The 72,089-nt window shown below is 32.6% G+C and overlaps 4 protein-coding genes and 1 long non-coding RNA gene across 5 annotated transcripts; all 5 read left to right on the top strand.

Annotated features, from left to right (window-relative positions):
• Positions 1-1,951: 1,951 nt before the first annotated feature.
• On the top strand, positions 1,952-8,584 carry LOC128186378 (uncharacterized). The gene is made up of 4 exons (XR_008243941.1): positions 1,952-2,154; positions 3,233-3,328; positions 5,215-5,370; positions 6,409-8,584. It is a non-coding gene; the product is annotated as an uncharacterized LOC128186378 (long non-coding RNA).
• A 5,436-nt stretch (positions 8,585-14,020) lies between these two features.
• On the top strand, positions 14,021-30,201 carry LOC128185677 (uncharacterized). Its single transcript, XM_052855301.1, has 13 exons — positions 14,021-14,147; positions 17,986-18,279; positions 18,707-18,781; positions 19,088-19,323; positions 19,599-19,786; positions 20,242-20,364; positions 21,254-21,349; positions 23,374-23,417; positions 26,468-26,806; positions 27,019-27,111; positions 28,604-28,724; positions 28,935-29,111; positions 29,513-30,201. Exons 2-13 carry the CDS (start codon positions 18,045-18,047, stop codon positions 29,643-29,645), a joined length of 1,860 nt encoding a protein of 619 aa, XP_052711261.1. The 5' UTR covers positions 14,021-14,147; positions 17,986-18,044; the 3' UTR covers positions 29,646-30,201.
• A 1,235-nt stretch (positions 30,202-31,436) lies between these two features.
• LOC128185676 (uncharacterized) lies at positions 31,437-33,737 on the top strand. The gene is made up of 3 exons (XM_052855300.1): positions 31,437-31,645; positions 32,726-32,918; positions 33,059-33,737. The coding sequence occupies exons 1-3, from the start codon at positions 31,559-31,561 to the stop codon at positions 33,562-33,564; spliced, it is 786 nt and encodes a 261-aa protein (XP_052711260.1). The 5' UTR covers positions 31,437-31,558; the 3' UTR covers positions 33,565-33,737.
• Positions 33,738-40,726: 6,989 nt separating this feature from the next.
• LOC128185638 (uncharacterized) lies at positions 40,727-42,135 on the top strand. The gene is made up of 3 exons (XM_052855240.1): positions 40,727-40,880; positions 41,103-41,295; positions 41,462-42,135. The coding sequence occupies exons 1-3, from the start codon at positions 40,794-40,796 to the stop codon at positions 41,971-41,973; spliced, it is 792 nt and encodes a 263-aa protein (XP_052711200.1). The 5' UTR covers positions 40,727-40,793; the 3' UTR covers positions 41,974-42,135.
• A 20,316-nt stretch (positions 42,136-62,451) lies between these two features.
• Positions 62,452-70,859, top strand: LOC128185824 (uncharacterized). Its single transcript, XM_052855495.1, has 6 exons — positions 62,452-62,593; positions 62,952-62,969; positions 63,052-63,387; positions 69,071-69,334; positions 69,798-69,891; positions 70,128-70,859. Exons 1-6 carry the CDS (start codon positions 62,539-62,541, stop codon positions 70,393-70,395), a joined length of 1,035 nt encoding a protein of 344 aa, XP_052711455.1. The 5' UTR covers positions 62,452-62,538; the 3' UTR covers positions 70,396-70,859.
• The last annotated feature ends 1,230 nt before the right edge of the window (positions 70,860-72,089 follow it).

The following is a 72,089-nucleotide window of genomic DNA, read 5'->3' as shown; positions in this document are numbered from 1 at the left end:
TTGACTTATATTTTTATAACATGTTAAGAAAAATAAAGTGTATAATTTTCTAGATAATTATTTTGATTAACTTTCCCATAACAGAAAAACACACCACACACGTATTTAATTACACTTCAAATATATACATGAACAGTATTCATCTGATTTATACATTAATTTTTAAGTTATTATGTACAAATTAATACTTAAAAGCATCTGTTGTAATTTTAAAAAAAATCCTGGTGGTATTCGTTTTTTTATGCTTTTATGACAGAGGAAAATGCATTAAATGAAAAAAAAAGTAGACAGAAAGAGATATTAATAAGACAACATATGGCGGTTAATGTTCTAAACATTGTATGAAGTATTACATGGATGATAGTTGCAATTTCTACATTTTTTCCTATAACAGCCCTTTGGTTATTGCTTTTTAATGACATTTGTATTGATCCTTCGTGTTTTTTTTTTTTTCATTTTACAGTGTATAATGCTCTGTAAATAAGAAGATTAAGATTTTTAATTTGATATTTATTGTCTAACTGATTGTAAAAAAGAAATCAGTGTGTTATCTAAGATAGGATAACTTGGTTGGTCTCGTGCTCAAATTCTGTAAAGCCTTACGAGCTTCTTAGCATACTGAGTATCATAATCTTTATCGCGCGCATGTTGGGTATCTACGTGAACTTTTAGCATTGCTTATTTTTTATATGTTCACGATTTAAAATAATTAGTGGGAAGATTATGAACTAAGTATTCATAACAACAAAAATCATTAAAAACCATACACGTGTTTAGATGATTATATTACCGTGACTTCGTTAATTAAATTGATAAGAAATCCTAATTTGTCAGAACAAATCCTATTTTGTGAGAACAAATCTTAATTCGCCAAAATACAAAAATTTATTTGTCTAAAAATAGGACAAACAAATTGAAAAGACAATGTGCGGTATTGTGCATTTTTCGCCCACATAATTAAAGTTTTATAAAGAGTTTTAAAATAAGGCGAAAGATACATGTAGTTGAAACCATATTAAAAATAAATGTGAAAAGGATATTACCACAGTGATGTCATAATGTAGAAATTGCGTCTTGAACATTATCTTAGAGTAAAGAGCAAATATCCCTTTGCTCTTGGTATTTAAGACAACAAAAACATGTACATGTATTAGCCTAGTTAGGCTTTATGCATTTTTAGGAATATTAAAAGTCACCATATCGAAAGTATATCAATTAACTTTAGTGTATATAGCTCGAGAGCAATTGTATTTCACAAAAAATCATCATGAAACAAACTCTTATGTATATCAAAAGCATTGGGTCTGTACATCTAATATTGTATCATGGCCAGAGGCGTGTTCAACAGAGTAAGCGCTCGCTAAATTTCCCTATACCCGCAACAAAAATTTTGGCGAGCGCTCAAGAACACTCTCTCTGCTGAACACACCTTAGTTATCAATTTTGTATTGTCACAAGTATGACGGAGCTGCGACGGAAGACCAAGTCATTGCTTACCTTTTTTTTTTTAAATTGCCCCTCCCTCCAACAAACGCCCCCCCACCTAAACCCCGAGGATGATTTGAACAACTTTAAATTGCCACTACCTGCAGAAATGTCCACAAAAGTAACAGCTTTTCTTGCCAATAGGGGTTTGAAAAGAAGTTTTAACTATACATGTGTATGTAAAAATTCAAAAAGTGTTAAATCTACTCCACCTAAAGATACTTACAAAAAATAGCTTTTCTCGCAGGTTGTTTTAAGAATAGTTTCCCTTTTGAATAGGGCCTAATCCTTCATTTTAACAAACTTAAACCAACCCACCTAAGTATGCTATGCGGTGGGTCAAGTTAAGATGATATTAGCCTAGTGGTTCTGAAGAATTAAAAATCATAAAAAGTTAAAGTTTTTAAACAGACAGACGGACGCCCAACAAAACGTGATCAGAAAAGCTTACTTGAACTATCAGCTCAGGCTTCGGGGCCACCAACATATAAAAATCTCAGCTCAAATCTCAGCCTCAAATCTTAAATTTCTGACTCTGGTGAGATTCTGCTAAAACGGCGTGCCACCAAACTTTCTCAGAGTCGCCTCACGAGAGTTGAGTTTTACGGAAAAATCTCAGCTTATTTTCGTTACCGCAAGCGGCCTCTCAGGGAAAATGGCGTCGATCGGGTAAGTCTACTCTACTTTCATTTTCTTGTTTATCGCGTTATTTATGTAAATTACATGTGTAAATTATAACTGAAGTCACATTTGATAGTTGTCTGCATGTAAATATTAATCATTTCATTAAGAAATATGTTGAGCGAATGTGAAATGAGTGTAGAGAGCGTCTCTTTAGATACTAACAACAAGATAAAAAAAAAAACTGGACAGAGTTGGAAAGAAAAATAGGTCTATTTGAGGGAAAATATTTTATTTTATTTGGAAAATTTAAGGGTGCTGGGGGAGGGAAGATTGACAAGATGTTGCATGAAGGGAAGTTGCCCAGGCGGTGAACGGGTATCTTTTTCTCCAAGTTCAATTGTTGTTTTGTTTTAGGGAATTCCAGGGTGTCATATGGCTTCAACTGATAAATATATGTAGTGTATTGGGAGGGGGGTTAACTTCCGGGTTTTTTTTATCGGGCTCTGCGTCCTTTTCTCGGGATTCCGTCTCTTTTTCCCGGGATCTTGCGAGAGAAGCCACGAGAAGGTCTGCTGGTGATTGTGTTGGCCTTTTGTAGTCGTTTTATAATAATATACCTTGTTTTATACATAAGTGATTGTTTACTTATTTATTGACCGTGGAAATAACTTCTTATAGAATAATTAGGCGACTGAATGTTACGATGCGAGTTTGGAGTGAGATGTTTACTTCAAAGATGCAAATCCAGTCATCATAAAAATAGCGAGAAGTTTTTTTTCTTCACTGTATATATATATGAAATCTTCAAGATTGACTTAATTTGCGCTTGGTAGTAAATAATACTGCCCTAAATCTAATCATGCTAATTTGGCATTGAGTAAGCAGTAGTCACATTATCATCTTCAAAGCTGTGCAACTAATTTTTGTCATACATTAATGTTGTAGTCTTTAAATAATATATTTGATAACTGTAAAAACATTTCAAATTACAGTTAGTGTGTGTGAGAGAGAAAGAGGAGAGAGAGAAAGATAGATATCAATAAGATAATTCTTATTCTTAATCAAAATCCATAGCATAATGTTAAGAATGAGCAATACTCAGATTATTTATATAACATTTTAGGAGCAGTGGTTCGGAGTGCTGAGAACAGGTGGAGAGGCTGCCAAACAATACAGCAACTTAAAGCAGAGAGGAATGTACAACAAACCACTTAATCTTGTATGTATATATTGTATTTGTATATATACACTGTACTTGTGTTTACATTTGCAAATATTTACACTTGCAAATGTTTCCCCTTATTCATATAACACTGTTCGCACAATCTGCTGTTATTCCTGCATAGCACAGTTATGGGTCAAGAGGTCAAAGTAGCGCCCTTCAAGCTTTATGGGATTTGATCATGTGACCAACCTGTATTTATAATACCCCGTCATGCATCCAAAAATGATACCTTATTTCTTAGATATTTTTCTTTTAAGAACAAACTAAAAAAAAAAGATACATTTTGTAAGATTCTTGGATATATACTGGTATACATGTACTAGTAGTATAAATTATGTTCATGGATGAACAGTACATTTATACAGCAGTTAACAGGATTGAACCCAGACAGTTCTAAGACTTTTATGATTTCATACTGGTAAAGAAAATATTAATTGCATTGTTGAAACATGCATTTCTGATGTGTAATGAATTTATATCTCCGTCACATTGTTTTTTTTCTTTCAAGATGCTTGGTAAAAAATTTCAGGCAAACAAATTACTTAAAAGTTATAGACTAGCTTTCACATGTTTACACCAGTAGAATCAGTATCCTTTTTAATGATAGAAATATGTGAAGTTACTGTAAATAAAACCAGAATTAAATTATTTCCATATAACTTAGCTTGCCTTTCTACAAATAAAATCAGAAAATAAGACCCATTATTTAGTAACATCAAGCAAATTAATACATTTCGCACATGCATCTTATTGTGACGTAGGCAAGTACATGTAATACGGTATAGATGTATATGAATTTATTTAGACAATCAAATGAGGTGCTACAATTAACAAATGAACAGCAATTTAAAAAGTTCACAGGGATATGAAGTTGGTTGGTCGCATGATCAAATCCTGTGCAGTCCGAAGGGCTTCGTAGTAGATTTGATCACGTACCAACCAACTTCATATCCCTGTGAACTTTTTAGATTGCTGCTTGGTCCGAATTTTTGTTATTACAGTATCAAAAATTTTTCCATACAAATATTTATCTTAGAAAGTTATGGACCTTCTCCTATTTACACCAGCAGAATCAGGCTCCTTTCAAAGTAAGAAATGTTCAAAGTAAATAAAAATAATTTCTTTTTGGGCAAACAAAAAAACAAACCAAGACGCATCACGGGAATGTTTAGAAAAGGAAACCGCTTAGTTTCGTCCCCCAAATGATTGGGAGTATTCAACCCGCATGCTATGCATAGATTGTAATTAAATCAGACTCCATAAATATTAACGAACAAAACGTACAAGTTTATTTGTAATTTGTCTGATCATTTCGACCTTTAATGAAAGCGATGTCAAAGTCGTAATACAACCATACCCTTCTCGTCGTCAGGGGTGAAAATTAACATGAGGCGAAATAACGCGGTTCCTTTTAATTTTGTTTTTTTTTTTGTTAGCAAATTTTGTACATATTTTTCTTCATTGAAATATGGCAAAATTGACTGGAAAAACTACTGCAATGTCTATTATTGTACATATACTAAGCATAGCCATCGTTTAAAAGCGTGCATAAAATTTGATATAAAATCGGACCAAACAGCTTTAACATTGCTGATTATTACTTATATTTACGTTAAAAAAAGACAAACCTTTCAGAACTGATATAACTTGAGATTTTATGTTTACAAAAATCCAAGCGACAAGCGGTTAGTGCATGCTATGAACATTGTGACGTCACGAAAAAGTTCATACAGAATTGAACGTTTTCATTATTCTATAGGTCCATATAAGGAAATGTATTGGCAAATATAAATATTCAGTCTTAAATTATTACCACTAAATTTCTTATCAAGCAATATGTTGATCTTTTGTTTTCAATTGCACGTTTTTATTCTCATTAGCAAAAGGAAAGCTGTCTGAAATCAAGAGACCAAAGACAGGTGGTGGCCCTAAACCTTTATCTCCCTCAGCATCAGAGAAGGCCATGCTAAAGAATTTAGAGGGTAGGTCATCATTAGATGGCCTCTCTGGATGTATTGACACCTCAGCCTTATCGGGTACTAGTAAAAACAAATGTAGATATAATTTAGAAAAATATCTAGTAATACATGTATCTGATATTCGTTTAAAGCTTTATGCAATTCTATCAACTGTTCTGCATTTTTAGGTCACCTGAGTCACTCAGGTGACCTATTGCAATTGGTCTTCGTCTGTCGTCATGCGCCGTGCGTCGTGCGTTAACAATTTTACGTTTTTTAACTTCTTCTTGAAAACTACCAGGCCAATCGTTACCATTTTTGGTGTGAAGCATCTCTATGGTAAGAAAACTCTAAATTGTGAAATTCATGGCTCTACCACCCCTGCGGTGCCGCGGGCGGGGCCACATATGCAAAAAAAGGCAAATTTTCAAAAATCTTCTTCTTTACTCCCATGCATGTGAGGAATAAACTGGTTAGTTTTAAAATAGTGACCCCTGGACTAATACTGGGGACCAAAGATGGGTTAAAAGTTAAAAGTAGAAATATATTATATGGAAATGTTTAAGAATCTTCTTCTCGAGAACTACAATGCTTCAATGCGATGTGGCCCATGTGCTTGTTGTTTTTTAACTTCTTGCCTTGTCTGCAAATATGATTTATACCTCAAAATTTCTGTTTAATCTTAAGGGTAAGCTCAAAATAATGGAAGGGCCACTGTGGCAGCCACATGCGTGAACTTTGATTTTCACTTGTGAGGTTGCATTTTACAGCAGTCACAATTAAACTTATCATTTTAACCTTTCAGTACCCTGTGTGTGTTACAGTGTTATTAACTGCAGTAGCTTTCCACATACTTTACATGCAAAAAATATGTGAAATGTAAATATAAAACCATAAAACTAGGTCACTTGCTATCATGAGCATGAATGTTTATTAAATACATGTTCACCATGTCTTTCATGAATGATTGCAAGATGATAAGAATTACAGTAAAAGATAATCAATAAGGTTAAATGATGATAAATTTGATTGAACACTAAGACATGATTTAATATTGAACATTGAAAATGTGAACATTTAACAATACATCATGAACATAAATCAAACTTATTTTAGATACAAGTAAGTCATCAAGAAAAAGGAAGATGAACATCCAGGAGCTTGAAATTGAGAATTTAAGACTGGAAAACACTAAACTGTAGAAGAAATTCAAGCGTTGAATACATTTCACGAGAAATAGGTGTCTCTGATGTGATCCCGCACCGTTCTTCCAACAGCGTCCTCCGGAATAACAAAATCAGGGGCCACCAATGAAGCAGGAATCTGGGGAACATCTCTAAGAATGTCTCCCCTGTCTAGGCCAATGTTGTGCAGGATGACACATGCAGTAATCATCCTGCACGCTCTCTCAGGATTGGCTCGAAGACCCGTGTGGAGCGCATTAAACCTTTTCTTCAGAACACCAAATGTCTGTTCAATTGTAACCCTTAAAACAGAAAGACAAAAAAGAAAATAAAGTATGATGTGTCGTATTTGGTAGATTGTCAGAGGTAATGGGTGTGCGTACTTGCCTGGTTCTGCAATGAGCTGAATTAAATCTTTGAGATGGTGCTGTTTCAGTGGAGATATACGGAGTCATCAAGTATGGTTTTAAACCGTATCCTGAGTCTCCTAAGAGAGTTCCTTGAATTTGACCTAAAATAATATATACAATTATATAAAAGAAAGGAATGGAGAGACAACTAATGTCTAAATGATAGTTTTATTTGCTATGGACATACCTTCTTCCATGATTTTGCACAGTTGGGACTCGCGAAATATTCTGGAATCATGAACACTTCCAGGCCACTTGGCTACAAGATCGATTACTCTGAATCGAGGGTCACACGTCATCTATTAATTATAAACAATGTTAATTTAATTATTATATTATCATAATTCAATATATAAAGCTTATTCAAAGTCTCTTTTTCAGGGGTGAAACAACTTATTTCAGTGCAAAATTCTTTTGCAAGCAAAATTGACATGGTTTTTTCCTTTTATTTTATTTCAGAATTGAACATGTAACAAAACAATTTGCACAATAATGCTATGAAATCTAAAATCTTTGAGAATGATTTGACTCTTATTAAGGGTGCTTGGTGGTCATGGCCATTTCAGACTGTATTAATTTTTTTAAAGGAGAGCTCTATATTGGAATATAGGAAAATGTCCAAATTTAAAATGTAATTAAAGTACATGTATATGGGTTTTTGTCACTTAAAGCAATATGAGCTGTATTTTTTAGAATTTTATTTTGCTGCAAAAACCTGCTAGTATGATAAGTCTTCATATAACTTGAACTTTTATGATAAATAATATTTGAAAAAATCATTAATTTTTGTCAAAGAAAATATTTCTCTTCTAAGGAATATTTAGCAAATCAATTTTTGTACAGGACCACAATAATTCATTTTTGCTCTAGATAAGGCTTCTTAACGGCGTTTTCCACAAAAATATGGCTAACAGAAATTTAAAAACCATGATATTTTTGTCATTTTAGTAGAAAAGATCATTTAAGTAAAAAATTAAGAATGAACTGATGGTTATTTTGTTGACCACCCATTCTCTCAACTTTAAGTGACAGGAAAATCATGTCACATGATGAAAATCATGCACACCTGGATGTTAAGGGCATAATATCCTTTGCGACAAATGTAGTCTGCTTCATTGACGTGGGGAGCTTTTATTTTGACCATTGTTCCATCAACGCACCCCACAATGCCTGGAAATCCTGCAATTTAGTTTTATATGAATAAATTGTTAACCATTTAAAAAAATATGGTTCCTTAACATGATGATACAGCTTGTATGGCATGACAGACATTGCAATACTCAATCATTTCCATTGGTATTGTATAAATATTTATTGCATTGTTTAACTTTTTATTTGTATTCTATAATTTTCCATTTGCATTGTATGAATTTCTTTTGTATTGTGTAATTTTCCACTTGTATTATATAAATGTCAAATTGTATTCTATAATTTTCCATTTGTATTCTATAATTTTCCATTTGTATTTTGTAAATATTTATTTGTATTGTACCATTTGCTATTTGTATTGTATCATTTTCCATTTGTATTGTATAATTTTCAATTTTTGTTCTATAATTAAACAATACTAATTGAAAAATATAGAAAACAATGAAAGAAGATGGATTAATAAGGCATGTAAAATGCCCATATGAGGAATGATTAAATACCCCAAAATTTAAATATCATTAAATCTGATAATTTTTTATAATAATTATAAACAGTAACGTAACATCGCTTTGTAACCCTTAGATATTTTAAATACATGTAATAGGTTGATTTAAACTGACCTATGCTCGTCAAAACCTCCAAATAGTGTCATTTTTTAAAATTTTAATGCCTTCTCGTTCAAGAGTGGGTCTGAGCTCCATATTTTTGTCATAGTCTAAATGCGGTTTAATGGAATCTATACCGATTTTTATCAACAAAAATGTGGAGGAATGACCCACTATTAAAATGTCATTTTGTAGCCCAACAATTGAACGTTCTAGTAAAATAATACACAAGTCCGTAAAACCGTGGGCAGTGTCTTATATAGCATTTAAACAACGCAATTTGTTGTAAATGATATGGCTCAGTGGTTAGAGCACCAGACGTTAGGTAAATTTATAGAATTTGGGTTTTTAGGTTGTGGGTTCGATACCACCAAAGCTTTAGTATTCATTTTTTTCTTATTGTTTTTTGAAATATTTCAAAGTGAATATAGTAAAAAATCACCCTTTTGTAAACTTGTATTATAACATTCCAAATTTATTTAATTGCATGTTAAATTTGGAATTGTATTTTACGACAAAACCAAATGAGCAGTTTCGCAATATTATTAACCCATCTTCTTATAGAATACAAATGAAAAATTAGAGAATATAAATAAAAATTTATAGAATACTTATGAAACTCGTACAATGCAAATAGAATATTACTCAATACAAATGGACAATTATAGAATACAAATGGAAAATTATACAAAACAAATAGAAAATTATACAATACAAATGGAAATTTATACAATGCAAATGGAAAATTATAGAATACAAATGGAAAATGATACATTACAAATAGAAAATGGTACATTACAAATAAATATTTATATAATACAAATGGAAAAGATCATAATTATGTTGTAACGTTTGACATGCCATACAGCTTGTACAATATATTCTAGATTAACTTAACTTTAAATGCTCTCTCTCTCTCTCTCTCTCTCTCTCTCTCTCTCTCTCTCTATATATATATATATATATTAAACTTCTTTTCTCATATTTAAGCAAAGTCATCTACGTTATTTGTTTATGGTTTAAGAGAAGAAGGTTGAAAAGTTATTGACCCTTCCCTGCACTATTTTACAGTAGGATATGATCTATAAACTTCTTTTCTGTTTTCATTACAATTTATCAATGTTTTAAATAGTTTAAAATGTTGTATGAATTAAAACAATGTATTGATATATATGATAAAAAGAAGTGTAATGAAATATGAATGTGTTGATTTTATACATAATATGGCCAATTTTTTCTCGTCAAAAATGTTAAAAAGAGTCGGGCTCAAGATGCATATAAAGTTTTAAGGTCATGGTCAGATATGCAGACAACTTTCTTACCGGCAATCTTGTGGAACGCAGCCTTGATGTTTACAATTTCCTCTCTTGACGGAAGACGGATGAATCTTCTGGTCATTCTACATAACAATTCCGTCACCAGTCTTACCGCCCTGCCAGCTGTGCTTTTTGATATGCTCAAAGTATCGCCAATTGTTATGTAGAATGACCCAGTTGCTAAAAATCGTAACGAAACCAACACTTGATGGAGGGGAGTGAGTGGGTTGTTTCTTCTACTAGTAAACTGAAGATTGTCTTTCAGTATGTCAACAATAAAAAATATAGTTGCAGGGAAAAACCGATATCTCTCAAATATTTCATTGTCATTGAGTCCTTCCAGTGGATTAGATCTGTCTTGGATCCGCCTTGGAACGCCAAGATTACGTCGACGTCGACGTTGCAGACGTCGTCTGACGGCCATTTTGGACGAGTGAATTCACGTGAGATTTTATTTGAGGTTACTATATACCAATCTCAAGATTTTCTGAGAAATCTCAAATTTTTTTCTCATTTGAGTCAGAAAAAACATTGGTGGCACGCACGTTTGAGAAAAATCTCAAATTTGAGAAAAAACTCAAAGACAAGTCTGAGTTTGAGAAAAAATTTATTTGGTGGCACAGTTTGGTGAGAAAAACTCAAATTTTCTGAGAAATCTCAGATTTGAGAAAATCTCAGCGTTGGTGGCCCCGAAGCCAGATGAGCTAAAATCTAAGTGACTGCCGACTAATTGCACTGCTGGTAAAATATTTTGCTGGAATGATTTATTGTTATCCACACATGCAGAAACATTGGGATTGTTTTGGAAATTTAAGTACCAGTAGCCCCCTCACCTTTCCATAAAATTATGCACACATTTTATTACTATCTTTGTCTCTATGCCTGTCACATGGCTGATGCCTGTCATTGTGTCAACAGATACTTCTGTTGTATTAATGCTTTAATAAAGTAGGTTTGAAATTCATTTTGTGCTGATAGTGATAAGTAGTAAAGGTGATCAGGCGGAATGACGGTATCAGACGTTTGACCAATCAGAAGGCGGCATTTGCATTTAATACCATATCTGGCCCAAGTGACCACATGAGCTATCCAGCAAATTTTGCTACTTGCGCACTCATTGCGCCTTGAGCTACTTTATAACTAAGGAATGGCAGCCGCATTTTAATTTTTAAATACACGTAGATTACTAACAAGTAATAGCTTTCCAAAAGCTTGTCTGACTAAACAAAATTATTCAATGGAAGCATGCATGTATCAGTTAGGCTATCTTATCAGAAATGTATTTTAATTTTCACTGCTGATGATAAATTTATAAACGGAAAATGCAAATTCAAAACGAAATGTCAATGGGTTTTTTTCGATCTAGAACATGTACAGAACATATATACTGGCCAAAATGTCGCCCCACTTTTATTTTTTTATTATTTACAAAACTTTTAAAACAGTTTTTAAGCCGTTATAACTATCGACTGCTGTTAAAAATGCTAAACCGTCCATGTAAAAAGTGTATTCAAGTAAGTAATAACTCGACTATGACCGTTTTTGTTGAAAAGAGTGGAACTCGTGTTCGATATGTTTCTCAGGCGTGTTTTTCAAAAGAACTCGAATCGATCAATCCCCTATCTTTAACTGATTGTAAAAAAAACTTAAAAACAATTAAGAATAATGCGGCGCATGTCTGCCCAAGAACCTTCAAGATCAGTTAGCGTGGTCCAAGCAGAGAGCGGTTCACAATCGACTTGTTTCCTTTCAAAATATTTGCTTTTTTCTTTAAATCTTTAAAAATGTAGTTCTAAACAATAAAACAGCTTCGCCTTATTCATAATTTTCATCACAGATCGCTAGATTTTTTTTATAAAGACCACTAAATCATTCTAAGTCTTTACCGGAAGTTCAGTGCAACCGGTAGTGTTGAAGACTCACCATGAAGTTCAAAACGTCATGTAACGACACGTACACATGACCGCTTAATTAGGGTAACTCGCCTTTCTGATAAACACCATACTGAACGCGCAACTTCACGGTACATTTTAGACCACATTAATGGCTTTTATGAGCGGGACTATGTAAAACCAACTGTGAAAAAAGTTCCTCAGCATTCAAGTTTTGCAAAACTCAACCACATAAACAAATGAAATAACCTTCTACATTTTTTTAATCATTCGGGGAATCTTAATGGGAAGTTGTTATTAGCGCGAATGGGGAACGTATGAGATATTATTGGTGTGATTTTTTTTTTATCTTGGGGTACCTGCACCTTCATGTTTTTTTTTCATCAAGCTCTTAAATAAATTTAGTTTTTAATTAAATGCTCTGTTATTACATGTACTTATTCTTAATATTTGATCATTTTCATGGTCAAAATAATTGGAGTTCCAAACAGTATAATAGAAACAATTTCCTGGAGGTAGAAAATTTGGATTAGTACATATCATTGGGAATTCAATTATTTTTTATTCAATTTTTATGAATGTCATATAAGCATGGAATCTTGAAAGCGGGAGATAAAACAGTCATTTTTTAAAAAGTGGAGGGGGAGTCAAATCCATGATATTTCCATTTATTATATAAAGTTAAGAAAAGTGCCTGCTGGAAAAAAAGTAGGGGGAACAAGTGTTAATTGCTGTCACTCCACTTGTGCTTCAAAAACTGTAAGACATGACATACATGTATAGGTACGCTTGCAAATGGCGATTTACATTCCACGCATCCAAATCGTGCGTGTTGCAGTTCCGTGCACAAGGAGCTAAACTAGGCACATGCAACATATCCTGGCATCTACGTCCAGCGATTGTATCGTGCAACCGGTCTTAAAACCATCTAAGTATAATTATAAATGAAAAGTGTTAACTCTCTGACCGAATACAAGAGGCTTGTAACAAAGGAAGAAAGTAATATTTCGCACTATCTGACCTTGGTTCACCATTCCTAAATCCTAGAACACTGACTGAACACTGACTCATCTGTACAAAACAATTGTGCAACCATCGGTACTCTATTGGTGCGAACTCTTGAATAATATGTCATTTAGAGAAAGAAACCAGCTGAATATATTCCAACATTTTCTTTGCAAAAGCTCACTAAACTTACCCAAATTAAGCAGATCAGATATGTGTGATTCGTATTTCGATGTACTCCCCATATGTACAGAAATACATGTTCGAAAGCTGTTATTCCTTGCCCGACTGTGTCGTCTCAACCCAAAAATCTTAACGGAAAACATTTTCCTTACAAGATTATTTTCTTATTTCAACGATCTCTCGACAAACCAGTTGGAATTCATCTCTGATATTATGAGCATTCTTTAATTATATGATCTTACGGATCATTTGTAGACATTTCTGGACGACGGATTTTTTCCTGAAAAACCTTCCTGGAGAAAAAATTTACGTGACAAAGTGACTGCATCACATGTTTCCTAGCAGCGAAAACGTATGTCTCACGATTGTGACTTCACACTTTGCACAGAACTTTATATAAACTCAAATCTGTCCTCTATTTGGAAGAAACCCGAAAACTACCGAGAAATCGAACTCTGCAAGTTTATCTGCAAACTCTGTACTACCACCCGTTTAAATGGAGATCTATATACATGCATTCTGTGTAATAATTAATTCTTTAACTTGTTTCATGTGCGGCTCTCTGTGAAATTGTGTGGGTTATTAGTAAAGGACCTATTCCTTGTGCCGCTTGGGCGCCATACCACTCATGAATCCGACAATTAAAGATTTCGTATTCTTTATTTCAAACTAATACGAAGCGCGGCAGCAGAGTACTACAGATCAACTTGTTGTATTCCACACCTGAGGACATCATGTTCATTAGCTTTGTGTAGCTACAGCGTGAAGATAATTCTGTATATATAGTCTTGATATTATTTTTCTTATTTATTTGTTTATTTATATTTCCCCCATTCCTAATTGTGTAAATGTATATATTTGATGTGACTCTTTAGAAACCTTATGTATGTTTTAATGTTCAATCTCTATGTAGAGGAAATAAAGTATGAATGAATGTATGCACGTGACTGCCATTGTCTCGTGATTTATGCATGTGTGTCTCAGCCCCGGGGTCAAGTGTATATCGGAACAATACCAGCTGACGCAGATTTTTTTTTTATACATTTTTCATAATGGCCACCGATTTTTTTGGAATTACAAATTTAGGAAGCACATTCGTTTACAAATGAAGGTAAGCATAGCTTTTATCTTGCTTCTTATTTATTTACCTGCCTTTTTCTTTATTTTATACTTTTTTCTCAAAGACATTTTATAGTCATGCCGTTCAGCAATGGCCGTGCGTGCCATTGTCGCAGTTTTACAAGCTAGTAAGTGAAGATACGAATTTTATCGATTCTGATAAGCCGATTACGAATGCGAATATAACTTGAATATCTACCAATGTGGAAATGATAATTCCAAGAATTAATTAACGACCATAAAATTATGATATAACGAAAGGTCAATCAACTTTGAATATGCACTGGTAGCGTGGTTGAAAAAAACGGAAAAAATATATAATCTATTTCAAAAGACATTACATCGAATTAAGTTTAAGATATATCTGTGTTATACAATTGTGTTATTTTTTAATCATTGAATCGAAGATCTGTATTGGTGTAATTTTCTCTACGAGGAAAACAAACGAAAAAGACACATGATTCATCAGGACATTTCACATTGTAGACATTCTTTTCGATTTGCATAAAAGGCGGAAATTATGAATGGGGCCTTATTTACATAACAGATAATTAGACAATTGTCTATAAATGCAAAGTTTTCAAACTACATTTAATCTCCCAATTAGTAATTTAACATACATGTATCTATATGACATACTTAACATTATATTATAATGCTGTCAAGTGCATTGAGCGATTACAGGCATGTAAACAAATCCCTTTGTTACTAATTATTGTTGATTGCATTGTAAAATATATGTCCTCAGGGCATTGACAAATGATGTTTTATATATATAAAGCTCGTTTTTAATGGTTGACAATACATGCGAAATTGATGTTGATAATTTCATTTTAACTAGACATTGGAATTAAGCGATATTCTATAAAATTTAGCAATGATATCAATATGTCACAGGTGTGTCGCGGCCTTGATCTGTAAAAAAAAAAATTTAGAATACCGGCATATAGTTTTATCATTTAAAATTTATTTGCTTAAAGTTTTTCATTTTATAATTTATTATTTTTATTTTTACATTTTTATAAGGGCTTGCATTTTAAATTAAGCAAGAAACATCAAGATAAAGCCAGATTACATATACATTTTTATCGGCCCTGATTAATCATGAAATTACTAACAGTATTTTGTGTATTAAATAGGCATATTTTTTCTTTCGTTTTTCTTTTTGATTCTTTATTTATCGTATAAAATCTAAAATCTAAAGAAAGTTTTTTTTTTCATTTTATTTTCAACATAAGAAAATAGTTCCTTCCAATTAAAATGTTTTTATTTTTAACTTTTAAGATCTAATGGGCAATGTTTCAATCATCTTGTCTCCTTAAGGGGTTTGATTCCTACAAAAATTAACATCATATTTATTTCTTCTTGTTTTAATTAATAACTAAACCGACCTCAGACATAATGCATTTGTATACTTTAATTACCGGTATGTAACAGAGCAGAAAATTAAGATTACAAGTTGCTGTCCTTTAAAAAAGGACTACAATAGGTGGACCATTTGTATGGAAGGTAATCGTGTTCAAAACCAGACATGTAAACTTGTAAATCCGAATATGCAATCATTAGCAGTCATTAACTGTGATTTTGTTCAGTTCTAAGAAGATATCTTAAGCTGATCGAATTCTTCACTTGCATCTTTTATACATTCTCTAGATAAAATATACAACAAATCTCATAATTTAATTTTCCGAAAAATAATACTTCTTATGAAATGTTGTTATCCAGAGATAATACGATTATAGGCCTACCAAATATTTTTTTTTACTTATTCCGTCCCTATTCCGGCAATTACGGCATGCCTTTACCCGCAGCTAGCCTTTGTCCATCAGTGACGTCACTGTTTCCATAAATGGTCATGTCAAAATTCGACAAACTTGTAGACTTTACATTTGTCAATTTGTAACATGTCAGCCGTGATATTTCAGAAAACGGAAATACAAATGCAGAGATTACAGATGGAAAGTGTGTATTATAGTAGCAGGTAACATGTAGATAACAAACAGCATTTTACCGCTGCAATTAAGCATCTGTAGGGAAAATAAGATTGAAGTGGGCCTGTGGGGTCAACTCTAAATTGTTTATCACTGAGTTTTTTAGGTTATACGATCAAAATTACACTCATTCATACTCAGGCTCACACATCAACACGATTGCGTATTCGGATTTACAAGTTTAAATGTACATGTCTAGATTTTTGAACACGATTACCCTCCATACATTTGCACGTGTTTCCAACGAAAACGTGAAAGCCTTAAGATTATCAGAGATTCCACCGACTCTAGCTCTCTGCTTTTAACCATGAAATTTGTACGTTATATTACGAATACATGTATGTATAGCCCTGACTTTTTATCTCAGAATTTAAAGGATTCATACTTCTAAAATAATTATGATCTATCTATGAATGAAGTTTGCATGTATAGTATCAGGCATTCGGTGAATTCTACTATTTGCGCACACATTAGGATTCGCACTATTTTGTTAACTATGCAGTCACAGCTTTGTGTAAATTAAAATTTCATATTTTGATGCATTTTTATTGAGATTTAAACTTCTATAGTGACATAATTATTCAATCATACTTAAATGCTTTAAAAAATTTAATCGGGTAGTTCTCTGGCCTCGCCTATCATAAAAGTAAAGTTAAGTTACATGTGTATTCGGAAAACAACAAAACATTGCAAATTATGCTATTCGATGCATGTTGTAGTTTCGGCACACCATTAACTTATTTCATAATACTGATGGTTCATATCACATGCCAACCATTTCTTTATAAGGAATACTTTGTTTCTGTACAGTTTACCGACAACTTTACAATAACAGCGCCTTTGGACTTATGTGTGCATATGGCACGGAATCCCGATCCCGATTCAGATAAACGTGTGCTAGCCTGGTTCCCTGAGCTACCCATAACGCACAGGAACCAGGCTAGCTCTTGCGCAGGCTGAATTTTTCCCATAGCATCCGTTTTAATCTCGCTTATATATTTTCTGCGTGGACCTCAGGGTCCACGCAATGATAAATATCTGAAATTTATAAAGACACAATAATATTGTTTATTCTACTACATTTTTTGCCGATATCAAAGAGATGCCGCGAACATTATTCTCCAATATACCAAGAACGTCATCAGTAAATTATCAGATCAGAAATACCTATTTGTCTCGAACTGATCAGAAAAGTACAACTTCAAACCGTAAAGAGTTTTAAAACCATATTAATTTTACGTGTTAGTTCCAGTCAAAACGATGTGTATCGCCTCAAATGTTTATTTTTCAGAGATCATTGCGGCTGTTCCTAGGACCTCCCTTTCAAATCTTCACTGTGTGTTTTACATAAAATATATAACGTGTAGAAGTAATAATCGTCTTAAATTGCCCTTAAACATTAGTGATATAATTCAAAGATATTTTTTTTAAAATGTAGAGTATTAAAAATCCCAAGAAACAGTCTGTCGTCTGCATGTAATTCCTTTGATCGATACACATTCAAACATTGCTAACAAAACCGTTGGGGTTACACGGAACAGCCGTCAACATGTCCTAAATCGTCTCTCTATAGGAGACACGATCTGTAAAAATACTGAGCTGTTAGTGGAATAAAGTTGAACTTCTTGTTATCGTGAATGTTGCATAATAACTTCGGTCTCGAAATGTCGTTTGAAATATAAAAGCCTCGACTTTTATATTTCAAAACAACATTTCGAGACCTTGGAGGTTATTTTGCAACATTCACGAAAACTTTTTCTTTATTTCTTAAATAACTCTGTAGACTTCTGTGCTATATTCCCTTCCCATATTCTGAACGTTATTATTTTTTTTTTACAGATAGTCTGTGGAAGATCCGTTATAGTTGGGTATATTTACCCAGCGTCCCATCACCGGAAATGATAAAACAAAATGATAATCTTAAATATGAAGTGTTTGTGACGGACCAAGTCTCACTATGCCGTCGACTTTTCACCTCTCCTAGATTTTACGTTGTGTTTCTGGTCGTACAAGTTGCAATTATAGCGTTAGTGATTAGTATGTGGGACTCTGACAGCTACAGTACTGGCCAAATGGTTGTGATCACCGACAAACAGATGCAGGAGGTACTATTCAATGGTACTGAACAGCATTGTAAGTTTTTATTTGCATTGGAAACAAAGTTTACAGACATCTACTCCTAAAAAAAGACACCCTAAAAAAACCACAAATTTTAAAATAATAAATTAATTTGATTAAAATTGATAAAACCTACTAAATGTTTAACTAACTAATTACATATGCTTGCATGAACATCTAGAACCATTTTTTTTTTTACTTTACAATATCAACATACATGAACATCATTTCAGCAAAGGTAATTCAATATTCTTAAACCCCTAACATCTGACTATACATAGTCATACTTAAATTATATCTGTTTCATCTACGTTACCAAATCTACATGTGTACAACCAGTTAAAATGTGATTCATATTTAAGAGGATAACCGACTTCATGTATTTTCACCACCAAACTAATTATATTACTAGTTGTTAATTGTTTATGAGTTTATTTTACAGGTTATCTGTGGGATACTACAAATACCACAGATGATGCACAGATCTCGAAGTGTCCAATTATATCACCATATCTAGGTATTTTTTTTTAAAAAATGTCATTTTAATTTTTTAAGAAGCAGCCGGTTGCGAAGTTTAATTAAACTTTTTTTGCTAAATTAATGCATGCAAACGGTAAAATTTGAAATACCACTCTATCGGTAGACTGAGAAGTAAATTTATACGAGCTCGTTAGCCAATTTCTAAAAAAATAAAGTTTATTTAATCTGCTCATAGATGGTAAAGGCGTCATACCAACCACACTGATAAATTTTGTACATTGTTAAAATTCGCTACTTACTTTTGCAAATAAATGATTGCACCTACTTTACACTTGTTCTGCAGTTGGCTATAGGAAGCCAGTTATCAACGAACGAATTGTTTGGGAAGAAGTTCTAGAAAAGTACAAGGCTGTTAGGTGTGACAGCCATTTCCAGCCTTCAAACTGCAAAGCACGCCAGAAGGTGGCGCTAATTGTTCCCTTCCGGGACAGATACGCGCATTTAGAAGTATTTTTGAGACATATACATCCCTTTTTGATGAGGCAGCAACTTGATTATGGAATCTATGTAATAGATTTGGTAAATATCTATATGTTTGATTTTTCAATGTAAATTTATAATTTCATTCTTTCTTTTTTGAAACTTAAATATGTCTCAACGTTAGCATTTACTTAACATCAGTTTCTTTCTTTTAATGTCGTATTTAATCAATCAAAGCGTTGTTTTATAAGAGAGAACACATAACGGCTTATTTTGCCTGCTGTTTAATTTTTTCTATTAAATGAATATTTGGGAGAAAAAAAGATTCTGAAATGAGATTAACTTATTCATAAAATTATCTGTATCCTTTACAGGATGATAAGATAAAGTTTAACAGAGGTCTACTATTAAATGTTGGGTTCATAGAAGCCAGCAAAGAATACGACTACGACTGTTACATCTTCCACGATGTTGACCTCCTACCCGAGAACGACAAGAACCTGTACAGATGTTCAGACCAACCTCGCCATATGTCGGTCGCTGTAGACAAATTTGCTTACAAGTAAGATTAAACAAATGTATCATATACTTGTGTATCTCAAAAAAGGTCTTGCTCACCGACGAACGCGTATGCCTCGCGTGCGTGAATGTTTGCTCGAAAAATTCACGTATGTGCTCTTTTTACATTAATTCCTGTGAATACAATTTCTTGTTAAATGTACAACAATATAGGACCCCCCCCCCCCCGAAAAAAAAATTTACAAACCCCCCCCCCCCCCCCCCAAAACATGATTTTTTGTTAGAAATGACCATTGTGGAGTGTTCACTTTGTGATCGACCACTCGGTAAATGTACATGTAGTTAAGCCTTTGTGTTAAAAGGTTCATTGCTAAATCATATTTACATACACTACTGAACTTGTTGTGCAGTTAACTTTTACCGACCGGTTTAACCTGTAATTCTGCTACGTCAATTGTTTATGATTTCAAAACAAGTCGGCTTTTTACTTTATTTCAGGCTACCGTATGCTGCCATATTTGGAGGTGTCTCAGCCATGACAAAAGACCAAATTCTGTTCGTAAATGGGTTCTCTAACAAGTTTAGTGGCTGGGGAGGGGAGGACGATGACATGTTCAATAGGTAACCAAAACATGAATGTTAGATTTAAACTGTGCTTGCTGCATGTTTTCCACATGTTTGTACATATATTGTTAGTCAACTCCAAAGAGAAGTCACCCTAGAACAGAACATGTACGATCAGTAATGGTGTATTTTATATTTATTCAACTTTATTTTTATGAATTTGAATATTCTTTTTTATTCTTAACTAAAATGTGGATTATTGTAAATTTGTGCAAGGGTATAAAAACGATTGGAGGGGGGGGGGGTCTATTCCCCACCTACTTGTACCCCTTAAAATTCGACCATGTTTTATCTAAACGTTAACGTTTCCGATTATATATCTTGGCATCACTCTTCCCCGCTCGACATTCAAAATTCTATCCCCCCCCCCCCCATTCAATCTGCTCCATCAAAAAACGGGCAAATATCCGGTTACTAAATATTGATTGAATTGAACATCCAACTACTTTTTTACTATGGAATTTAATTAATTATTTTGCATAATTTGATAGTTTATTTGATGTTTAAATGGCTGTAAGTGGTGAAGTGGTGTTTACATTCCTTATGCCTACATAACTTGTGAATAACAATGACTTTGGTTTGATTTATGTAAGTTAGCAGGAAGAGGGGAGTTAGCAATGAAAGTCTCTTGGGACAATGCATTAATGATGCTGTTGTACTTATTGAAGACAACATTATCATATTGAGATTTTTTGTTACAGATAGTGTATTGTATTAGTTTGTATTGACAGCTTTAATCTCTTTCATTCATTAAACGGCAACTTATGGTGATCGACTGTATAGCATATATAGTTCTGCCTTTTATATAGTTACGTTTCCACACCTTTTAGTTGTCATTCAGTTGACTGAATGGCACAGTTTCATTTGTGAGTGTTTATTTTGACAGGCTCAAGCACCACAACATGACTGTTATGAGAAGCATGGACGATGTTTCCATGTATAAAATGCTAAAACACAAACAAAGCGATCCAAACCCTCAAAGGTAAGCATATCTTATAATGAATTTCGGCCAGCCTGAATTGTCATTATGATTTTATTGTAAGATACTTCTAGCGTGACACAGTGTCTGCCTTCATCTATGAAAATTTCTTATAAATATCAAAACGACTTATTATAAACCATAAAATAAAAGAGATGAGATACAGGTCAATTGTTTCATGTAGTATCCACGTAACTATGCAGCACCTGATATGAAAAACGAGTGTGTTTTTATTCACATTACAATTACAACTTATACTTTGTAAAGCATACACATCTACCTTATTGAGCTTAATTCAATAAAGACCGAGGTAAAACAGTCACGAGCTATAAAAACGAGCTATAAAAAAGAACAAGATTAATAGTTTTCGGAATGACCAATACAAATAAATGTTTAAACATTTTTAACTTTTCGCTACGGGATCTATGTTGTTTTGGCTTTTTCGGAGACTAAGAAATTACCAAATACTCACTGCATTTATTAGTGTATTTAACTAATGACGAAATAACTATTAAAAGCCTCAGTGGGTGAAATTCATCTTATGATGATGATACCTCTTCAGTATGTGCTGATACTTCAACATTACATGCTGATATTTAAACATTATATGCTGAGAGTTTAAAATTGAATCCCGTTAATTTATTATTACATGCTGATACTTCTTCAATATATGTCGTTCAGTTGACTGAATGGCAGAGATTCACCCTGTGAAACATAATACATGTACGGGCAATCGTATATCACCTCTCTCCCTAGAATCAGGTCTCACCTGAGTGGCACAAACCCTAGTTTTATATAATGTTTATTTATATGTAACGCAATTAACGTAAATTAATTGTTGAATAGCATCTCTTTAATTTTATACTTTCTGCCTCGTAATAACCACGAGTTTTACCGAATCACGATCCTAATTTTAGAGCCACCGCATACTGAAGTACCGCCAGTTAATGAAATATCATCATGTAATGATGAATTATCAGTATGTATATGTAATGATGAAATATGAGTCTGTAATGTTAAAGTATTATTATCATAAAATGTTAAAGTAACAGCATATACAGACAAAGTATTAGCATGTCATGTTGAAGTTTGAGTATGTAATGTTGATTAGTAATTGATTGAGTAATAGTTTTATCATATAATTCTGAAATATCACCATTATTAAGATCAACCACATAAGGCAGTTAAAGCATTTCATAACAATAATCCTGCGTGTCTTTGCGTGTTACGCACGACAAGAAGATATTAAAAATTACATGACTGTTTTGCACATACTTTATAATATGAGAAAAGGAACGTCGTTACTGGATCTTCTTCCATTGACATAAAAAAAGATACAATCTGTTCTCTCCGTCGAATTGGTTGCAAAACAGGCTTTGAAAAATGTTTTCTTTCTCTATTTGTGCCTCCGGCCTTTTTTCGAGCCAAAAAATGATACTACAGTCTGCCCCAGGATATTAATGCAGCACAATGCGACACTTTTTAAACAAAAATACAAATACCTGTGAAAGAAGTGAAAATGAAATTGATGTAAGGAATCATTGACACGTTACTGTTTTATGCTAGAAAATAATAACATGAACGGAAACATACATGCATATTTTACGGAGATTTATAATTAAAAATGTTGACATTTTTTCTCCATTTTGAAGTCACTTTGAATACATGTACTTGGCACAATTTTTGAACGTTATTATACGGGTACTTCTGAATGCAGAATCTTTCTTTTTTTAGTCGTGTACTGAAATCTGATAATCTAGAGGGACGTTTTAAAAGAGAATCCTTAGAATTTTTTCATACTTTTGAATCGTTTGAACCATGAAGTATTTATGATTATTGAGTTATTAATCTAATTAAATATGCATCGAAGATATCTCGTGATAAAGTAAAGTAAACTTGCGCCTTTGAATTTCAATAATGATTTAAACCAGAATGACTTTTTCCTCGAGCTCGTTTTATTTGGCAATTCTCGAACAATAATTGACATATACATATTTTTAATTAATTATTTCTTTTACATTTTACAGGTTCAAATTGATCAAAACGGGAATGAAGCGAGTAAAGGAAGATGGTGTGAAAAACTTACAATATAAAATTATGAAAAAGACTGAATTTCCTCTCTATACATACATAAAAATAACATTTTAATTGTAATTGACTAATACATGTTTATTGCTATAATTAGGGGGGGGGGGGTGGAATTGGGGTTCATGTTGATGAGATTGTGTCCTCTGTTTTTGTTTTATCTCGTTAATGACAGAATGTGGTAAAGTAATTAAAGTTCATAATCAATGAAACGTGTGCATTTTATTTTTTCATTCATTCATCGTTCGCCTATCCTATTCATTTACTTTGAGTATATCCTTCCTTTAGTAACACTTTTCTAAAAATCATTTTTACTCTGAGAGTTTAGAACTGATATGTTAATTTGGAGACTTCTGCTTTTTAAATTTTGTAATTAACCTTTGTCCTGTACAACATTAGCAGGTAATAGAATGTGGCGGAAATGAACGTGGAAAAATAAAAGAATAAAATTCAAAAAATTTATATTGTATCCAACTACCATTTTTCAATGATTTCTTCCAAATAGCTCAGCGGTTTTAGAGAAAAAGTTTGAAATATGCAAATTGTAAGCATAGTCACATTACTTTTTTTTTTTTTTCTTTCTGGCTATTTTTTAATTGTGTCTAAAATATCTTAATATCAGCTTGTTGCCTTACTTTAGTGTTGCTAATAAGGAAAAATCCCAAATAAAGTGAAATATACAACCATTTAAAGATTTGAGCAAGTTATACATAGTTAAAAGAAGGGAGTTCACAGATTTTATTTTTAAAAGTTTGGGATCTCGACTTATTTCAGGAGATCGCAACAGAATTCAAGGATTAGTTTATAAACTTGCTATGTACCGTAATTCATTTATATTTAAAAAACAACTGTACTCATCTTAAGTTTTAAGTTGTATACAAGGGGAAATGCATGTCAAATAAGTTACTTCGTAGAACTTTAGAGACACTGATGCTTTCTAACATCCATAAATATGAATAAAACACCCCGCGTATTGAAAAAAAAATGTGTCAACCCGATCTCATTGGAAAGATTATTTAACTGATAAAAATATGCTTTTATCTTTAATTACATACAAATTAACTTTCATGGTAGTAGGGGTTTTTTTTTACAGACAAAATGGGTTTTGTTACAAACAGAAAAAAACCCCGAAGTATCAAAGTACTTAAAGGCAAGTACATGTACTTGTCACTGACATGCTTAAGGTTTCCATTCATATTTGAAAAAGAAAGTCGCTATCATTAAACAAGCATTGTCAGCATTTAGATATATTTCATTAGTGGCAATGCTAAATAAAATCGATCCTGCGCGATGTTAAGATTTTGTAAACAACCCGAACTTAATTTTAACTTCACGCATCAGTGTACTGTAATATGAGTTTTCAAATTTAAATACCCACTTTTCACGTTCTTTTCAATGTAACAATTTCAACCTTGCCCTTGGGACGGATGAGTGCTCCTCTGTTTATTTTTCCTTCCTGGTATAGGCCTCTGGATTGAAAATGAAGCCATGTCAAAGTATTTTTTTCAACCTGTGGGGAGTTTTATTGCTGGGTTTCAATGTCAAAGGTAAGATATAGTTGTAACTTAATCATTGTGTCATTAGAATGAATACAGTTTTTGCTGGTTAAATTGCATACACGTATTATAATACGAACTTCCTCTGTCGTGCTTAACCCCTGTTAAAAATTATTTTAACCGGATTTATTCCTTATAAATAACACAAACTACGTTTACCTTGTATTTTTATTTATTTATTTAGAACATGCAAATTATATCACTTTAACCATGAAAATGAAAGTCGATTGGGGTTGTGTTTCTTTTGAAACACATAATGTCCTAAACTGATATGAACACGGAATGTTGATCCCGATCAAATTTTTGTAAGTGCATCTGTGGTACGAACCCGATTTAGTTTTTATCGGAATACATGTACTTAATGCATAACAAGCTGGCGCTGTAGCCATCATAAAACACAGAAGCAGATTTTTAAAACATTGGTTTAAATTTCTAAATCGATTGAATAACAATACGAAGGCACAATGACGTACTGGAATTGTGCTGGAGTTGGGTTTCAACTTAGAATTGTGAAAATAGAGTGGGCTTCACATCGACAATGGCATAGCTCATTGAATGTGCCTTAATCATTATTTATCTGAATTTTACTGAAATTTCAATATCGAGGTGAACATTTTCAAAAACCATTGGCAATCGTATCTTCTCGGGCCTTTCCGGCAATTTTGGAATCATATCCGAGGTTGTTGTCCGAGCTTGAAGATGGTTAAGATAGAGCTAGCTGTTTATTGTAATATTTAGAATAACTTTGCATTATAAGACCTAAGCTACTGTTACTTTAATTTTTGACATTTACAACAACACACAAAACTTCATGTGAAGATGATAAAATGGAAATCAAATGGTAGTTTATCTACAGTGGTACAGTATTCCCAGAAGTCTCTACTATAGAGTCAAGCATGCGTTTTCCAGAGAAAAAAAATGCTAAAAATTTAATTACGAACTTGAAGAGTTTATATATCGAAAGACATTTTTATTTGTTGTATGTCCAATTAACGCGAACACGAAAGAAAGAGGCAGAGGGAAGAGAATTTCATTTGATAGAATAATTACTAGTGCACGGAATCATATCTACAATGACAACACAAACACATTGAAGAAAAGGATAAGTCTGTATTGTCATTTGAAAAAACCCAAACAAAAACTTTGATAAATCACCAAAACTTGCACATTGAATTTCGGAGCACGATGTTAAAATTAAGAAGATTATTCTACCGAACAAAATGCATGTACTTGTGTTTGACGGAACTGAATAAGAATATAGCTGTGAACAATTAAGTCTCGTCAATTGTTGTATTATTATCAAATGCATTGTTTAAATTAAAACTACATTCATTTAGGGAAACAACTCGACATTCCTATCAGAGACATGTGATTTAAAAGTTTTTACGAAGAAGAAAAGCAATGCATAGTGTGTTACATGTAATTTGACGTTCGTTTTCACATAAATGACTAAGAAATCAAAAAAACATTTTTCTTCCAGCTTCCCTCGTGTCAGTGACAGAGTGTGACAACAAAGAAAAACTTGGATCTATAGTGAACGTGGACTTTATGGCGATAAACCAACCATGTAACTGTGAAGTGAAGCCCCAATTTAGTGGTGACTTGGTGTTTGCTTCCAATGTGGTTCTTTACGACTGTTTTACCGAAGTCACTATTAGGAAAAACGCTCAAAATGACGATATCTTTGCCGTTCGCTGTCCCAGAACGCATTCCTCAAAAATGTATTCTGTTAGTAACTCCAGCGTGTTTGAAATTTCTTCGACTTACCTCCGAAGAACAGGGGACACCTCATTTCATCAATCTATTCAGATTTTTCAAGGTAATTATTCGTATGAAAAATAAAACTGCCTTAAAAACGAGATTGGATTTTGAATATACTACGTTCTGAGAATTTGTTTTCATCTCGTTTGCTTGAATTTAAATGTTTTTAAGTATAAGTGTTTTTTTTCGCTATTTCAGTGTGTTTATTCAATACAATAAATAAGTTGTGCAATATACCTTGTGCAATTTGATTTTTTCACATTTCAATAGATAAAAGTTTCAACGAGCCTATTGCTGTTACCTGTGTTCTAAACGAGGATCTAGTTCTTCCTACCACCCCCTCTGTTCAAGTAACATCTACCGGTAAGCAGATCTGAATCAAAACCTACCTTACTTTCCATCCAATTGTCAGCTGATAAAATGTTTACAAAAAGGAAGTTAAATTGACGGCTATTTTGTTCATTTGAACCGAGGGTTCAAGTACTAAGCTTCTTTGATCACATGTTGTTCGTCGTCCGTCCGTCTGTCTGTTTGTCTGTCTGTCCGTTAACTTTTTGCATTTTTGACTTCTTGTCTCGAACCACTGTTCCAAATTTTAGTAAACTTGGTACAAATCATCCTTTTAGGAAGAAAATTTAAAATAATATTTTTAAAAAGGGCGAAACTGTTTTAAAGGAAGATAATTATCAAACAGTGAAAATACCTTGTGAGTCTTTAAAAATCTTCTTCTAAAGAGAACCAGGGCTGCGTTTTACAAAAGAACTTACGACTTAAGACCAAAATAACGAATGCTAATAAATCCTCAACTAATGAATGATTTTTTTCTTATGGCTGGAAAATATAATTATGGTAATTGAAATATTTGTAAACAAATGGTTTTATGTCAATTTTGTTCTTTAAAGATCATTTTACGAGACTGTTAATATTTACGACTTTGTCGTAAGTTCTTTTGTAAAATGCAGCCCAGGGCATCATAAATACCAAAATTTACACCAAAGATTGTATATACATGTATAGTTAAGATTCTTAATTGTTAAAATCTTGACCCCTGGACTTATACTAGTACCAGAAGAGGGAAAAGTTTTAAGAATATTCTTCTCAAGAATCATTTTGCTATGATTTGTGAGATTTCTATGCAAGCATCCTTAAAAAGTGTAAATTCCAAATTAATTTGTTAAAATGGTGACCCCCGGAACAACACGAGTGTCCCTAAACGGGTTGTAAGTTTAACTTAGAATTATATAGGGGAATTGTTTAAAAAATCTCCTCAAGAACAACAATTCTACAATTTATGATATTACTATGCAAGCATACGCAAATAGTTTTATTTTTGATTTTCAAATAGAATGATATACGAATGAATTGATGAATTGATATAAATGGGTAATTCATATGTAATAATGGTATTTTTGGCTAATGATTAGGATACGCTCTTTTTTCTGTTTGTTTCCTTTTTTTGCCTGTGAACATTCTAGATAATTATACACCTTATATCTATGTACAATTAAAAGGAAATTTCGTTCTAAATAATGATTCATTAAAATAAAAACCGGATGTTTAACATTCAAACTTTTATATATGTATATACATATAGTTCTTTATTGTTTTTAATCAGTATGAATTTTGCATTGTATTGAAACAACCTCCTGTATTATAAGAATAAAGATTAACCGGCCATCAGTTGTTTAAAAATTCTCGTACTCCGTCTTTTTTCTATTACTCAACGAATACAAATATACATCTAACCTGATTAACAAACTTTGCATATCATTATATATTTAAATTGTTTTTCAGCATATAATTTCTCTTTTTACCCCCAAGGAATATACGCATGAGGTATGACCTTACATTTCAGAGACCCCTACCTCTAGTTCAGATGCTCTCATAGTCGGGCTAGTGATAACCGCACTGCTGGTCGTCATTCTGATTGGTGTCATATTTTTCATCGTTGCCTACTTTATCAGAAATCAAAAAAGGTAAATATTAAAACAAATCTAGTATCAATAAATCATTATGAAGTTGACTTAAAACTTTTTAAGATATCCATTTTTTGTCTTGAAACATGAAATAGTGTTTTTTAAATTTTGCTTTTAAAAAAGAATAATCGAGGGATTTATCATGCTCACAAATGATATGCATACTCAGTTTGTTAAATATCAGTTTATCAATTAAATTTGCATGTTCAGAACGAAAGAAAGCGAAGAAAAGAATGAACACGTGGAACCTTCCGTCTCCATGACAAATATTACCGCTGCTCCTATGTCACCGTACACCCATTTAAATGCAGATCAGGCTAATAATCCGACAGAGCAACCCTATACCCCACTGGCAAACGATTCGGAGTACCAGGAAATAGGCAACCAGTAAATATCATGTCTTTATTTCATTACAAATAATAAACACATTTAAATTCTAATTTTGGGTAAAAAACAAATAGACGTTGAATACCGTAGGAGATTGGCATTGGATTTGTTTGCATTAAACCTACTTTATTCCTTATATACCTCTTTTAATATAATTCTGTTGTGAAAGTACCAGTGTAAAATAGATTAACTTGTTGTTTCCTTGATTTCGTCATTGAGTTTCTCATTTTTTGTTACATTACATTTTAGGAATTTTCTAGTAAGCAAAAGATCGACTCAAAACTCACGACAGGTTCTAAATAAAAGAGTTCACAAACTAATGCATACGATATGCATAAAACAATCATACTTGCCAAAACGTGTCTTCAACTATTGCACATGCTTTTGATATTTTCTTTCAGCGACTATGAACGCCCGATAACCGAGGAAGAGGAAGCACTGGAAGGTACAGAGGACCAACAGGGAACAACCGACAGAGGGCAGCACCAGTACCGCAACGCCGGACAGCAAGTGCAGACCGATACTCATTTCTGAATGACTTCATCTGTAGTCAGTTTAATCACTCTTTCTATTACAAGTCGACAAGAGTTCTGTTTTCTTTGTCACTTTTACATGTAAAGCTAATACACTGAGAAAAACTTGTATATATATATATATATAGAGAGAGAGAGAGAGAGAGAGAGAGAGAGAGAGAGAGAGAGAGAGAGAGAGAGAGAGAGACAGTTTAATTTTTGAGAAATATGTGTGTTAATATCCGGGGTATTGATATTATGGATGCAAGTGTTCTTTTAATTGATATTAAATATGAGTTTTGTATATCCTTGTAATAGTTCTCTGCTAAAGATGTGTTTCGGAAGTTTATAGTTTTATTATGAATATATATATATATATATAAAGAGAGAGAGAGAGAGAGTTTAATTTTTGAGAAATGTTTTATTTTAATATCCGGGGTATTGATATTATGGATGCAAGTGTTCTTTTAATTGATATTAAATATGAGTTTTGTATATCCTTGTAAAAGTTCTCTGCTAAAGATGTGTTTCGGAATTTTATATTTTTATTATGAAAATATATACATCCAAACCTGATAGTAATTATTCATGTTTTATGATACAGTATCTTAAAATATCTCATTAAAATATTGTAAACTAAAATCCAAGAAATATTCTGTTTTTACATACTTATTACATTATATATATATATATATAGATGTGATAGCGTTTTAGAGAGGTTATTGCGCGATATTTGATAAAAAGCAATGAACATGTAGGTATCTATAACATATAAGGGATCAATATTTTTTTTAAGTGAGTTTAACATGCACATGTTTAGAATGTTTAAGGAGAATATAATATGACCAACGCTGGTACTTAATACAGCTTGATAAAGTTCTCTTAAAGACTTCTTGAAATTGACACCACCATCATTCGTTCGTGATCTACAAAACGTACTGAAATATTTACGCAAAGCTGTTTTAGCGGTAGTTTGGTTATAATTATCATCTGGTTGAATACTTAAACTTGCATAGGCCGACTATTCCTCAAACATGCAGTGAGGTCGACAAAACAACAATTTTATGATAAAAAAAAAATACATTTTTTTTTTATCTAAATACGAATTTTCCTCACACCCAACTGCAATGCGCTTCTCAATGAATTTTATTTCTTACAATGCAGGACAAGCGAGTTAATCTAGGTACACTCATGAGACAGCAGATTGCGCGGTTTAAAATATTGTCTATGGCTTGGAAGTTCTGTTGTAAACTTCGTAATACTATCTAACAATCTATTTTAGATCTGTAAATCTTTAAAAAAGTAATTCATTTTAATCTATTCTACTTAACCGTAAAACACGTATTTTATAAGGTTGCCACACGAATAGGAAAATGATATACAATTATATTCATCGTGCACTGAAATGAAACAAAAAATTCCGTGTTTTACCTCCTCGACAAAAATAAGAAACGCAGAATGGACGAATATTCGCAAATTAGAGAATGTTTTTGTTTTTAGTCAGTTTCACCATAAGAAAGACGGCTCTTTGTGTTTGACTTTACCCAGAGAAATCGCGTATCACAGCTGGGTTACAAAAGTTGATTTCGTTCTGCAAATCTTACGACATGCATGATGCATGTTACTTACGTTAGCATAATAATTTTGCAAAATGACAGTTTTAAACGAGGTCACCACTCCTGGTAGGCTTAAAGGTCAAACAAAATGAGATAAGTATTCTATTCTTAATAATCGTTTGAAATTTCCGATTTTTCATTGCGTACAAAATTGCCATATATTGCAAACTTTTACAACTTTAAAAGCTACAGATATATGCGTAAATAGTATAAAGTAAATCAGACATATGGCAAATTGTTACACATACATGTACGATATAAATACCGTTGATTTTATTCTGTGGTTTTATTGTGACTGCATTTCACCAGAAGCTAAGAGATGAGGATTAAATCCACAGTGTTGTTCTTGGTTGTTTATATCTTTGCAATTAATACACTGGTGCGTGTTATTTGCACAGATCCTGAGGTAAATAATAAACTTATCTACAAATCATACTTAATTTGTTTATATACTCGACATCTCTTCTGCAATGATTAAAATTAAATTGAATTTTTCTACCATAAATTAAATATATATATATATATATATAATATTATATATAAGAAGCACTAGCAAACCAACAACACTCGTTATCTAAAGTGTCGCATCAAAAGATTATTGTTCGTGTCGTTGGTTATTTTTAGTGCTTTTTTTTTATAATATTATATATATATATATATATATATATATATATATATATATATATATATATATATATATATATATATATATATATATATTGAAACGCAATAAAATCTACAGTGGTCCGCGAGTTATAGATAAAAAGTAAAATTCGGAAATGACGGAAATTCGCGCCAATTCGTCGGTGAACTGTAAATCGGAAAATGTAATTTATTGTGCTATTTGCCCAACAAGCAAAGAATTTTATATTGGGCAGACGGGGAAACTAAACGCGCGTGTTCGTGTCCACAAGCAACAGATTAAAGACCCGAGTACTCGTAATACTCCATGTCGTGAACATTTTGCTGAATGCGGCCAGGGAAAATCTAAATTATTCCCATTTTATAAACTTCTAAATGAAAATGAAATACTGCGCTTAGCCAAGGAAGACTAATTTATTAAATTATTTAAACCAAAACTTAATCGCATTTGGTGAAAACTGTATAATATGCATATGATATAATTGAATCATTTGTAATATTTGCTATTATTATTATTATTTTGACGCCTTTTTGCTCTGTGACTTTGACGTTCCCTACTTAAACGTTATTATGACGTCACAATGAACATTTGCTTATTAACGTTTCATATAAATCATTTGTACATAACTGCCTGAAAAGCCAGGAATGGCGAAAACGTTTGCAGTAAATAAGATCAATTTGTGATTTTATTCTGGATATTTATTATTGTTAAATTATTTAAACCTGTGCTGATTTATCTGTTGTTACGTTGGGAAATTTTATGAATATATATATATATATATATATATATATATATATATATATACACACACACACACACACACACATTCTTTGTCATTTACAGGAGGAGTGGACTTTGGTTAGACAGATGGGGTTCACTGGATTCAAAATTAATCGGGTCCAAAAGTTTGAAGACGAAGAAACTCAAACCTATACTACCATTATCGAAGCTCCGAAAGGAACTAAAATGGACCTGCATGACTCAAAAACCGACATTCATTACAACATTTTACGGAACACTTCAGAGTGGAGACAATGTATTTTAAAATCATCTCTCTCTATCTCACTCTCTCTCTCTCTGGAAATAAAATAAAAAGTTTGTCACCAAATAAAATATTACTAATAAATGTTATGATTAATTATTTCAAATGGGAATAGGTGTATTCTTTTTATACAGTGTCCATTGGCGATGACCAATCTTCTGCTCTTTACGAAGCAAAAATAACAATGGAAGCCTCTGAGCGCCTTTTACTGTGGATTTCGCTTACTTATGGACCACAAAGCCTGGATATTGACTTCAGTCCTTTTGTACAAAGTGTTGAACAGAATGACTTCAAATTCAACGATTGTCAGTTTCAAGTGCAAAGAATGGACGGTCCAGGTTGGACCAAATACAAGATAATTGTCAGAGGGTGTGTGTGTAGGCGGTCTTTTTCGGCTTCTGTTGGGAAACAAACCTCTTCTGGATTTGAGGAAACAGCAGGCGTATCGGCATTGTATTTCTTTTCTTTTCATTTGTACGAAGGATCGAACAAGGACCAAACTTCGTCAATATTCATCAACCGCACTGCACTTGCACAAGATGGTGTAAAAATTCAGTCACTGAAATTCCTGATCATCAGAGACCCGGATAACTTTTCCGATCTTCTAACGCAATCTATCTTCGGGTACTTATTGACATAAGCTGTAACAAAGGTTAAAGGATTTGCATGAAATATTCAACTATCCAATTTTGACTTTTAATAACCTTGGCTCCCAGTGTTTATTGGGTCTGATAAACAATAAAGACAAAACAGATAACATTTGTAAATCAATATTTGGCTGTTTCTTGAATCATCAATAAATGATGAACAAAGCTTTTGTTTGCCAAATTTTGTGGTACATGCATATTCTCTTTCGAAATGTTTTTGCAAATTTCTTTCTATGCATACTCGCAATAACAAAATACACAACTGACATTTTAAAAATTATTTTAGTCTACATATACATTATCTCAATGATTTTTTTCTCATAAGGAATATTCTTCCAAATATATGTAATATATGTCAACGGTTTCGTGTATGAGATATAATTTATGTTAATATTTATGTTAATTAAGGCAGTCTCTACATATCCTTTCTAACGTGTTGCCATTTTTAATACACAGTAATTGCACAATTGAGTAATGAAAGTATGATACATATCTTTAATTTCTTATGAAACACAAACAAATTGAAGATCCTAACATTCATGTTGAGTTCATCGATATTAATTCAAATCAAAGCACGATTGAACATTTGTTTGGCATTTTCAACTTAACAAAATCTGCAATTTTGTGTGTTATGATAACATTTGTACGTAAGTAAGTCGAATGAAATATATTTCTCAAATAGATATATTCCCGAGGAAACTTCTAAAGTCGTTGAATAAAGAAAGGCTTTCTATGTTCTCATTTTATAATCTTAAAACCTGAAGCATGAAAAATCTTACTGAATCCTTGAAAAATAAAGGTACAGCTTCTCTAGAAAAATGGTTTTTGAGACGGAGATGTATAAAGATTTTTCTCTAAATTTTCCTCTTTAAAAATGTGTTCCCCCTCCCCCGTTGTGACCCCATCCTTCCCTTGGGATCATGATTTAATAAAACTCAAATTAACCCAGTCTCTAACTGAGGCATCGTCGGAACCCACGGGTTTTCAATCCGTTACACTGCTTTCAAAAGCAGTGTAACGGATAGAAAACCCGTGGGTTCTGACGATGTAACTGTGGATGCATTCACACAAGTGTCAGTTTTTCTGGCGTATCGGTTTTTGAGAGGAAGATTTCTGAATAATTTATTGTATAGATTCCTATGTAAAAAATCAACCTCCCAATGCGGCCTCACCCTACCCTCAAGGATCATAACTTGTTAAAACTTGAATGTACCCTACCTGAAAATGCTTCCACACATAATTCAGCTTTCCTGGCTGATAAGTTTCCTTGAAGAATAATTTTACAGATTTATTCTTTACATTCCTGTGTAAATTTTCTACCCCCATAGTGGCCTCACCCTACCACTGGGGGTCATGATTTTCACTATTTGGAACCTACACTACCTGAGGAGGCTTCTATATAAGTTTCAGCCTTCCTGGATGATTTGTTTTTGAGAAGAAGATTTTTAAAGATTTACTCTATATATTACTATGCAAAAATTCGACCCCACATTTCGGTCCCAAGAATCATGATTCTCACAAATTTGAATTTACACTACCCAAGGGTGCTTCCACGTAAGTTTCAACTTTCCTTGCTGATCAGTTTTTGAGAAGAATATTTTTAAAGATTAACTCTATCTATTCCTATATAAAAAATTGACTCCCATTATCTGAAGATTCTTTCAAAAAAGATTCAGCTTTCCTTGTTGATTAGTGTCTGAGAAAAAAAAAATTAGTTCTAATTTTTATATTTCAATTTGATCCCCGATTGTGGCCCAACCCAACCCCCGGGGGTCACGATTTTCACAATTTTGAATCTAAACTATCTGAGGATGCTTCCACGTACATTCTGCAATGTGCTTATGAATTTATGGTATTATGGTGCTTAAAACAAACGTATTATCTCACTTAGTAGCCACATTTCCAACATAGTTTATGATTATGTAGCTATCCTTGCGTTCAGTTGTTTTTACTGTCCTTTCATCCCTAATGCATTTCATGTTGTTGTGGTTGTCTTTCTGCTTGAGTTCTGTTTTTCAGTATCGGTTGTTTCCCCTCCAGCTATATTTTCCTGCATTAAGTTCAGAGTAGGTTCCAGTTTGGTTTATGTGCCCAGTTGTCTGGTTTATGTTTCTGTTGTTGTTTTATGAGCCCGATGGTTTCCTGATTTGACAAAATCTTACACTGTAAACCAACATTTATTTGCGACGACTAATGTTCGCGACCTATCCTTATCGAGACCTGTGTTGTTAAAACGACCATATGAAAAGGACTGGTTTGCGCGAGAAATATTCGCCACGACAAGGCTCTCGCTAACCTCGCGGGAATTTCTCGCACGCGAATAAAAGTTTGTTAACAGTAATTTTATGATTAAAGGCATTGATTGTGTTATTTTATCATAATAATTTTTAAAAATATGCAATATAAGTTCTGTTTAAACGAATACACTTATACAATGCATTTCACATTTTATTTTCTATATTCTTTTAACATGCAGATATTGAAGCTACATGATTTTGACACATTATGCTAATTTTTCTAAAATGTGTTCAATTCTTTGATCACCAATTGTATTTGCTGCTTATATTTTTGACTGTATTTTCTTCATACACATTTAACATTATCTGGTGCGTATACGTTTGACATTATCTGTCGCCTACATGTTTACGTTTGGCAGTTTATTAAGTCTTGACACATTTGAAACATTATACAGCAAAACTCGGTTACAGCGAAGTCCTGGGGACCTATGGATTTACTTTGTTATATCCGTTAGTCGTTATATCCGTACAGCGAATTCGTTATAATAACGAATTCACTATATACATGTTTTCTTTCACCAGACTATAATTTTGCTAATTGAGGCTTAAAATTAAAATACATGACTATGATACTTTAATAATCGAATTGTTAATATTGAAAAACTTATATAAAAATAAATTAACAATATAATGTCAAATGGTAGTCCCTACTTTTTAATTTAAAAAAAAAAATCCATTATAAAATTAAAATTCGTTATTACTTACCTCTACAGGACTCAAAACCAGTTCGCTACATCCGTAAATTCGTGACATTCGAATTCGTTATAACCCTAAAATTTGAAATGATTTAATACGCGGGCAGGTTAAGGCAATTCCGAGTTTAGTGACCGTCAAAATTATGATCAATTTAAAAACTGTTTATTTTTATGAAAATGGTGTTGAATATTAATACTAAGTGAATGTGTTCACCAAGTTATTATTTTTCTACTTCTGAACCGACTCGTTCGTTGAAGCTGCCATGCCATGGTATCACGTGACAGTGATGAAATAGATCACTTTTTACCGTAACAAAAAATCAAAAAATGTAACACTACCGCGACGTTCATTTGTATGTATGATACGATAATTCGTTCGGCAACTAGTTCATGTTTATTAGTATTACTGCTAAAATCATATTGTTAATCGCATAGAATAACTATTGTCATTATTTATCGGACCCCCCCCCCCCCCCCCAAGTTCTTCAATTTCATTGACATTTCTACATATTTTTCATTAACAACAACGAAGAACAGGATTCTAGCAGCACTTTCCAAGTATTTTAGGTCATACAATTCGATATTTACCAAATTCATCTTTCATAATAGTCGGGGTATTGTTACACTTTTGCCTTTTTTGTACACACTGACAGAGGAAGGCCGATCAAGCCATGAAAAAAGGTCTATCTGCTTACATTTTAACACTTGCTGATAAAATAAAATATCCATGCATGCCTGTATTATCCTGATTATATCCTAACTGACACTCATCTAAATCTTGGGTACCTGTATTAAATAAGTCTTATTTTGGCATTGTTTACACTACATTCCGATGATTTGTCTTCCGACACTGATCTTCTCTATTAAACATGCTTGTAGCGTCATTAATGGTATTTTTACGTGATACAGAGGAATTGAAGCTATTTTAAATTAAAACAGTTTCTAGTAACATTTTACGCCCTTAGTTTTTATAATTCAAACCAGAGATAAAGTTAAAATATACATATTTCTGATTAAAATATGACATTGTACTGCTTATTGTGACGTCCTATCTATCAGAGGAATTATTACTCCATCGATCGCTGAGAGTTGCCTTATCATACCCGCGTAAGAATTTAACGGAGGACTTAAAAACTTCGCTATATCCGAGAATTCGCTACATCCGTGATCTCACTAAACGAGTCTTACTGTAGTGACCAAGTTATCATTTAATATTTATTCGTTTGATGAGATATTGACGCTTCTGATTGGTCTAAACATTTCTTTGATACCTGCATCAATAAAATTTTTGCTGGATCTGCTATGATCTAACACTATTTATAGAACGGGAATTTCCCATATAAACAATGTCAACAAAATTTAAAGTTGTGTCTGTTTAATTGTCAGCAAAAAATGCAATATACACCTTTATAAACATAACAAATAAGTGTTAAACCTTCAAAAATAAACAAAACACATTATTTAATTCACGAAATAGAAAATTAAGCGTCTTCTCACGATTTCGTCTGCCTGGGATGAACGATCAACATTTATGACGAGGCTGGCTGTTCCAATTCTAGGATTAATTATAGCGAACATATTGGCCTCTAGCCTCTACACTGTTCAAATTTGGTAACGATGGGTTTTAAATTTACACATGTACATGATCGGTCATCAGAATAAGCATCGTAAAGCAATCATCAACTCCTTCGGCGTATTCCAAGTGACAGATATACCATTTAAGTACCTCACTGGCTATCTAGTTATCACAACGTATACAAAAGTCGCTTATACATACTATTCTTTGTCGACTATTTTCGTCTATGGACGCGATCGCCTTTCTTTGCATGATTCCAGTTGCATATTCCAGCGATCTCACATGAAAACCAGTTTTAAAGAATCTTTCTGCACAGTGAATAATATCACAAGCTGTCACATGTATTTTCCGTTCGTTTTGAAATGAGCCGGTTCAGATTTTAACTCATTATTTGTGTTTATTCCATTAAATTCAGCTCAATAGCTCTGCATCAGCTGAAGGTGCATCCATTTTGAATATTGTTGCTTTTGTTGTTTTGTATTCATACGCGCCGTTTCACTTACATAATTTAAATTTTTGATCAATGGCACTTCACATTTTATGATTTGAAAATGTTTTATTAAATGATAAGAAATGAAGATAATAATTTTTCTACTGATCGCCGTATCAAAGAAAATATTGACCGGGAAACTTTTTCACAAATGCGCTACGCAATTTAATGAAATTTTCCGGTCATTTTTTCTTTGATACGTCGAACAATAGAAAAATTATCTTCATTTCTGAAATAACAAAATGAATTGATACGTCCCTCGATTTTTTTCGATAGAAGAATAATATACTTCCTTTTAATTTATCAGCTCTTTCTAGGACTATCTGTCAATTTTACACCGGAATTTCGCTACGACAGGTCTGATTTTGTTCTGTTGAGATCGACCGAACCGATGCACGTTACAGAACTCCACTTTCCAGTCAACTCTTAGTTCAAAATATATGTAGTCCCGCAATTTGCTCTTCGTAACCTCTTTCTTTGTTTCCAAACCTAGCCACGTAGACACAAAATTGTATTTCATGGAGCGGCATTGCAGATCAACAATTGAATCCTGTTCCCAATGTCTTCTTTTTCTGTTTGCAAAGATTTGATGTCTCTTTTCATTTTGTCTAACAACTCTTTTTGTGATTGTTCCATTCCATTCATGCATATTATTAACAACTTTTAATTCTAGTTTTAAAAAAAGAGCGGTAAATACTGTAGTATATTGGCCTTGGTTTTGTTTGTATAAAACCCCCTAGCATTCCTTAAACATCTCCTTCAAATTGATTCTACTGTTAAAGTTCCTGTTTAAAACACATTTATTTAACACATTGTTCCCTTGGTTTCATCACTGAGTTTATCAAGCTTAAATTACATGTTATATATTTTCTAAGCAAAAGGTCCACTCAAAACTTACGACAGGCTCTAAATAAAAGAGTTCACAAACCAATGCATACGATATGCATAAACAATTATACTTGTCAATACGTGTCTACAACTATTGCACATGCTGTTGATAATTTCTTCAGGGACTATGAATAACCGAGCAAATATTTATTACAAATTATGCAGCATGCACGGTCTGATATATCAACCTTAATGCACCTGTAGAAAATTGATATTATAAAAATGTCATGCAAAAATGAAATAATTGTAACACCTAAATCAGCCCTACATATTCTAGAAGCTTAGTGAACATGCTCTGTGTAAATATTTTAATACTTTGGGTGATTAATTTGATAATTAAAAAAAATAAAAGAAACGGATACAATTTCTATCTGAACACATATTTTCTTCACATCCACTTTTAATGACTTCTATATGAATTATATTTTTTACGGTGCAACAAAGCATGATACCAGTCTCCAACCTGATTTATAGTACATCATTTACAAGAGAGCATATATCTATTTACACTAATCAAGTAGAGGATTGCAAGGTTTTAAATATTGTCTATAGCTTGGAAGGTTTATGGTAAACATGATAATACTGTGTTTTCTTATGTTCTGTAAGTGTGAAATAGCTATTCATCATTTTATTATTTTCCACTTAACCTTAAAACACTTATTTTTATTGATATAAATGCCACACGAATCGAAATCGTGCGACGAACTGAATTCATGAATTCAGTATTTTTCAGTATTTTATCTCTTCGAGAATGAAGAAGCTCCAGCACGAGCGAAAATTGATTATCTATCTAGATAGATACGGATTATAGATTATGTTTTCGTCTTTTGTCAATTTCATCTTAGAGAGACAGGTACAGTTCTTATTGTTTGACCTAAACCCTGAAACAAATATAGAAAGAAATCACACTAGATAGGTTACAAAAGTTGATTTCGTTCTGCATTTTGCTACACGTTGAGTCATGTACAATGTTCATCTAGCTCGTTATTCGAATTGTGAAATGTCAGTTTTAAAATGAGATCACCGTTTCTGGTTTGCATAAAGGTCAAACGACATGAAATGAAATGTTTCGTTAATTATCGTTTGAAATTTCCAATTTTCCATTGCTTACAAAATTGCAATTAAAATACAAACATTTAGCAATTGCAACTATAAATCTACAAAAATGTGTATACATAACTAGTAATTTAGATATTCAGCAAATTATTACTAACATAAATAGCACTGCCTTTATTTCGTGGTTTGATTGTGACTGCATTCCACTAGAAGCTACAAGATGAGGATTAAATCTACTGTATTGTTCATGTGTTTCATTACCGTTGCAATTAACACGCTTTCGTGTGTTATTTGCATGGATCCTGAGGTAAGTGCGTGTAATATACTCATTACCAAAACCATATTTTTTTTTTATTTTTTAAAATCGTCTATTCTGCTGTGATCAATAATACAGCTTATTTTATACACTAGAGGATAAAGAAATGATTTACAAAAAAATGAAATGTATAGACAAAAATTAATTTTCAATAGGTATATAATTTATTATTAAGTAAAATAGTAATATTTTAAACATTTTTTTTATCTACAGGAGGAATGGACTATGGTTAGACAAATGGGGTTCACGGGATTCAAAATTAATCGGATCCAAAAGTTCAAAGACGAAGACACTCAAACCTATACTGCCATTATCGAAGCTTCAAAAGGGACGGTTATGGACCTGCATGAATCGAAAACCGATATTCATTACAAAGCTTTACGAAACACTTCAGATTGGAAACAATGTATAATCTCTCTCTCTCTCTCTCTCTCTCTCTCTCTCTCTCTCTCTCTCTCTCTCTCTCTCTCTCTCTCTCAAAAACGAGTATGTCTCATACAGAATAGTGACTAAGTGTTAAGATTATTATTAATTAACATGAATGGAAATGTGGTTATTATTTCTTTAAACAGTGTCCATGGGCGATGACGTATCCCCTGCTCTTTACGAAGCAAAAATAACAACCGGGGCTTCGGAACTCTTCCTGCCACCGGTTATGTTGACGTTTGGGTCACAAAGCCTTGATATCGACTTCGATCCTTTTGTACAAAGTGTTCAACAAAATGACTTCAAATTCAACGATTGTCAGTTTCAAGTGGAAAGAAGGGACGCTCCAGGGTCGACCACATACAAGATAACTGTCAGAGGGTGTGTGTGTAGGCGGTCTTATTCGGCTTCTGTTGGGAAACAAACATCTTCCGGATTTGAGGAAACCGCGGGCTTATCGGCATCGTATTTCTTTCCTATGCATATCTTTAAGGGATCATACAGGAATGACCAAACGTCGTCAATATTTATAAACCGTACTGCACTTGCGCAGGATGGCGTACAAATCCGGTCACTGAAATTCCTGATCATTAGAGAGCCAGATAATTTCTTGTCCGATCTTCTTATGAAATCTTCCTTTGGATACATATTGACATAGGCTGTCAATAGGATAAAGAGATTGGCATGAAATATTCAAATATTCAATTTTGACTTTAATAACGTTAACTGCCAGATTGGTTGTGATAAACAATATAAAGAAAAAAGGTTAAATCAATATTTGATTGTTTCTGAAATCATCAGTAAATGGCAAGAAAAAGTTTTTTGTTTTTTGTGATTTTTTTTAAATCACTTACAATGCATACTCGCAAAAACAAAATACGCAACTGACAATTACACTTTAAAATTATTTCAGTCTCCATATACAATATTTTAATGATTTTTTTATACGCAATATTCTCCTAAATGTATGCAAATATGTAAAAGGTTTTCATGAATGAGATACATTGTATGTAAATATTTACATCCTCTAATTCAGTGCATTTATGGTTACACTACAGATCCTTTCTATCGAATTGCCATTTTGTTGAATACACAGTAATGGCACAATAGAGTAATGAAAATATGATAGTTCCTTAATCTTTAATGTCCCATGACATGAATGTTGAACACACAAATCAACAATCATGTTGTGTTCATTGATATTAATGCTGTTATAATGTGCGCCGATGCACAATTTAATATTTGTTTAGGATTCAATTCACATAACAAAACCTGGATTTTTTTTGTTGATGTAACATACGTAGGTACAGAAGCCGAATGGTATAATTCTTAGATTTATTTACCGAGAAAACTTCTAAAATGGTTAATCAAGAATTGTTCTCTTTGTTTTTATTTTATAATCTTAAAACCTGAAACACAAAATGTCTTACTGAATCCTTGAACAGTTTTAAACCGGAAGAAAATTAAATGCATTCTTTAAATCAGGGTAGTAACAGCCATAAACCAAATTTCCAATATGTTTTTTCTTCCTTGTGTTGTAAAGGATAGGACAAAATGTTGTTCATATATTCGAATTATTCCTTTCAATAACAAGCTGTAAATTATACGAACGCAAGCAATGTTTTCAGATTTTTGAATACATCCTGTTTCCCACTATTCCAACTATTAACCAAAAAATAAACATAAATAAGTTAATTAAGATAATTAAGATTTCAAGGGCATCTTAATTTAAGATTTTTCACTAAAGGAATTGGTATTTGGCAACCTGAATATCGGAATAATGTAATTTATTTTTGAAAAAAAATCTCTGCAAACAAGGCATTGTTACTAAATGTGAAATATGACCTGTCTTCTCCAAAAGGTCAAGTAAAAGTATGCTTCGCCCCATTCTTCGAACAAGAATAGTTTGTTTTAAAGTCCATCGCATGCATACAGTTTATTCTTAATTTATTTAAATTTTACTTTCATGTTAATTCACGTCTCCCTCCTTTGAACTAATTACAATTGTTACAGCATAGTTATTATAATAGCAATCACCAACAAAGGTAATGCAATAATCTAGTGCATTGGAAAAGAGACTTTGATTTTGAAACAGAAAACTTGCTGACTACTAGTACCACTGATTCTGATAATTAATCTGAATCGATCGATCGCTCATCAGTATAACTATTATAACGTGGACATGACCTTTCCTTGATTTGGAGAACGCCTATGTACATCTGATTGTTACTCAAAATATTCAATTTTTGAATTTCACAAAGTTAAGATTAAGTAAGGGTTTCCTACTTTAATAATCAGATGAAACATTATGTAACAGTTGAAATAGCGAGAGAGAGTTAATTTTCACTGAGTACAGCATCAATAACAAGAGTTTTTCTGGTCACATTGATAATTTTGGCTATGATCCAAGACTCTTAACAGAGTATATACATGTACATCTAAACTAAGTTTATATTTCCTAATTGTATAAAAAACGAGTCAACCCTAGGAACCCCTGAGCGATGTCTAATGTTCTTTGACTAGAAAATTTACCAAACTATCCTAAATCCAATTCACTTATTACAAATTATTGCTTCTTTTTCCTTCTGAAGAACAGTTTACAGTACATTTTTCTTACTTTTAAATGTGACTCTCCCTACCAACTGTTTCCTCAAAATTGTACGAATAACTCTGAGCTTTGAAAAAGATATCTCCATTTTTTATGGACCTACGTGTATCCCATTTCGCAAACCCTTATAATATTGATCAATCTGACGCTTACTTAGGGATCATGGTTTTTATACTTTATTTTAATATTAAAATTTAAAAAAAAGTGGTTTCTCATTCTTTCTGCTTTTGAACAAGCATACGGTTAAAAAAATATAAGGCATTTTTTCCAATTATTTAAGGTAAAAAGTGAAAATAAGTCCAATGATGAATGGTGCTGAGTTTGATTTTAATTGACAAATACGCTTGTTTGAGAAAATTAAATAATAATATTATGTGAAACGTTTAGAGATGGACAGATCGAAAAAAAAAAGCAAGCAAAATATAATAAAAAAATAAATGATGTTGCACTTTCTAATTTCTTTTTATTATTTATCCAACAACCAATAAAGAATAGAGTAATAACTTTGTAAAAACAATTTACTTATACGCCGTATTAATTAATCATAAAATGTACTGATATCATTACACAGCAACAAGAAAACATACACACTGTTCCACCAGGGTCAATTATAAACAAGTCTATATATAGTCATAGCGGGCTACTGATCTTTTTTTTCAGTTCGACATGTTGATTTAAGGACACTGCATTTAATATTATCAGCTTTTTACTTCTTCCGTGTGCATAGGCAGAGTAAATCAGCCAGAGATTTAAACACCCTCTGTATTAATTCACCGAACTGCCGGTTGATATTTAAGGCAGCATTTGGCATATTGTGCATTGTATACTAGCATCAAATCATACTTTAATAAAATATTCATCATTTAAGACACTTGTAGTTGTAGTCGTTTAGTCCTTAAAAATCACAGTAACAATATTTTAAACACTGATATTTAAGCTTGACATTCACTGTTAAAAGATATTGAAGACAAATAAATGTTAGTCATAACAAAAATATCTTCCATTGATCTTTAAAGGTTTGAATGCATTTGTAAATCATAATTCTAATAACTTGTACATGTTTATTCTTTTGTCAAGATGTCGCACGTGTTTTTACAATAGATTGACGTACAAATATCTCAAGAGTAAAAATGAAGAAGGCGTTTAAAAAGTCCACTGTTTAGACCATAAAAATAACAATTTTGATGTTTGCTTCCGCGTGATAATATAGTCTCCCATAAAACCTATTTGTCCATTTATCTAAAGTTGATTTTATTCTTAAATGTAGGGTAATAAGGAACAAGAAGTACACGCTATTCATAAAACACGTGATCTGATTTTAACGCTTCTATTTATAAAACAGGAATTTCGAAAAAAAAAAACCCTGATAACAAAATGTAAAGTTTTGACTATAATTGTTTCAAATTGTGTCTTCTCACGATTTTGTCTGCTTTAAAGGGGCATGGTCACGATTTTGGTCAAAATTATTTTTCCGATTCTAATATTTACAATGAATCATAAAAGTATTCTTAATAGGCAACCACAATTTGATTGTCATTTCTTGAGTTATAAGCGAGTAACAGATCTTGAAATTCTTCGCTAATTGTAAACAAAGCGTTTGTTTACATTTTTAACGTTGAAGTGAAAATATCAGTTTTAAACCTAAAACGAGTGTTTTAAACGTTAGGAAATGTTTATATATGCTTAAAATAAATAAAACGATAGACAAACTAGAGCAGAGCTCGTGGCAAAGCCACGAGTAGGTCTTCCGTTGTTGCTGCGAGTTGAAAATTTATATGATTTGGTGTCAAACGATTATAATGACTAATGACTAAAATTTCACTTCTGCTTTTGTTATAAAAACGTGTTGTGATTGCAAGCCTGTATAAAGACAGGAAGAAAATGTTTTAGGAAAACTATTTGTCGAACACAGTTTGTGTAATTGTTTTGAAAACTCTTTAAAGCCCTGTCACACCAAGTTGCGTTCCCAGGGCGTGTTCACGGCGTTGTAAAATTCATGGAATTCGTAGATCGCAAGGAAAATTTACAATTGAAAATGTCACGGCATCCTGATGGCGACTGAGGCGTCCTTACAGAGCTCCCAACTACGTTTCCACAGAGTTCTACTTGGCAATTGACTGCGCTCTCGCTGGGTATCCGTCGAGTTTTTACCACACGTTCACAGCGTTCTAAAATGTTCTAGGATATCCCACCGCGGCGAACGAAGATGCCGTTGCATTGTTACGGCGCTGTAGGAGACTCTAGTTCGTTTACCATGGCGCTTTACATTATTCAATGACGCAGCGGGATCGCCGTGAGGACGCAGCTCCTGTGTGACAGGGGTTTAAACAATGAGAAGTTTAATGGCGAGTTAAATTTTTAAGGGTAGCAATAATTCTTATATATACATGTATTCATGATTCATGTAAGGAAATGCACGCAAAAACGTGCATAAAAAACACGTAACTTCTGTAATTAAATCTTTCTAATTTTTTGAAGACTATGTGCAAGATTGAAATGGTTGCGTGCTGTCAAAATTTGGTAAATAGCCAAAATTGATGGCATCTCTAAACAATTGTTCAGGGCTGATATTATTTGATAATACGAGTAGACTTGAACATTTAAAATTATAATCAGCTATGAAAGATCATCGGGAGAATTTATGCATAAGTGAGGGTCTAAATTTTACATCTGATATAGAGACACCGTTATGTAACTTAAAATTAAATGACATTATTTACAGAAATGAATATTACTTCTCTCGACGATGCAATAATATGCAAAATACCTATTTTTAAGTCAGTTTTTTCTCCTTTATCGGATCATAAGTAATTCTCTCGGAGAAAGTTTACGTATATATTTAAAAAAAAAAAAACAACGATAAACTTCAATAAAAATAAACGAAAAATTTAGGTGTTACGGTTTTTATTTTCAGTCACTTAAATTAAATGTGACAAAGGGGCATATTCGGTCGGAATTTTGGGGTAACATGTACATGAAGTAAATTTGATGCAAGTTCCCTGTTTGTTTTTTGTGGGTTTTTTGTTTGTTTTTGTTTTTTGCTTTTCTCTGTTTTATCATAAAGATATATATAAAAAATTACGTACGTCACAAGCAATATTTGCCTTCTCTATTTCTCTGGTATTTTAATAGATTGTGTATTCATTGTTGACCTAAAATTAGTATTCCACTGGCTGTAGCTAACCTTGTAAGTAAATTAAGTTGCATGACAACCTCATACCACACAACTTCAATAAAACTTTTTTTTTAAATCAATTTTAATATAATTAGAATCAATTTTCATATAATTAGCAATAAAGAAAATCCCCAAGAACACATGTCCATCTCACTGAAGTGTAACTTTGAGAAACGCTTATATTTTTTGGAGGCAGATACATGTATGTCACTATATTATAGTCTGTAAGTCAAGTGAACTAATCTGTCCACACTTGCAATACTTTGATGATTTCTATGGCGACCGCCTGCATAGCATAATGTAATCGTATTTCATAACATCTAATCCAAAGAACAAATTACATTTGACTTAAAACTTTTTATTATAATATATATAATTCTGTTCATAACTATATATAATAGAAGTTTAGCGTGTTCAACAGGTCAATTTATTATAGCCAGATTCTCAGATTATTAACTCGCACCTTTAATGTGAAAATGAAAGTCTTATTATTTGATAATTGACCACTTTGAAGAAAGCACCCTGCGAACTGTTGATTAATTACATAACAATTGATGATTTGCAGCCATAAATAACCTGGGGCTATATATGTTCTGAGCTGTGTGCGCTGAAGCGACACAAGATTTTCGGTAGCACGTGGCGATTGAATTTACGCAATAAAGAAAGTTGAAATTTACAAAGACTGACCGAATAAAAAAACGGGTGTGAAAGAGAAACACGTTCAGGTGAAAATGTTAAACATAAGAATAAGTCACTATCAAATGATTTTCGACAGATCTGGAATTTTAAAAAAAAAGCACTTGGCAGCGGGGCGGTGGGAGGGCAACACAGAAATAAGTTCGTTTTCACAATGAATGATCGAACGACCATGTAGAAACACTACAGAGGATATTTATATGTGACCGATAGAATCTAAATAAAACTTGTTTCAAAACTCAATTGAATATTCTTTAAAATAATCACCGAATGCCTCAATTTAGGGCATTCTTTTATCGTGCCAGCACCTACTGCAAACATGTAACATGGAACTTTGATCATAATTTGATTTGATTTTTAAATTACCTTGTTCATTGTCGTATAAATCAATACTAAATCAACTGTACGAGTAACATAAATTCATCTGTTTACCTTAAACCAATATATTTACATTTTCAACTGTCTTTGTCTGTGATAACATTACAAATCAATTTTGAACCCTAAAACCGAATAACATCAAAAAATATGAGTGACACAAAATGGGCGTGTCTTATAGCAAAACCGAAAAACGGTATTGGGTGCACGGCGCGCGTAGTACACTCAAACTCAATAAATGGGTGCAAATGAAAGTGGGTATTGGAAGAAAAATGAAACAGTGTCCTCATTGATGGAATATTGTTTTTTCAAAAGAATAATATGTAAGGTTTATTTTTCTAAAATATTTTTAACATCAAAGAAAGCGTTTTTTTGTGAGCTCGTTTCAAACATTGACCATTTTTCTGTAACTAAAGTGCTAAGAAATATCCGTTACTAATCCACATGTGGTTTGTAAATTCTCAAGAGAGACATAAAAAGGAAAGGACCCTAATAAATTATATTTTTTATATGAAATACATAAAATAGCTGCAAACCAGTATTAGGCTTTCGTTGATACTTCCGATTAATTTCTATCTATTGTTAGCTAAAAGAAACGACCCGAATATGTTTTTACCAAAATCAAATGTAATGTTATATTATCTAATCATACAAACTATTTCATGTTTAATAGACACAGACTAAAACTAAACTTGTGTTCAAATTTTATTCATTTAACTAACACCAAAACATATAAACATTTAAACAAAATAAAAAGCAATTATAAACTTTTCAAACAGAGATTTAAAAGCAGTACCTCTATTGTAACGAACATTACAGAATTAGACAATTGTTATTTCAAAATTAAAACATATCTTAAAGGTAATCTTGCATAGTATTTATGTTCATCCTAGAAATACAGTGACTAATATTAATCCTATTTTCAATTAATATGTATACTAATGGTTATATACTGATTTCATGTTCATTTCTGTACAAAATATTGAACAGAAATAAATTTAGATACATAAATTTTAAAATAAGTTTAATTTCTTCAAGCACTTGTTTTGTTTTTGGAAAATGTAGTATACTACGGATTAATTACAAAGACATCTAAAAAAAAAAATCAACATATTGTTTGTAAAATAACTTTGACTTGTGTTGTAATTTTCGTTACAATTTGTAAAATGTACGTTACAATGCATAAAATGTATTAAATTTAATTAAATTCTGTATGAAACTTTTTGTTTCGTGTAAATGATGAAACATTTATCAAAAACATAGCAACTTAAACTTCAACAAAAACATTATTAGCTCGGAGTAACATATTTAAACTGTTTTTAATCGATGTTTGGACATGTCCGTTACTTAAAGATTATCAAGTTTTTCCCAGAGATCATTGTCGATTATAAATAATCTTTTTGACTTTCCTGAGGGTTTTGGCTCATTTATGGTGTACACAATGTCGGATGTTTTGCACCACAAAACATCTGGGGTTTTTGGCCACGCAAACATCTTTTTCTTTTTCTCCATAAAAGAAATCTGATATGGAAATTCGTCATCTTCATCTTTGTCTGTAATTTTGGCAATATACCACCTTCCGTCAGAAGAGCAACAACATACTGGTCAATTTCATACAAGCAATCAGCTTGTATTACTGAATTTGTTGCTGCTACGGTCACAGCAGGCTCTTCGGTTTCAGATTCGACTGGTTGTCTACCTTCCGTGACATCATTCTGATTAATATCAAATTGAGTTTCCTTGTCAAAGAGTGGTGTAGGTAAAGTTTCTTTCGGCTTTGTTGATTCTTTTCTCCACGATAAACAGTTGCTTCCAGCCAAACAATCACTGCAGTAGCAGCTTACGTTTCCGACTAGAATGGAGTTTGATCCTTGTCCAACAACTGCATGAACTTTCATTGTGCCTTTTACAGGTTTTGCATTCCATAATGCAATCTCTTTCTCTGTTTGTTGACAATGTTCTTTTAGAACAAATCTAAATTTCACCTGCTTCATGGAACAATGTGCTGACTGTGTCCAACAAAAAAAATCATTTGCGTCCTGGATGATGACTTTTCCCGATTTTACTGCCTGATCAGCTAAACGTTTGGTTGATCCACCAAGCCCATCACACGGACCTTTACCGTGTCCTGCTTCAAAATAATTCCACTTAGCATCTATGCCGAACGTTTCTTGGTGATTTGCCACTAAGTGAAATATTGTCTTATTCCTGTACTGTGATGTTGGACTGTCAGTCCAGTAATGGATACATTTAATTTCTGGATCTAGTAGTTTAACGTCCTTCACAATCTCTTTAATAAAAGTAACCACAGACGTGGAGTTGTGATTCTGGTCATCAGATATAATCACAAAACTTTGATGTTGTAATTCTGACTCCTCTGTTGGGCGTGTGTATATTACAGTGGGATGCAATGTCACGCCTGTCTGATTCCAGTATGCTGACTGGATTTCCTCTACACTCTTGCAGTTGTAATTTTCTGCAAAATCCATGTGAATTACTGCATGATTCACAGGAAGTTTCTCTTTAAATAAACGTATCTGTTGATATTGGACTTTCATTCTAGAAACGTGATCTGAAAATTCCGCTGTTTGCTTTTCGAGGTGAGCAAGAAACTCTTCTTTTGTTTTGGTCACATGGACAACCCGCATCACCATCTTTATCTTTCCCTTGTCTTCCACACTTACTCGTTTCCATTCGTCAAAAGTAAACTCGTTAGTGTCAATTCCTTCTCTTACTGTCGTCAACATAGGTCTCGGGGTTTAGGGGTACAACAATGCCAATCTGACGAATTGCTTTCAGAACAAGAGCCATATTCTGATGCTTGGTACATAGACAGCAATCCCGAGTGATAAAGGAAGTGGTTAAGATATGTTTAGGTCGTATCCTCTGAAATGACGCCAGTGAAAGTTTTATGGTTGGATTTTCACTCAGATACTTTTTGTGAAGGTTAGACATATAATCAGTCAGTACACGCTTTTGGGCGCTTTGTCCTAGACCTGTCTTGACCTTGTCTGCTTTTCCAGGCATGTTACGACTGTTATCATCTCTTGATAAGAAGTTGATTACACTATTTTTGAACTTCATAACCTCTCTCATTCGCTGCTGTTTACTACACAGAAGTGTCTTTGACTTTGATTTTCCTGCAGCATTGAGTTTATTTCTACTCAGACCTGTCCACTTACTAAGCAAATTTGCGCATCTGTATTTCCTAACTATCGCCCCCGCTACAACGTTGTGAAGAATCTTTGCTCTTCCAGGATTATTCTGCTCCTTTGCAGACCTTACTTCATCCATGACAACGTTGCTCAATAAAAGATGTTTCCTGACCGTGTTTGCCTGATGTTTATCTAATCTAGCAGAATTTATCTGTGCCTCTGTCTTACTCCTTGGGGTTGATGGTCCTTGTTGACTCGAAGAAATTTTTCTACGCAGCCGCAAAAGTCGCCTTTGTGTCGTCTTGTGTTTAGTTTTCAGCTTTTCTAACTCTTGTTTCAATGTAGATACTTCTCTTGATTTGTTTGCAAGTGCCTTTGCAACTCTTTTTCTTGGCCCATTTCTCCTATTTGGAAATGCCATCTGAACGACAAGTCTGGGGCTACTATGGTCAGGTTATCGAGGATCAGCAGTCTGTGTGTCTAGACTATCATAGCCACTTGTACTTTCAACTTCTGGGACATTCTGTTGTAATAGTTCTGCTATTGCTTCCTTTTTTCTTCTGCGATGACGTTTTACAGCTTCGTTCAGTTTTACATTGCGCCTTATACGTTCTCTCCGTGTAAGTTGACTTGACGGCACGTAATTTTTTCTTCTTCTTTCCCTTTCTTTTTTAGATATTCTTCATTATTTTTGGCCTTTAATCTCTCCCTGTAGCTTTTTTGAATCTCGGCTCTTGTTTTAGCCATATTTTTCTGTTAACAAATTAGATAATTTCGCTGTAAATTATTTCTTTAGGTGTGAAAATGTCAATGAAATGTTCGTTACTTTCGTATGAAATGTACGTTACTCAAGTTAACAAGATTATAATTTGAAGATATTCAAGTATGCTGACGTTTATCCTATTGATAAGCATAACATAATTTCAAAAATACATAAAATATTTGTTAATACAGGTTTTTTTTACTTCCTTTATTAATACGTTTGGTTTTGTGTGTTATAAATGCTGAATTGTATTATGTAATTATTCATGTGCCTTTCCTACCTTGATATGCGATGCAATTTATGAGATAAATCCCACTTAAGTAGCAAGAAATTAATCAAATATGAAACTAAAATACAAATGTGTGTATGATTTCAATTTAAAGCAATTCATAATTTCAATATTTGTTAAAAATTACAGTGCTTGTCTATTGAAATGTTCGTTACAATAGGTAACGGACATTTCATTCTTTTTTTAGATATACTACAACAAAATAAATTAACATGTGGCTCGTTTATAATATTAGAACTGATCTACATGACTTTTATTTTATGTACCCATTTAAATTTGTTCGATATACATAATATAAACTAATTAATCCTAATGAAGGTGTACTCACGAGGTCAGACGTTAAGGTTGTTTTAGCAGTCAATCATGCTCTCTAACTGTCCTTGGCACTAATGCCGGATGTTGATGTACCAACAATTTGTCACGTGTTTTATTTGCATCAAACAATTTGAGCTAGGATTGAAATTACAAAGAGTTTCGTAAAATACGGTAACGAACATTTCGGTAACGAACATTTAGTAACCAACATTTATGTGCCTAGGGCGCTTCAAAATAAAACTGTAGTGTTTATTAAAGACAGTTTTTTATGGCAACAAATTCTATCGTTATGTTCAGTATTCACTTTGAACAGTTGTTGCATTTGCTTTCTCAGTTTCGGCAGTAACGAACATTACAGTCTTAAATCTACGCTCAGACTTTTTTGTTTTTTGTAGTGATATGATTAGACAAAAGGAATTATATTAAATATCTTAACATTTATGTGGACAAAAAGACCTCACAATGTTCTCTTTAGGATTTTTGTATTTTTTCATAGAATGTACAACTCTTGCAGTGGTTATATATCTAAAGTAACGGAGATTACACCGAAACTGGCGACAATGTTCAAATTAATTTAATTAATTCTTAGACTGGCGAACTTAACTTATTGTCTTTTAAATCATTAAATTTTCTTACTGAAAAATAATATGTAGGAACTTATTTCGCTAATTGTCCAGTTAATACTGCAAAACATTCTTTTCAAAATGTAATTTCAAAATGGCGACAGTAACGAACATGTCAGTTTTAGCATTTTATATGAAATTCTCGCTGGAAATAAACGCATTCCCGTGATCTTTTTGTGTGTTTTTGAAACACTTATGGACTAACTTTGTATTGCAAGCTCAATTACAATTCTGCTGATTTTATTTTTTTTTTTGTTATTTTATGGCGACATTAATTGCACCCATTTATTGAGTTTGAGTGAGTAATACATTGCATGTGCTAAATAAAAAAAGTAGTGGTTTTGAAATGTTTTCTTTTCGCACACAAAATGAATGAAAATTAAAATGAGCATGTAAAGGTTACCATTTAAAATAAAATTTATAGAAAAATATCTTAATATGCAATTTAAATATTTTATATAAACGGCTCGTCTGCTGATGAATAGATTTCTTATAATGATCGTCTGCTGATCACTTCATTTTTTATTTCGATCGAATGCAGCCACCATGAACGACGATATATCAGATGCGGTAAAATATGGCGATTTTGAAGTATTTAGTGGGGATAATTATGAAGCCCTCCTGCCAGAATTAAAATTAGAAGGTTTTGATTCTGATTTTGACAATTTTCTATCCGAAGTGGTCGTTTCGGACTTCGATATAACATTAACCCAACAGGCATTTGCCGATTTGAAAAAATCCGATGATCCCGGGTTGCCAGCCCCAGAAACGCCAACAAGTACTCGTTTTGCCAAGCTTTCCGACGACGAAATTAAAGGATTTCAGGAACTCACACAATCAAAGGCTACAAAACAAAGCACCAAATGGGGTTTAAAGATTCTTACAGGTACGCTTCTTTTTTTTAAAAAAGTGAATATTAGTAAGCAGCAATTAAACGCAAACAAAAACAGCCCATATTATGCAGTTACAGTTTTTTCTCAAATAACTGTCAAAACATGGATATCATTGTGCGTTTTCTATTACAGATTGGCATATTGAAACCTTTGGAGTCCCTCTAGATCTGGCTGAGATTTGCGAGGAGGATCTGGTGAAAAAACTCAGTCGCTTTTACTGTGAAGCAAAACCCCAAAACCCGAAAAAGGAGCATACCTCCGAATATCATAAAAATACCATGAAAGCAATCAGAGCCGCCATAAACAGGCATTTATCCGACATCGGTCGAAATATAGACATTGTAAACGATAAAGCATTCAAAACTGCAAATAAAAGTTTGACCGGTCTCATGAAGCATAGAATTGTCACTGGAACTTCTCGCCCTACCACTCATAAGGAGATCATTCACAAATCAGATTTACAGAAAATTTCTGCTTACCTGGAGAGTGCATATTCTTCTCCAGTCAATCTGCGACTTGCAATGTGGTACATCATCGCGATACATTTTGTGTCTCGTGGTCTTGAATTCCATCATCAGCTTCGGGTAGATTCCTTCGATTTCAAAGTTGACGAAGAAGGCTCCATATATGCTTGTTTGAAGCATGAAACAAAACAAAAAAACTATCAAGGTGGCATTCACAAACTTGAAGCACTGAACGACAAAAGAATGTATGAAACTGGAAACGAAACTTGTCCTGTGAAGATGTTGAAGTTCTTCTTGTCTAAAACGGACCCAAATGCGTCTCATCTTTTCAATAAATGCGTTAAAGATGCCATTTCTTACCCGAAAGATTGCAACATATGGTACACAGCCGATCCCATGAAAAAGCGATCATATGTTAATATCCTTCCGGATATTTGCAAGGCCGCCGGGTGCAAACGTTACACAGCTCACTGTCTAAGAGCGACAGCAATTCAGGCCATGAACGACGCTGGATTTGAAGCAAGACACATCATGTACTTCTCCGGGCATCGCAACGAAGCTTCCATACGTAGCTTTAATCGTGAACTGTCTTCTACCCAAAAAAAGAGTGCGAGTGCAACTTTATCTACAATAACCACCGCAAGTGTCAAAATAAATGATCCATCTGAAGATTCATGTGTAATTTCCGGCCAACAATCACAGAATCTTCAAATCGTTCCCTATAATTCTGAAAATTCCAACTTACCTGTCAAAAATGAACTTAATTGTTCCACCATGTCCGACTCGAGCATTAAATCTGGAGTTTTGAATAACTCCCGCTTTGAGAACTGTTCCATTACCATCAAGTACAATCTCGACTGAGGTGTAGATCGACCGCCTTACCGCGCAGGAGGAAAGTACCTTCCGCTATCACGAAATAAACACTCTAGTTATTTACTATTTTGCAACTACACACATTTTTTTTTAAAATCAAATGTTATTTGATTTGATATTTTGTTGTATCGACTTAATAAATTTGCAAATTTGACTCTTCAATACATGTCTGTGAGTTTTCATGTACAACACACGTGTGATGCAAGTGTCAAATGACGTATTCCTGGGGCGCCAGTGAGGTTTGCATAATTATACGAATTAAAACAACGGTAAAAATGTTATAATTATTAGATCTTTAATCGTGCACATTAGAAATAATATAAATAAAAGTAATAAGGAATCATTCTTTGAATATTATGAGGTGATAATTTCGGTCGGAGCGTGGTCAAATCTATCATAATTCAATTTTCTTTGTGTTTATCACTTTCTTCCCATCCCTCACCATTACGCTCTCTTCCGTTCATAGCTCGATGAATGCGAGTTTAGAGTTCTATTTTCTGCACATACTCAATATTAACCCATTAGCAGTGCATCGAAACATTAACGATTTTTAGTTTTATATATACCATACAAAATAGAAATACAAGAAGATTAACATTAGCTATAGTAGTCTTTTTTAAATTTTGTATTTTAAACCCCTAAAATTTTAATTGTAACCATCATTCATGATGTGATTTTATACAATTTTATATATTGGATACAACCATTTAATATATATTCTTAAATTCTTTAATTAGAGACAAATTTAATAAATATAATAAGAAATATCAAGAACGATAACTCCAAATAACAAAGAAGGATAACTCTAAATATTTTTCTGGCAAAGTGTCAGGAAATGAAATATACATAAACGTCTGCAAGAATGATTAACCGTTTTCTCGATGGAATCGGATGAGCACGGAGATTTCAAAGTAAGACTAGAAATGGAAGAAAATGGTGAAGATTTAAATTTTCTGCAAGAAATTGATGAGGATTTTTTTTACGTGTGATATATCCAAAAATGTTAAGTGTAAACAACAGTACACAGCACGCTGCCTCCGAGCAACTAGCATTCAGGCGCTTAGTGACGCAGGAATAGAATTCGTCATATAATGTCATTGAGTGGACACAGAAACGAAGGTTCTATCCGCAGCTATGCGAGAAAATGCTCGGGAAACCAGAAACTCGCAATAAACAAGACTCTCTCCAGCTTGGCATCAGCGAGCGATGGCGGTGCGGGGTCCAACTATCCCGACGACCAGGGCAGTGAGGGTGCATACCTGTTTCAACAATCGCTGTTGAAAAAACAAACCTCAAATATATCTTTTATAAACAATTCTGTTTTTCAAAATTGTTCAATCAATGTAAATGTAAAGCCAGATCAAGAGTAATACACAATAAACAACCCCTCGAGTAAATCACTCTGCGTGTTAATTTCATGACCTTGTTTGTTTCTTGTTAACTCTTGCTTTTTACAATAAATTTCGCTTAAATATACAACATTTGTGTTTGAAATTGAATTATAAGCATTGACAGTATAAATTTTTTGGCTCATCGACAAATGAATCTAAAAACTGCACCGCAAACTTTTTTATGAAAGCCTTCGGCTTTCATAAAGTTTGCGATGCGGTTTTTAGATTCATTTGTCGATGAACAAAAAAATTTATACAGTCATTCCTATAATAATAGTTGAAAACATAATAAAAATACTGTAGTTGCGTTCATACAAAATACCAAACATGCACGCGTGATAAGGTAAATGTAGAAGATGTCACTTGCGCGGGATCTCCTCGGCCATGTGCGAGTTATAATCATTATTTAAAGGTTTTAATATTTGTGTGTGTGTTTTTTGTTGTTGATTGAAAACATTATTTGTACAGTTTTTGAAACATTTAAGACTTTCAAACCAACCATTCAAATATGTCTGACGAGTATTTCCGATTTGGAGTAATATCGCTTTTATTAATTTTCAGAACGACTTTTTAATTCACTCTCCAATGTTTCATTTAAACAGATACAAAATGAACAAACTTTTATAACATATAATTAAAACAGTGTACAGTGTATTTACGGCTATATAAACTCAAACAAGTTCATATTCATGTAAGTGTGCGGGTGCGAATCTTGTGTATTTAATAAGATAACCGTTTACCGCTAGGTAGTGTAGCCGCGGATGATTTCCTCGGCCGCGGGCGAACGATAGATTACGTTAAGATCGATTGAACGCATACACACGCACAGCTCAGAACCTAGGAAGATTTGAAAAGTTTGCAATTTAATGACTAAAATCTATCAAATAGAAACTTTTTTTTTTACTTTAAACCCATAATTGATCTATATGTCTGATATTGCATTAAATTGAGAATGGCATTGCTTTTATTAATCAACTGAACGATTTTTTAATTGACACCCTATCGTTTAATCCAATTGAAGAATAAACCTTTATGTGTACGTAATAAAAACTGAAACAGTTCTTCAGTTCGAAGCTAAATTAACTCGAATTTCTCGGCCGCGGGCGAGGGATAGCTTACGTTATAATACGCACACAGCTCTGATTCAAGGTGGATTTTAAATGCATGCAGTATGATAACTTAAATGTAATGCATAGAATTGTTTTTCCATACGTATTTTGTGTTTTGCTAGAGAAGAAAAAGAATGTTTTGTTTTCCGAATCTCGTCTTTAAGGACTGTGCACCATAAGAAATAAGCAACAAGGACTTAAACCTCGGAATTCTTAAACAAAAAAAAAAATAAAAAACAGCATGTGTTCTAATTTCTTTTCTCATGAATTAAAGCCTCCTGTATAAACAAGCATACTTTCTGTGGTCACTTTATGCAAGTTTTAAGCACAAAGACTTTCGTTAAGTTTCCAAATGAAAACAGGTACATGTTTTAACATGTAAAGCTTTTTACACTCATACTACACAAATCACTTACAAAATAACATTGTAACGACCTTTATGAGATCCCAACAAACAACTTTCCCAGCGACAGCCATATCGAAATCCTAACCGTTTTTGAGTTATTCAGCAAAATCTTTTAAGGGCTACTGGCCAGCCCTTTTTTATTGGTGTCAAATGAAAGCCCTTAACATTCTGCACAACTTTTGTTCTATATGTATTTAGGAAATATTTCAAACTAAAAAGTTACGAAGCTAAAACATGAGAAAATGTTTGCTATTTTTAGAACATAGATTTCGATTGATTAATTCGAGAGGAATAATTGGAAAAAACTTAAATAAAAAAATCAGAGGACAATATTCAAAGTGTCAATAATAAAGATTTTTAACTATAAATTATTTGCTACAGACCATTTCGAAGCCTTTGTCTGGAAACTAATGCCCCTAAAATTTTAGAAAAAGGGAAATAACTCAAAACCGGAAGTTGCGATATCAATTCTTTTTGTGCTCTAGCAACCATATTTAATTTACAATATACCGTGAAAATTTGAACGAAATCGGATTACAAACAAATAAGTTATTGAGGATTTAAAAACGTCTAGATGAAGAAAAATTATAATAAAGAAGAACCATCAGAATCAGTACAAGGTCTTCCGTTGGAAACGGAAGACCTTAATAAGCTGGAAGAAGATTTTTTACTCGTAAATTGAACCTATGAAAACAATCAAAGTACTTAAATACTGACGAGTTGATTTTATCGATTATCATTTATTATCTTGCATGGTAATTAGTTTCTTCTAGTCTGTATTTGAATTAGGCACTTTTATATAATATGGATTTTTAGACTTTTCTCACAAGAAACCCCATATGAATCATGTTGTGTAATATTTAAAGATGGATTTTAAACTATGTATTAGTAATCGAAAAAATTCTAAAAATTGTATGGATCCAAGCACTATCTATATCGAACTCCAGTCTCGTTCAACCAGACGTTCGGCTGTCTCTGTTAATCTTCGACAAGCAAGAGAGCTTCTCTGCATGTCGGTGATTTACGGAGACAGCCGAGCGTTTGGTTGAACGAGACTATATTCAACTCTGGCGTAGGGATACATGAGACTACAAAAATATCTCACTTGTTCGTATTATATAACATCTGACTATTTTCAAAGTCTTTATAGATAAGTTTCCTTGAAAACAATTCTTTTGCATACATTACATCGAATTGTTCAATTATTATCGAGAACTAAGTCTTGTCAGCGGTGGTGATTTGTGCTTAGGTCCAAACACTGTTTCACTCTCGGTTTGCCAGAGTAACTGCATAGGAGAGTTGATTAAAATCAACTCCCAAAAATAGGACACGAGCCTTGTTTACATGACAAAGAATTATGAGCTCTGTATCTGCATTTCTAAAGCATTGTAAATAATAAAAACTTAAAAATGGAATTTGACCAAAATTGTGACCATGCCCCTTTCAGCGACGATCAACATTCAGGGTGCGGCTGGCAGTTCCAGGAATAATTACAAACACTTGTAACATTATGTAACTTACATGTAGAGTCACTATACACTTTTACGGTAGCACTGCTGTTCAGATTTGCTAACGATGAGTTTTAAATTAACAGATGATGAACGGGCATTAGAATAAAGCACTGTTTACCAAAGGTATGAGTAGAACATCAACTCCTTTAGCCATTCTACGTGACAAATACATGTACTGGTACTGTACCAGTTATCGGCTAAGACCAGTTATCGGCAAAACTGAGAGTTCGGGTTTATAGCACGCGAAAATCCAAGATGTTTTAATTCAGTCGTCTTTTTCGAATAAAGAAAAGTAAGTTTGCTTGAAAACTTTCTTGAATATGTTTTATACATGAGCTTAAACGATCATTGTTTACCGCTGATTTTACATCTTTGCACTTTCAGCAGTGAGGGAAATGACGTAATAAGTTAAAAATAGAATATTACCTCTTTGTGATACTTTATTATTATATCCCTTCTTTGATTTGACACATAAAATCAATACATTTAACATGTATAAACAAAAGGAATTCACGAATTTCCGAGATATTCGTAGCGCAATTGAACGCCTGATTGCACAATTATGTATTGAATAGTATACAATTTAGTGTATTACCGTATGATATTAAACGAATTATTTTATGAGTTTTGTTTATAATGTATCATGGCCCTGAATACTTTAGTCTGACCTCACAAGGGGCATAATTCAAACTACATTTAGCAAAGTATAAAATCAACATAAACACGGATTTTTATTATGTTATTATCAGGAAGCCGATAACTGGTACAGTAAATCGTAAAAACTCGGCAAATTCGGGGCGTGCTTAAAAGCACAAAACAAGATGTTTTGGGTTCTAAAAAAAAACAGATTGATAAATAAGGAGCTCATTTTTTAAAGTATGTCAAGTTTTATCCTAAAATATCAAGAAATAAGGAATTACAAAAAGAAAACGTTAAATTTTAGCCGATAACTGGTACAGTGCCAGTATACCATTGAAGAACATCACTGGCTAAGCCAACAACATTTACGAAAATTGTACATACATGTACATGTATTACATGCATTATTATTCTTAGTCGACATATCAACTATTTTCATCCTCCATCGCCTAACAATCCTTGCATCATGGTTATGCGCGGTTGCATATAAAAGCGATCTCAATGTGACAAATCTTGTTGCACAGTGAATGATATCACAAGCCATTGCATGTATTTCCTTTCTTTTTCATTCAGGAGTTCCAGATGTCAAGCTTCTATTTGTGTTTATTCCATTAAATTCATCCCGTAAGCTTTGCATCAAATTATCCGTCTTCCCATAAACTAGAGTTATCGTTACTGAGAAATATATGTCCCTTACAGCACGGATGCTTTACTTTCGGGTATTCAAAGATGAATGAGCAGTGCGGGAGTTTAAAAATACGACACTTTTCTTACGACAAAAACATTTGATAATATTCAAAAACAAAAAACATCAACAGTTAACTAATATTTAAAAACAATAAAAATCAGCATATCATAAAAATGCAAAGAATACGTTTGATTATAATCAACAACATTTATGACGTGATATACATATTTTTGATCAATCGGTAAACATTGCCAATAAAAGACATTTTGATTCTTACTTATCTAACAATTACTCCTTTTGTCAATTTTAGAGCTAACGGATGGATAATGGTAGTGTGATATCTCTGATAAAACATGATGAAATTGAAATTAGTCAATAATTAATCTAAATGAAATTCTTTAACATGTTTAAGTGGATGTGTAGTAACGTCCCCAAATGATCAGTGGAGATACGTAGGTATAATGCCTATCGTTGTACTTCGACGTACTGATGGAATGGAATATTCTCTTTAGAGAGATGGACAGACATGTCTTTATGATTGTCTTGCATGTCCACTTCACTGAAAAATATAATGCACATGTATCAGCTGCGCTCTCCTGAAACCATGTACGCACTTCACCACAAGCAATTGCATTAATTATTGGTAGATGGCCGGCGCGTAGCATAAAGGAGGGGGAGGGCACTTCTTCTTGCAGCAGATTGTTTTCATAAGTTTACATATTAAAAAGTGAAAAAAACATGAACCCCACCCAACCCTAACCACCTTTTTGAGGATTGTCAAGCGCTTCTATGCTCATTGATGACATTTTCCGGTTCCTTTTGTTTTTTGATACGTCGATCAAACAAAGTTATAAAATTCCTTTCTTTAGTAATTTTAACTAAAATCAACATGTGATCCAGTCAGTTGCGAGACCAAGACATCAATTCACTAGAAAATACATTACAATTTATACTATGTAGCCATTTAAGCTATTGTCACAATTTGATATAGAAAACTATAAAATAATCATCTTTTTGCAGTGTTACGGAAGATATTTACGGAAGGATATCAAATGATTTTCAACCTGTTTTATTACGATATGACTTTAACAATTTACATTTCAGTATTATAAGGAAGTTGTGTAGATTCATTTTCTGACATTGTGTAGTCATAAATCGAATATTAAACAATTTGAAGAGTTTGCATTTACGTGTTTTATTTGACAATTGAATTTGTTTCAATAAGTTCGTTTATATTTTGACCGAGCAGTATGAACACGCTTTTCTCTATTTTAATGGCATTTTTCTGTTTTACAGACATAAATGGTAAGTTCTGATTAAAGATATTGAAATGAATAAAAAAGGTATTTTCTATTAAAACTTTTAAAAATGTATTTGTAATATACCATATTTAAGATCAAGTTAAGTGCGGAAATGAAATGTCTGATATACATGTAGGTTTGGGGAGGGGAAAGAGGGGCTTTATTTCAATAAATCAGAATTAAATGCTGGTTGTCTCTATTTATGCTTCAAAAACATATGATAACATGGTTTTTACTTTACTTATGATAAATCACAAATCATTGGATTTTAAGGGGTGGAAATTAAATTCCGTACATTCTATTTCCAATCAGAAATATTGATATTGTATAGAATCTTAATAAATCTCTTTTTTTAATTGTAGGCCAATGTCCAGGTAACTGTGAGTTTCTTAACTTTTTTATTTTAAATTAGGAGCTTTTTTCTATACATGAACAAATTTAATTTGTTTTCTTAAACTTCAGATACCAACGTAACAGTGACTGAGTGTGATGTATCAATTCAAACAGAACATCGTGTATTCGTACACTTCTATCAAAACAACATATCATGCAGCTGTACTGTGACTTCATTATTTGATGGTGAACTCCATGTAATGTTTAGTAAACCGGAAAACAGAAAAAAATGTTATGATAATTACAACCCATATTCAGTAAAAGTGAACGACACGGTAATTAAAGACTGTTATAGAGAGGACCATGCTATGTTCAATGTTCAATCCAACGACTTTGTCATTGTTAAAGCTAAATACATAGAAAACAATAATTCAATGAATATTACCCCGTGCCTGGAGATTTACGGTAAGTATAGTAATCGATTCGTTATAAGACAAAAATTAAATATTTCAACTATATGTCGATGTATAAGCCTTTTCTAAAAGGTAAATGAGTATATAAAAGATATTCTTCGACATACATGTACATGTACCAATACTGCGTACCTGTTCTCTGCATATATGATGGCATTAAAACTGTTGTTCGACAAAAGTTTCATGATTGAATAATAATTTGCTCACCAGACCCACAAGCTTAAATGAGATCTACTGATCAATAATAATTATACCATTACTATCAATGTAAAATATGTCTTTGTCCTAAACCGATTACATTTACCATTGGGATCAAGATCTAGTAAACGAGAGGAACCAACATATTTCTAAGTTATGAAACACATTTCAAAGGAGTTCCATACCATGCATTTTGTTTTAAAAGATATACCAGCGCTTTTTTAATTATATTTTCAGAATTATAAAGAGAATGAAACAAAGATGTTATGGGGTTTTTTGCGTTTTGACGAATGAAATAAAAAATGCATACAGTCTCTCTAAAACATTCAATGGACAGTGTTGGCCTTCTCTAAAACATAATATTTAATCGAACACATGACTGTACATGCACAACTATTTTTAGGATTTCAAATTGAATGTAACGTAAAACAAAAAAAAACATATCAATTATGACGCCGTAATCGATTTAGCATCAATATAACACTTTAAAATAATTTACTAGATCCTAACCTTAGGGATGACATTTGTTCCAATGAAAAAAATATCCAACTGATGTTAATGAAAAACGACTATTGTGTGTTATAGACCTTACATACTAGTGTTATTCTTCCTTTATAAAAAAAGTAGGTCAATGACCTACTTTATGAGTTAATGGCCATTGAATATATTTGAAAATCTAAGAAAAATCCCAAAAATTTATACACTATGATTGAGTTTTTTTTAATTGTGAAAAAAAATTCAAATTGCTAAACTCTTTAACAAATGAAATACAGATTATGAATGGCAGTGACATTAAACAGATACAAAGCATTCATTGTCCTTTCTCTGCTGGAATAAAATGTATATCGATCGGTCCCCTGCGAGATGATCATGAACAATTCATGATTTTCCCTTGAATGATTCATGAATTATATTCATGAAATGTTCATGAAAAGTTCATGAGGATCCCATGAACTTATTATTGGACATTTTAAAGTCATGAATTTGTGTTCATGAAAAAATGTTGATGAATATTCATGAACATACTTTTTCATGAATAATTAATGAACAGTTATATTCATGAAGCTTCATCATTTGATGAATGTCCAATAATAAGTTCATCGGATCTTCATGAACTGTTCATGAATAAGATTAATGAATCTTCATGAACTGTTCATGAATATCATTATGAAATTCATTTATGAATAATTCATAAATAAAATTCATGAACTATTCATGAAAATTTTTACCTTCTACATTTTGTATATAAAAAGGTAAAATCTCCTAAAAAATCTAATATAAAATACTTTATTATAATAAATTGAAGAATAATGAGACAATATCTTAAGTATCACATAATTCTTATGTACTGACTATCACTTTAAATAATCAGCAAGTTTTAAAAAGTTGTTTTAAAAAACAACAGGTAATGATATCAATACTAACTCATTAGATTTAAAGGAATGTTACAATATTAGAATTGACATACCAATATGCAATGATTTGAAATATAAGCGACATTAGAATATGATTACTAGTTGATAACTATCAATATGATCTTTATGAAATCTTCCTTTCTTGCATCTTCGTTGCCTCTGCTCATGTTGATTTCACTTGTATTTCATATATTTCAATGTGCATCTGCATGGTAGGTAAAATGCTCCATTCTTTAAATGATTGTTTTCTACAAACCCAGAGTGTCTTGGTGACAATACTTCTTGGTGGTAATTCTTCAGGCTTCACATATAGCCCTTTCGGTGGCAGAAGAGTTGTACCTCTGTACTGTACAAAAATAATATGACAAATAGCAGTATAATTATGACATGTCGTTTAAAACATTTGGAACATCAACTAATCATTCAATCATTTCATTTAATTTTTATTTCAAATATTTTTATCAAATGATAATGCTGAAATTGCACTAAAGCTTAAGAATGAGAGTGCCTGCCCTAGAAAAAGTGATATCGCAGAAAAATAAAACAACTCAAGATGAAACAAGATGAACAATTCAGGAGAAAACATAAATAGGCATTATGCCTGCTGTTCAATCCATTTCAATGTATCTATATACTTGAATAAAATACTTCTTAAATTAATTACGATGAAACTATAACTGCTTTCAAATTTGTAAATGATACTGGCCATTCTATTAGAGATTTTCAATTAGGCCTACTTGCAATAGCATTTATTTATTACTTACTAAAATTTATGTTCAATGATCACTATCTTTAGGGCTGTTTAATATTCTGGTTTCACTGCATAATTCTAAAGTAAAAAAAAATGTGTATTAACTCAAATGACATCAGCATATAACTTTACCTTGTAATTGCACCGATTTAGGTATATTAAATGTGTAATTTATTATCAATTATGTAGTTAAAACTTATAAGTTAGTCAAAAAAGAATTTCACTACAAATAAAAAACTGCCATTTTGAAATGTTTGAAAAATGAGCAAAACTTATCTTACGTTTTGACTTCCTCATAAAAGTTTTTTCAATATACATGTATACATACTATATTATCTTTAATACCATTACTTTGAACTACATCTGCTGCATTATCTTCTTGCATGTTCCATGCTTAATTAATCCGTCGCTCGTGTTGAAGATCCGTCTGCTTTCATTCAAAATGCGTAATCACTGGGCGGAAGTGACGTAATAGAATCAAAACAACTCGCTGACTGTGTATTCTGAGACTCTTTCATTTGGTTAAATAAAATTTGAACATATGTTAATAATAATCAAAAAATATCTTTAAATGAAACTAAATATAAAATGCTTAAGTTTTCATTATTATATTTTCAGAGATTGAAGAAACGTACGGTTTAATATCGTTCGGTTTACACAAGTTGTGTCTGTTAAACTTCAACCCCCTTCGTTTTTAAACCCTCAAGGTTTTGGAACTTAAAAAATAATTTACACTCAATTTAATATTCTTTCATACTTTATTTCTATAATTTGCATTAATGTTTTAAAGTAATATTTTCATTATTGCTTATCATTAAGTTAATTGACAAATTGAAGTTCAGGGGGTTTTTGTAACGGAGGCGAATCGACATGACACCTCATAAACAATGGCGGACTCCTCGAAACTCGGAGTGTAGTATCGGTAGTTGTCTGAGTTTAAACAGCTATTCATAAAAAGAATTGTTGGAAGTTCTCAACGGAATATTTACGTAACGGATTTGTAACTTCTTAGAATGAATCGCTTTCAAATGTGTGCAACAGTAATGCCTTTTACAAAGAAACCGCAAAGGTTCTAAACTCGACGGGGTCGAAATTTCAACCAAATGTGCTCGGAACATTTTCTCCCAGGAACAGACGCACTTCGTGTGTATTTATGCTTCTATGATAGACTGACAACCTACCACGTCTTTGATAAACTTGATATACACTGTACTTCAAACAAGTTGGAATTCAACGTATACTAAATCTTTTTTCAAAAGAAATATGCACATTTTTAAATTATTTCACTTTTTTAGTTTAGTTTACAAGATTTTTTAACAACATAAAACAGCCAAAATGTGTCATCTGCAAAGACTGATTATTCACTGATAAATTATGTCATTTTAAAAAAATAATATAAATTGAACAATGAAGAAATTTAGCGTCAAATTTAGGATCTAGTAATGACCATTTGATCATGATGTCTGAGACTCTCGTTGTTGTCAATGAATTTACATGTTTCTTAGAATTGAATAAATAATGTAACTATAATATATCACATCTTTCTTTTTCAAAATTAAAGATGCCACATTTATATAGGTGTTTGCATGAATATTCATGAATGTTCATGAAGACTGTGTTTTAATATTAATATTTTAAGATGTATATTTTTTTTTAAAAAATACTTTAAGAGTAAACTATGTTATTTATAAAAGTATTTGAAATTAATTATATATTTCGTAAATTAGAACTTAATGAAAATTCATGAATGTTCAATACCTAGATCTATTGAAAACCAGGTATTTCCTGTATTCTTGTATATTCATAATTTGTTCATGAATTACATTTTAAGAATATATTCATGAATAAAATTCATGAACCACCTTTATGAACCAGTTATGAACCAGTCATGAATACATCATGAAACTTCATGAACGGTTGATTAAAGTTCTTAAAATCATGAATTTCATCTCGCAGGGGGTCAATGATCAAACTTTTGAGATAAAGTGTCTTTTATCATTTTTATGCACTTCTCAATATTTTTGTTGTGTGTGCCATACAATTACTGAAACGAAAAAGCGAGTTAAAACCCACATAAAATATGCAAAATTGTGTTGACTAACGAATAAATTATTAACTTTAAATATTATAGTACTACCTAAAATATTTCAGTGGAGAACAAAATCTGAAAAATTTAGTCTCAGTTACCTCTATTTTACTAAAAGTCAAACTTTGTTTCAGCCTTATTCCATGATATAGTAAAACTATAGAATGGTATGATAATAATAATTCAATTCATAAATACTTTTATCCATAATTGATAATTTTCAAAATAGACCATTACTGCATATAGCATTATTTCTCACTCATGAAATAATTAACCTCTATCCGCTCGAAATTGAACTACCTGAGCCCTTCATCTTTGTACAGTAAAACATCCCATAACAAATAGGTATGTTGCACTCTGCCACTTTTGTGACTTTATTGTTAACCAAATTTGGTTTGAAATAATCAGGAAAATGACAATAGATGATTATATAACAATAATTAATAAGTTCATCAAATTATGAATATTTAATTCTTTACCCATAAATATTTTACAACTAAAATAATCCATAACTCTCATTACTGATGTAATCAATGATGTGATTGATTAGATAATTAATGAAAAACATAATCCTTGTGGTCTGAAAGCGCCATGCTTAATAAAGAAAAAAGAAAATACACAAGAATTTTTCGTTTTTATAAACATGTTCATGAAAAAGGAAGGTGGAGGGGTGGAGGTGGTTTATAGATCGCTATGAAATTTTTTAATGCTTAGCTATCGGCGTCGTGAAAGAAGTGAGAACCCACGCTATTAAAATGACGCTCCCAAAATTTTACCGCGGAATAAATTCATTGGTTACCTCCGGCGACGTTGATTTTGTGTCAACATATGAAGATGCTGTATAACTTTGACAATACCGCAGGAAAGATAATTCTCGCGAACTTAACAGAAATCATCAATATGCATAAAATATTTTAAGAAATCTTAAAAATCATATTGTGTTTAGAACAAATTTTACTCATGACATTGAACTTGTGAACAATCCGGTTGTGAGAACTCAAACCCGAGTAAACAACATTCTTAAACCAAACCGCAGACATTCGAACATAAATCAATGCTAATATGATGTGAGAGTACTTTGTCACCACAATATTCATATACTTTTGTCATCCAATCCATAGTACAACAAACTTTTTTGTTTTAAAATAACATCCAGGAACTAAAAAAAGAACACATTTATTACATAATATTTGATTTTACAAATGTGTGATACAAAATATTTTAGGGCTAAAAAATGAACCAAGTGGAAGTATAAGTGTGACATGTGGCAATCCACACACAATCGAACCACTTAGAGCAACCAATCCACAAACAACCAAACCAACAACTCAACCAACTACCATACTCAAATCTTTGAGAACATACTTTATTTCGTCAGTTGCAAATAATAACACCGAAGCTGTTGCCACAACGATTTCATATGTGACCTCTACCTCTGTTGATTCAACGTTCAAAGATTCTTCTAATGTTGATTCAGATAAGCAGATATGTAATTGTTTGTTTTTATTTATTTGAAATTTCAAAGTAACCAACACTGATTTAGAGAATGGTGTTTTAATTTAAATATTTGACTTGTAGACTTTTCAAATAATTCAATTTTCCAGAAAACGACACTAATAAAGTGAATAAGGAGAATGCTGTTTTAATTGAAATATTGGACTTGTGTACTTTCAAATAATTTAATTTGAATTGTTTGTTTGTTTGCTTGTTAGAAGGAGAGAGAGAGAGAGAGAGAGAGAGAGAGAGAGAGAGAGAGAGAGAGAGAGAGAGAAATACAAACTTAAATTTTAGTTCATACATTTAAATGTCCTGTAAATTTCATCAAATGCAAGTTTTACTGTATCCTTTTATACACACGGAAAAAGAACTCAATCTGATTTCCAAGTGTTTTTTGTTTCTTTTTCCTTTTTCTTAATTTTTTTTTAATTCATTTTTTAAAATTCCTTTTCTAGGTGAATTCTCACAAATCCCACTGGGAATTTTCATAGCGATAGCTATAGTTTCAGGATTATTGAACATATTTTTCTTCTATCGGATAAAATCGAGGTATGTATCGTTTCGTTTTGAAGTAACTTGGTAACTATTACAGGTATGTTTTAAATGTGTCAGGACTAAAAATCCTGCCAAGCGTATACAAAATTTCATAACGCAATAATGCGCGTTACTCATTTGTATGCACAGACTGCTACAGTTATAATACTACATCTTTCAAAAAATGATGATCAATGCTTAAACACGATCAACGCCCTTAATCTTATAATTGTATTATTTTGTCAAATCAGGAATCCATTTGGTACCCATAAAAACAAGAACAGGAACACTGGGACAAACCAGACAACTGGGCACAGGAACCAAACTGGAGCCTACTCGGAAGTAAATGTAGGAGCTATAGCTACAGGGGGAACAACTGATACTGAAAACCAATACGACGCTCTCAAACATCATGACAACTACATCAACATGAAATGTATTGGGGAAAAGGGGACAGTAAAAACATCTGAAAGCAAGGATTGCTACATAAACATCAACTATGTTGGAAATATAAATTAGGTGAAACAACACGATTGTTTTAAGCGCCATAAAACCATAAATTAATGAGCACATTGCATACTGTTGGATTATTGAAATGAATTCTTTTTAATTGAATAACATTTAAAACAAAATGAATAAGCGAAACGTACAATTGATTTTTAATATATTTTAAAAAATGTACGATAAGGCAAGAGGGGATTCTTGACTTTTATAATACCGAGAGTTAAAGTGCAGAAACACACTAAATCTATTTACATGTATATACAAGCAGATTTACGTCTGGTAAATATATTTTCTCCTCTATTTTGTGAGAATTGATTGCAATTCTCAGAGAAATGCATGGCAGGGCTGAAATCAAAACAATTCTAGATCATGTTTTTACCAGTTTTAAATTGACGTAACTGCCTAATAATTTACACTAAATCCCTCTTGTGTTAAGAAACGCATTTTTAAATTCATTCACTTTGTTTGTTTTTGTAAATCTCAACGTTTATTCAAATACATATATACCGTTCATTTAATGGATTTGTTGTTATTTATGGTGTTGACTCTGCGTGTGTTTATTTATAACTTGGTTGATAAAAATTTATGCTACCCCGAAAGCACAAATCCAGTTATTAACGGATTGACCCCCGACTTCCAAGAAGTGTAATAGCGATTGTAACTTTAATATACAGAATATAGAAGAATTGACTGTTCCGTGTGTAAACATGCTGGTCGGCAATTATGATCGATTATTTGCGTTTTCTTACTCATTTTGTATGGATAAGAATGTTTACACGTTTCAATGACTTTACCTGTTATAAAATGTAACACTACGCATCGGTTCTGTACTTTACAGCCCAAAAAAATCAAATGAGGTATAATTGGGGCGCAAGCGCGATTTGCTTTTTTAATCGAACAATTGTTGAAATTGATATAAATTTAAGTAATAAGGAATTATTTTTTTAATATTATGAGATAATTATCTCGATCGGTACGTGATCAATTCATCAAAAAGCCCTTCGGGTTTTTTGGATTTGATCATGCCCGACAAAAATGTCCACCTCATAGTACTTGAAAAATGAGTCTTTTTTTCCTTGATTAAATAATTCAGAGACTGATGTTACTATAACAGTTAAATGCTATCTTAGGTGCCTCACACAGGCCATGATGGTAAGAATAGATGAACAAAAGTACAAAAACAGCAATCTGCTGATAAATACCATATAAAAAATCTTATTGTTTTAAAACATCTTTGCCGAAAATGATACAGGAAGTTTTTTTTTCGTTCATGCTTGTGAGAACAAATCAAATGTCTGAAATTAAGAGAAAACGTAGATTTAAAACTTGACAAGTTTTGACGTCTGGATTTTTTTTTTGCTCTTAATGATCAAAAATGTACCCTACGAAGTCCCAATTAACCCTATTCAAAGAGATAATTTAAAATTATATTCAATGCTACTAGATGATAATATCTTTTGAACCTAAACAATGCCGCAATATACAAAAATAAGACCCGAACATCTCAAGGAACTTCAACATCACCTTGTTGACTTTAATAATATCCAAATGTATCCTGTGGACCTTTACAATTATAGACCCCCTAAACCATGCGCGGATCTAGAGGGGGGGTCCCGACCCCCCCCCCCCCCGGAAAATGAAAATTTATTAAATTTACATAGTAAAATTATCGCGAAAATATGCCTCGGACCCCCCCCCCCCCCCCCCCC

This window comes from Crassostrea angulata, chromosome 5 (assembly GCF_025612915.1).
Source record: "Crassostrea angulata isolate pt1a10 chromosome 5, ASM2561291v2, whole genome shotgun sequence".
NCBI classification, from domain to species: Eukaryota; Metazoa; Mollusca; class Bivalvia; order Ostreida; family Ostreidae; genus Magallana; species Magallana angulata.
The sequence above is the reverse complement of the archived record's forward strand: the minus strand, read 5'-3'. Positions and strand labels throughout refer to the sequence as shown.

What these genes read in the sequence shown, in the direction of transcription:
- LOC128185677 (XM_052855301.1), top strand. Translation starts at nt 18,045, where the DNA reads ATGATAAAACAAAATGATAATCTTAAATATGAAGTGTTTGTGACGGAC. An exon ending in GACGATGACATGTTCAATAG is followed by an intron (nt 20,365 to 21,253) that starts GTAACCAAAACA and finishes TTATTTTGACAG; the next exon opens with GCTCAAGCACCACAACATGA. An exon ending in AGCGATCCAAACCCTCAAAG is followed by an intron (nt 21,350 to 23,373) that starts GTAAGCATATCT and finishes TACATTTTACAG; the next exon opens with GTTCAAATTGATCAAAACGG.
- LOC128185676 (XM_052855300.1), top strand. Translation starts at nt 31,559, where the DNA reads ATGAGGATTAAATCCACAGTGTTGTTCTTGGTTGTTTATATCTTTGCA. An exon ending in TTATTTGCACAGATCCTGAG is followed by an intron (nt 31,646 to 32,725) that starts GTAAATAATAAA and finishes TGTCATTTACAG; the next exon opens with GAGGAGTGGACTTTGGTTAG. An exon ending in CACTTCAGAGTGGAGACAAT is followed by an intron (nt 32,919 to 33,058) that starts GTATTTTAAAAT and finishes CTTTTTATACAG; the next exon opens with TGTCCATTGGCGATGACCAA.
- LOC128185638 (XM_052855240.1), top strand. Translation starts at nt 40,794, where the DNA reads ATGAGGATTAAATCTACTGTATTGTTCATGTGTTTCATTACCGTTGCA. An exon ending in TTATTTGCATGGATCCTGAG is followed by an intron (nt 40,881 to 41,102) that starts GTAAGTGCGTGT and finishes TTTTATCTACAG; the next exon opens with GAGGAATGGACTATGGTTAG. An exon ending in CACTTCAGATTGGAAACAAT is followed by an intron (nt 41,296 to 41,461) that starts GTATAATCTCTC and finishes TTCTTTAAACAG; the next exon opens with TGTCCATGGGCGATGACGTA.
- LOC128185824 (XM_052855495.1), top strand. Translation starts at nt 62,539, where the DNA reads ATGAACACGCTTTTCTCTATTTTAATGGCATTTTTCTGTTTTACAGAC. An exon ending in CCCGTGCCTGGAGATTTACG is followed by an intron (nt 63,388 to 69,070) that starts GTAAGTATAGTA and finishes AAAATATTTTAG; the next exon opens with GGCTAAAAAATGAACCAAGT. An exon ending in TGATTCAGATAAGCAGATAT is followed by an intron (nt 69,335 to 69,797) that starts GTAATTGTTTGT and finishes TTCCTTTTCTAG; the next exon opens with GTGAATTCTCACAAATCCCA.